Source organism: Podarcis cretensis (assembly GCF_951804945.1).
Source record: "Podarcis cretensis genome assembly, chromosome: 13".
NCBI lineage: Eukaryota > Metazoa > Chordata > Lepidosauria > Squamata > Lacertidae > Podarcis > Podarcis cretensis.
Genome location: NC_137182.1, coordinates 41,333,860 through 41,395,276, shown reverse-complemented (window position 1 = coordinate 41,395,276; position 61,417 = coordinate 41,333,860). Strand labels below are relative to the sequence as shown.

The window sequence follows — 61,417 nt, the reverse complement described above, 5'->3', positions numbered from 1 at the left end:
TATCAGCTGCCCGGTCAAGGTTGTCAGAGAGGAGAGAACGCTGCTGCCTGAACTGAGAGCAGAGAGAGAAGAGGTCTAAAGACAAAACTGAATTGCTTACCCGACCAACGGTGCCTGGAGGAGGAGGGTAAGGAGAGACACGACTGTGAGCCCTGCTTTGAGACTGGCCCATAGTCTCCCAGCTTTGCTGAACACAGAGAAAGATAAAGCTTGGAGATTCGGGGGTTAACTGAATTGATTGATTGACCCCCGCCCAGCTGGGGGGCTGTGTGAACTAGCTGGGGACAGCATTCCTGCTTCGCAGCTGAAGAGGAAGTGCATTAGCTGGAAAGACTCTTCATTTTAACAAACTGTTCTGAGGAGACCAGCATTTATACTCTCAGAGACCCCTGGTGAAGGCATCCTGAGGTTTTTTTTTATAGGAAGTTTTTAATTTACAAAATTTAATTTACAAAATACCTCTACAACAGTGTATCGGACAGGATCCTCTGGAGGTTTGGAAAATCGGCTTCAGCAAGATATCGTTCTGTTCCCTGCCTTATGTGGTAGGCCTCTGAAAGACTGCTTAGAAAGACTCTGAAAGACTGCTTAGAAGGAATCAGTGAACCAGCCCACAGAAAGTTTCCCTTCTGGGGCTCTTGGATATCCTTCGTTCAGTATAGGGCGGTGGGAGATGGCCTCTAAAGACTAAGCTAGGGCCCGAAATACAAGGTTATCATAGCTGTACACGAGCTATAGCCAAACTCCGCTATTATCCTTTTCCAGCGGCACATAAATTGCCTAAATAAGGCAATTTTAATTCTAATGTAGTTCTTAGCCGTTTTATTATTGCTGCCCCTTTCGCAGCATTGTTTTATTATCATATTCCGACTAGGTTGCAGCATTTGCGAAACAGCGCTGGTCGCATGATTGAGGTGAAACTATAGGCTTAGGACAATCACCAAGATCTAAAAGCAGAGAACTCAAAACAGAGAAATAGACTGCAGCTGTTGATGAGCACATCAGGAAGCTCCTGCAGAGAGCAGGTGGGAATATAGATTGATATCCCCACTTGCCCCCCAATTTAAGGCACTCGCACCTGGGGTAAACTGCCCTCTCTCTATATCAAGACAACTTTTACCATGGTTTTCACTAGAAGAACATATAAGGAGTTGGGTATACTGCCTGACTCGGCAATTAGCCCCCCGGGCCCTGGTAAAAGACAAAGACAAAGCAAAATCACAAATTACTTTCCTAAGATGGAGGAGGGCAAGAGTCCACAAAAAGAGTCAATTCTTGATGAAGTAATACCCCCCTCTCTAACTGTTCTTGACTGGACGTCCTATTTTAAAGAGATATATCAAGATACTGGAAATATTAACTCCCCATACAGCCTAGCGAAAGAACTAACTTTAGCCGAGGAACTCCAGGAAGGAAATACCTCTATTACTAAGGAACAGTTGCCCACGGAAGAAATTACATCAACCCATCAAAACCAGATACCTATTTCAAAATACTCTCAAACAGAATTGAGTGACGGCCACCCTTTGGATTATTCCTTAGCAATAAGTACTGATCTAGCCAACATAAAAAACTATCTAACAATAACAAATGGGCTACTGCTGACGTTAGTAGAAAACTTGACACCTCAATTAAAAGAGACAAAATTAAGTGATATGCCCCAAGAACATAAAACAGTTGAGCTAGTGGGGACGAACAAACCAGTAATAAATAAGAATCTGCAAAGACATAACCCAGGGGTAAAAGTGAAGAAAAGTAAAAATATCAAAACAACAAGGAAAGCCAAGTATACCCGCAGTAATCGAAATATACATTGGCAGAAACTGTTTAAACTTCTTCCCTCGGCCCCAAATAAATCGACCACACGAGGCAGTAAAAAGAAGGGTAAAAAGAGAGAAAAAAAGATAGTTACACAGCAACCAGCTACGGAGGACTTGCCAAGGCTGACTCCAGTAGCAAGTGAGAAGGCAGAAGTAACAATTCAGTCCCTGGATAACCAACTATTTAACAAACCTGATGCTGCGGAAGTAGAGGCCTCTACCTATGAAGGCAATAAAACATTTAGCAAATCGAACAGCGGGGAAGAGGAAGCGTTTAGTAGAGATGATACCCCCCTTCAGACCTGGCAAGCCTCTAGTCAGGAAAGAGATTGGAATTTGATCCTAAACCCCTCAAAATTGGTACTCACGAACTTTCCGAAGCCTAAGGGCTTCCTTACAGGGAAACAGCGAATAATGAACTTTGTATCTAGCCTAAATGACATACTGCCAGGAATGGTTAAGTCTAATGATATCACCTCAGTGGAATATCTACATTATGATGGTCACTCAGTGAGAGCACTGACCACTTTTAGGGACCAGAACCTGGCCAAGTTTATTTTTAGGTCAAGACCTGCCTTTTTAAAAGCACGGATAACTATACTTAGGCTCTTTGAAAATAAGGCTCCTTTGGGCCCCCTTTTGAAAACTAAGCAGGCAAATCCTAGAAAGGGGAAACAACTCCCAAAATTCTGGCCTGACAAACAGAATCCGCAATGCCTTGTGAGCAAAGGTGAGGATTCCTTTACTATGGAAGAAAATATCCTAATTGACCAATTCTGGATGTTCCCACCATTAATTCAAACTGACATCTTGGGAAGACTAGACAAGCTAAGAGATAAGCTGGCCGAGAGAGCCTCAGGCAACGAGGTTATTAAGGGGGACCAAAAAAAGACCACAACATGTAACCTTCAGATTAAAGCGGAGATTAACTTTCCACCAAGAGAGAATGTGCCACCCTCCAAGGAGAGCATTCCATCACCCCCCCGAAGGAGAAATATCCCTAAGGTGACCCCACCAGACGTATGGGACAAAATGAGATACCTAGATGATACAGAATTGGGCCAAAATCAGGCCGCAACAGAACATCCACAGAAGGAATTTATGCATAATAAAGATCTGGTGTTCACAAACGTGAGCACTTTGCATCCACCTATTGAAATCATAGAGCGGCTGGATAGCCCGCCATACAAAGACGATAGGCGACCGATACACAAAGCGACAAACCCTAAAAGTACGTTAGCTAATAATTGACAAAGACTCGACTGTGATAAAGCTAATCTTAAATTTTTATCATGGAACATTGCTGGTTGGCTCAACAAGGCAACTGACCAATCATTTGTCAATTTTATTCAAGATCATGATATAGTTTTCCTGCAAGAGACATGGCTAACAGGGGATTTAGATGTAAATGGTTTTGCCTCATTTTCGCTTGCAGGTTCACCAAGCAACAAAGGGGGACGAGTTAAGGGTGGGCTAGGCATTCTAATATCCACAAGGCTGAGAGCATCTTTCATCGAGCTGGAGCCTCTGAGTAGTGTGGCCATGGCATTATTAATGAAATGCAGATATTGCACACTTCTATTGATCAATATATATGCCCCTCCCCAAAGAGGCAAGCAGCTTATCAAAAACATCTGGCATAGGCTAGAATCATATGTCGATGAGCTAATGAATCAAACTCCTGCAGCGGCAGTGCTGCTGGCTGGGGATTTAAATGCCAGAATTGGCCAATCAGACGAGGCGTTATATGCCCATTTCCATGACGTACCTCCCATTTCTGAAGAAGCCCATTTTATTCCCCCTAGGCTCTCAAAAGACAAGGGCTGCAACTATGCAGGCCTATGTCTTCTACGTTTTTCCAACAATCTGGATCTGACTGTATTAAATGGTCGTGTCGACAGAGAACCCAGTGGGGAATTTACATTTATATCCAACATGGGAGCCTCCACTATCGATTACGTCCTGGTGTCATCTAACCTCTTGAGCAGAGCACGGGAATACAAAGTGGTGGAGAGGGTTGACAGCGACCATCTACCGCTCTGTTTAACACTGGATATAAGAAAAGATTTATTTTGCTCTGATAAACTTGTAGCCCCATGTTTCGAAAACATGGAGCTAAGATACTCACGTATTAAATGGTCCAGCAAATTGAGTGATGAAATATCGGAAAGACTTCACTCAGATACTTTTCTTGCTAGAAAGGAGAACCTCGTTAATTCCCCAACTCCTGAGGCTAGATTAGACATGTTCCAGGAACTGATTTCGTCCCTACAACCTTATCTGAGCAACAAAAAACCGCCACGGCAATCTCCACACTCTAATAAATCCAAACCTTGGTTTGACCAAGAATGCATGGCTATGAAACGCCTCCTGCTGGATAAGTACAGGAACTATAGATCAGCCAACCTACCTTCGCTACCATTAGACTGGTTTGAGTTAAAACGCAGTTATAAAGCTTTGATTAACAAGAAAAAGCTCCAGGCACAAAGGAAGGAATGGCAGTGCCTAGTGGAGGCCTCCCAAAAGAAAGATTCTGCCACGTTTTGGAAAACAATTGCAAAAAGCTGGAGAGACTCCCCGATTGAAATCGAATACTCTATACCCGCTGGAGCATGGGAGGCCTATTTCCACTCATTATATTCATCAAATCAACTGGCCCCAGTTCTGCTTCCTGCTTCAAGTGAATTTGGCGAGGAATGGCCCCCTGTAACCACAGAAGAAATTACTGGCCTTATTCAATCTCTTAAATCAGGGAAAGCCCCGGGTGCTGACAATATCCCACCAGAAATTCTTAAGGCAAATGTTGAATGGTGGGCCCCTGTGCTAGCCGCCTTGTTCACTAGTATAAATCAAGCGGCTATTATCCCCGAGGACTGGGGTTTAGCCATCATCATTCCAATATTTAAGAAAGGAAACAGAACTGAGCCAGCTAACTATAGACCAATCAGTCTACTAAGCGTTATTAGCAAACTGTACGCTGCTCATTTATGTGATAAATTGGTGGAGTGGATGGAAAGAGAGCATATTCTATCAGAAGCTCAAGCTGGTTTTAGAGCAAAGCGTTCAACTATAGACCAGGCCCTTGTCCTTCAACACCTGGCAGACAAATACTCTAGAAAAGGGGGGTCTTTATATGCAGCTTTTGTCGATTTTAAATCGGCTTTTGATCTAATACCAAGGGACAGACTCTGGGAAAAGCTTGGCGCTACAAACATAGATAAACGCTTATTACGCCTTATCCGTGGTCTATACGAAAACACCAGGGTGAGGGTAAGATGCGATCGGTCAGGCCATCTAACTAAAGAAATTCAAACGCACTATGGGGTTAAACAAGGATGTGTCCTCGCGCCAACGCTATTTAATTTTTACATCAACTCTCTAGCAGTAAATATGGCGAAAGAAAATGCCCACCCTCCCAAATTGGCAGGTGTGCCCCTCCCGGTGCTTCTGTATGCGGACGATGCAGTCCTACTCTCCTTTTCCTGTGTTGGCTTGAGGAAGCTTTTGAGATCACTTGCTGACTATTGTCAAGCGGAACAATTATCAATAAATTACAGCAAATCTAAAATTATGGTGTTCTCAAAAAAAAGAAGGAAACACAAATGGAGAATTAATGGTCAACCTATTGACCAGGTAGCAACTTTCAAATACCTGGGAATAACTTTTCAGGAAAGGGTCTCGTGGCACCAACAGATGAAAAACGCCATTGCCAACGCAGGAAGGGCCAGTAAAGCCCTTACAAGATTCTTTCATGGGAAAGGGGGAAAATACGTTCCGGCGGCCTCCCAGGTTTTTGCTGCAAAAATACTCCCACAACTCACTTATGGATCCCAGGTCTGCAGTTTTAAAAATTTTGCGCCTATGGAGGCATTTCAAACAAAATTCTATCGGTGTTTATTGGGGATCCCCCCTTGTGTATCTAATATAGCTGTCCGCTTAGAAGTTGGACAACCACCCGTTAACGCACGGCTGTGGATTCTAAAGATACACTACTGGTTAAAACTTATTTTTTCCCCGGCCGGTTTGGCTCCCTTAACACTCTTAGACACCTTTCATTCTACCTGGAAAGCTTCCCTGTTTGAAAAGATAAGAAGCTTGGGATTCTCCCCGCAGATCTTAATAGCGGCAGGATATGAGAGTGCCAGAAGTCAAGTGCTCCAACGCATTAGGGACATAGAGCTGCAATGTCATATGGGCAAAATGGATAAACATGCCACAATTAGAGACTTTGGGAGAGGGTTCTCACCCGCAAATTATCTGGCTGATTTACAAATACCTAAGTACAGACACTCCTTTACCCTGGCCAGATTCAACGTTCTGCCCTCTGCCCTGTTGTTAGGCAGATATGAGGGCAAACCATATGAGTCACGTGTTTGCCCATGTGGCTCATCGGAAGTGGAAACAAGTCTGCATGTATTGCTGCACTGTAGTTATTACGAGGACTTACGTCTGACCTTTATTGCCCCAGTTCTACAAAAGCTTAAAAATAAACCAGAACTCCTATGTATGAGAGCCTTGGTAGAAGATAAGGTCCCTGAAATTACGATCAATGTTGCCAAATTCTGTGTAGCTGCTATTAGGCGCAGGAAACAAGAGCTTTCCAATGTCAATATGCAGGTGAAGGCAAATATTTAATTTTATTTATGCTGTCTAATTTTAAATTGTTGTTATGACCTAATCTGTATTGAAATTGTCCTTTGTTCTTCTGGTGTTATCTTTTGCTGACTAGCTGTACGAGTTAATCTGGTCTGTGACCGTTTAATAAACTTTGATTTGATTTGATTTGATTTGATTTGAAATAAAGAGGAAAGCCATTCGAACAGCCAGGCACTCGTTTGTTCTCATAAACCTCACAGGAAGTCAGATGCACTGGTTTGTTCTTGTAAACCTCGAAAGAAGTCGTCCCTTTTCTATAAACCTAAGGTGCAAGACTTTCATATATTCCACTCAAGTTTTCTGATAGACCTTCGGAGCGAACCTCTGGCCCGCCGCTTATTTTTTTCCCTCCCATGTCAGAGGCTTTCGACACACGACAGGCAGCCATTCAACAGGTGCAAGCTTTAGGCACACACAGATGCAACCAAACGCTCTTCCGAGGGTGAGCCAGCAAGGGAGTGACTCCCTGTGCAAGAGGAACCATTAGCAGCCTCGTGGTTATAAATTTGCACTCCTAGAATAGAAAGGTTGTATATACAGTGGTACCTCAAGTTATGAACAGCCCAGTTAACAAACTTTTTGGATTATGAACACTTCAAACCTGGAACTGCTTGCAAACTTTTTTTGGTAGACAAACGAGGCCTCAGTAGGCCGTGCCGCTGCCTGGAGCCAGGGCCTGGTGCCTTCGTGGGCTCCATTTGGCCTCCACTGCTGGGCTCCGCCCGCAGGAGGCCCAGCACCCTGGTGAGGAACACTTCTCTAACCAAGAACAAGAGCGAAGTCCAGCGGTGAACCTGGTAAGTGAACCTGGGATGAAAAGCACCAGCCCTTTACCAGCCCTCGCCTCACCCCCAGTTAGTAGCAAGTTGGGTGGCACCTGGCCAGGTAAGCCCACCCACCCTGTGGGAGGGGGTGAGTGGGGAGTTTTGAGATTCTGTCTTGTTCCTTTGTTTATGGGAGTTTGCAAGGGACGGAATGGCAGGAGAGGAGTCACAGACTGTAAATCTGGAAGAGGACGCCGACCCCCCATCTAAACAATGACTATCATCAGTGCAGGTAAGAAAAAAAAATCACGTTTTCGGACTTCCGGGTTAGCGCGATCCGAGTAATGGCGGATTCCCTCCGAGCTCCGGAGGGAATCGGCTCCATTGCAAACGGGTCTCACCGCGACGGCGACGCGGGGACCCTTAGAAACCGCAGGCGCGGAAGCCTGCGGACCTGGTGACTCGGCGGGCACCTAAAGCGCCCCCCCGACCCACGAAGAGCCTTTTTAAAGGCTGCGGAGAGGGTACGGGGAGTGGCGTGGTGCTGTGAGTAGACCGCTACTGCAGTGGAGCGAAGCCGCGAGCCATGGCCGGAGACCGCTGACTTTCTTCCCTGAAATTCGGACTCTAATTAATCCGTGAGTAGATTGGAATTTGGACTTTAAAAAGCTTATCCTTGAATTCGGCACGATCGGGGGATGTGCTAAAGGGAAGTCCGCACCCCCCTGCCTACAGAAAATTTAAAGCAAAGATCGGAGAACTAAGGTGGAGAGTTCTTTCCTTGGTGTTCTGTAAAAGATAAGATTTGCATGAATTTGACAGAAGAAGATGTGTGCTGGAGAGTAAGAGTGATTTTTTAGAAGTTTGTCTTTTTTGAACCCCCCCAGACCCGGGGGTGTCCTTTTATGTGAGCTGGAGAACAAGGAACGAGGAGTTTGACAGCTGTCAAAGGAGCTGTCAAACGGGCAGCGAAAGTGAAAAACTCTATTATTTAATACTTTTTGGACTTAATTTGTTACATTCGAACTAAAGTGGTTGGAAACAAAGTAGGGAAATAACAAAGTAAAGGACTATTGGAAAAGATTACTAAGTAACTAGAATCCCCCTAGGGGAAACATTGAAACATTGCAATGGCTGCAGATGGAAAACTACAGGCAGAGCTAGAAAGAATGTTTTTTCTTGTGGGAAAACTGGAGGAGCAGACTACGGTCATGAGTAAACAACTCATAACCTTGAACTCTAAAATAAATGACTCTGCTGAAGGTACAATGGATTTGACTGTGGAAAAGTCTGCAGCTGAATCAGAAGAGATAACTTTGGAACAGGGGGAGAGCGAGCAAGGGCTAGTACAGATGGAGACTACCAACCACAAGCCTACATTGTTAGAATACAAAGAAGAAGACCCTTGGACTACAAATCTGCGAAAGATGCGAAAGAGGAGGGAGGAAGCCCCTGGAACATCTGGAATACCTGATTTTAAAAGAAATAAGAAATACGACTGGGGCTTCCTATTTGAGTATGGACTGGTTGATCTTCTGCAGCAGCTGGTGTCAAGTACTTTGGATGGAAGAAATTCTGATGAGACTGAGCTGAAATTTCCCCGAAACCTGAGGACCAATGAGGAGGGTTACCAACAAGATCGGCAAAGAGAGACTGACAAGGACTTAAAGGCCTCAGATGTGAGGAACCCAGGCTAAAAACTGTTGTTATGGATGGGGGGACATTTGGAAGGGACAGAAACCGGGGCTGGGGGGGGGGAAGGAGAATTTGTTTTTAAATCTTTATGACTTTTGTGTTTGATTATTATGACCTATTTTTAAGATTAAAGGGAAATTCGTGGAAGGAACTCGAGACGACCTTAGGAAAGGCTTTAATGTTTTATAAGAAAATTGGATAAGTAAAATCTGGCTAAGTAAATGGTTTTTTTTAAAAAAAAAACAAAAAAAACATATATAGATAGATATAGTAATAATACGCAATGGATGAGAGATTTGAATTTGCTGAGTTAATGTAACTGAACTAGGATGTATGAAGGGGGGATGGGGGGAGGTCAAGAACTGGGGTTAGGAAAGTAAGGTTATGAAATTTTTATACGTGTTGTCTTTGTCTTTGTGTGTGTATGTCTTTGTGTGTATGTTTGTCTTTGTGTGTGTATGTTTGTCTTTATAAAATGTGAAAATTTAATAAAAATATTTAAAAAAAAAGAAGAAAAAAAATCACGTTTTCATTAAAAAAAAATCATTAATACTGTTTTATTGATTTTACAGTACAGTACATTGTTTATTGCTTTCATTTTACGGATCAATGGCCTCGTTAGATAGTAAAATTCATGTTAAATTGCTGTTTTAGGGGTTGTTTTTCATCGTCTGGAACGGATTAATCCATTTTCCATTACATTCTATGGGAAAGTATGCTTTGGTTTAAGAACGCTTTGGTTTAAGAACGGACTTCCAGAATGGATTAAGTTCGTAAACCGAGGTACCACTGTACTGCTGTTTTGGCTAAGCTTACACATCAGCTGAAGGTTTTGTGAGGCTAAACCAGTGGACTTTGCTGCCATCTGGTGGCTTTTCATAACACCTATGAAGAAGTCACACTTGAAACCACAATGAAGCATGACTTTATTTGGCAATAAAAACAAGTACAGATGCAAAGAAACTTTGGTTTACTTCCAGCTCCTTCCTCTTTGGGGCTTCATTCTTGGATACTCTTTCCTTGCTTTGATGTTCTTTGTGTTTTGCCTCCTATACTTACATCAAACCTCACCTCTCTTTGCGCCCTGGTGCTTTGTTTACAGTTTGCTTTTTATGTAACTGACATGCATTCCGCTTTTGTTATTCTTCCAATCTGAATGAAAAGCAAATTTAAAAATCTGGTGGAATGGAGAGAACAGGTGGGGCATGGTCATTTCTGGATACAAATTCTGTACAAAGGAAGGTTCTGCAGGTGGTGGTGTGTCGGGTGAGGCAGCCTCGTTGCGATTGGGGCTCCTCCCGCTCGATGTGGTTCAATGGTAAAATAACACCATTAAACAAGAACCACCAAAACATTAAATTAACTTTCCAAGATAATACTGTGATTTTAAGTAGAGTTCCTTCATTTTTTTCTTGGTTAGTTTCCCTTGAAGAGATTTTTTGGTACTGTTCTTCATCCAGGATTTGGCCGTGCAGCATATCCAGGACTGCTGCAACATTGGTGGTCCGCTGGATCAGCTGTTCGCGGTGCTGTTCAATGAAATGGCAGTCAGAGGAGCTGGATGGATGAGCATCTGTCACACAAAAGAAGAACAATTCACATTTAAAGGGGGGAAGGTATAGAAGATGCTGCAAGAGACTGACCTCTGGTAGGAGGTGGAGCACCCAGGACTTAGCTTGCCTCCAAGAGCCTCTACTTCTGCAACAATTTTGCTCCTGGGACAGTAGTAATGGAAACCTCACTGGTCTGTCAGCAGCCATGGAAAGGCAAGAGCTGTGTTGGTCTGCTGGCATCCTTGACCAGGACGTGTGATGCCTGGCTTCATATCCTATCTCTGTGGTTATTAACAAAATGACAATTACTAAAACAATTAATACTAACTTACTGAGCTCCAGAAGGAGTTCACCAATATGGGCCACCCCAGCTTATCCACTGACACTATGTCAGTTACCAAGTGCAAAATAGGACTTTGCAGGTGGGCAGATTTGGGTGAGCCACACTTGTTACTTACATATTGTGTTATTCAAAAACCAGGTGAAAAACCTTTCAAACATAAAATTCCACTGACTATCTGCTTTTTAAATCCATGACAACTCGGCTCCCCTCCAGACCCACCTTCAGAATCCTTAGGATGAGGCAATGCTCTCCCCAGCCCCTCCTTATTGTTCCTGGTGGGGGCCAGGAGGTCCTCAGTGCGGTCCTTGCAGTTGATGGCTTCCAGCACCTCGGCGGTCACTACACAATGTTCCTGATATCTCCTGGCTTTGGGCTGTAAAAATGATGTCAAGGGGGAACTTTCTTCACCCCGAGAAGCTCAACGAATTCCTGTAGGTGTCAGGAATTTTACTTATTGAAATATGGCAACCCTATAAAAGGGCTCAACTGTTAAATCACTCTGGGAATCAGTGTGCATTTCCCAAGGACTAACAAGAGCCAGAGATACTTAGGATTCAGTTCCACATGTTTGTTTTCAATGACAATGCCCTAATTTCCTATATTGTTCCATTTGCAAGGAATGTTGCCCTAATCCTTAGGGCTACTTGGTGATAAGAGGACTGAGGAGGAGCCATACTGACAGAGCAAGGGCTGTAGCTCAGTAGTAGAATATCTAATGCAGAAGGTTCCAGAATCAATCCCTTGCTTCTCTAGGCAGGGCTAGGAGAGACTGTCTGAAGCCCTGGAGAGCTCCCGCAAATCATTGTAGATAATACTGAGTGTGAGCTAGACCAATGGATTCATTCAGTGTAAGGCAGCTTCCTATGTGGATAGCTCAGTTAGTTAGAATGCGGTGCTGATGACACAAAGGTTGCAGGTTTGATCCCTGTATGGAAGAGCTATATATTCCTCCATTGCAGGGAGTTGGCCTGCAATGATCAGGGGTCCTCAAACTACGGCCTGTGGGCCATATCTGGCCTGCCAGGGTCCTGAACCCGGTCTGCCTGGCAATTGCCGCTACCACCTGCCATCTTCGGGCGCAAGAGGCAGGCTCCCCCCAGGCCCAGGGAAAACCTCCGCTGCTGCTGCCGCTGCCTCACAGGCTGGACTGGCAATCCCTCTGCCTGCCCGCCTGCTCTCTTGCTGCCACATGCTCACTCTTGCCTCAAAGGCCTTGGCCGGCTCCACCGTAAACGCCGCCCCTACTCATGAGGCCTTTGAGGCCTAGCTGCCTCCCCTTGCCAGGAACGGGTGAGCCCTGCTTGCGGGCCGAGGGAACACGTTCGGCTCCTGCCGGCCTCCACTCGATGCCCCACGGCCTCGGTGCTCACGCAGGGATTCACGGGCTCTCTCGCCTCAGGCAGGTCTGTGGGAAGCCTGTGGGACTCTCCGGCTGCTTGTGGACTACAACTCCCATCAGCCCCCACCAGTGCAACCTGGTAGCAGGGGCTGATGGGAGATGGAGTCCAGGAGCTGCCTGAGGGTCACTGGTTCAGCTTCCCTGGGGTTAGAGCTGGGATGCTGAAGGGAGGCTTTGTTTGCTGGTTGGATTTTGGGTTCTAGCTCGGCAGGTCTAGCTGACGGATTGTCACTTTGGGGAAGGGCTCATTATGGGCTGTTTTAGCTTTTTGCAGAAAACAAGCAGAGGTGCAGCCGACCCAATTAACTTTCAGTTTAATTTTAACCCCCAAAGTCAAAAAGTGTTGTTGTTTATTTATCTTGTTGCTGTGTTGTGCTGTGTGGTGGGGGTGTTGTCACATTGCAGCTTGCAGATGTGGGCAAAGAAACTGCCTTCTCAGGCTTACAGTGGGGAAGACACAGCACTAAAGGAAAATGGAGTGGGAGGGAGGAGGTGGAAAAGCAAACCCATTTCTTCATGACTGAGTTCTTGGAATGAGCCAAAAGCTGCTTGCATCACTTGCTACGTCTAGCAGTGACAAATATGGAACTGGATATTGATAATCTCATTAGCCAAAAGCAGGCCCATACCTCCCATTGAAATAATTGTAAGTTTATGTTGATTAAAATCGTTCTTCATTTTAAATATTGTATTGTTTTTCCTGTTTTTGTGCACCACAAATAAAATACATGATGTGTGCATAGGAATTCGTTCATATTTTTTCCAAACTATGGTCCAGCCCCCAACAGTGTCTGAGGGACAGGGAACTGGCCCCCTTTAAAAAGTTTAAGCACCCCTGGCGTAGATGATCCCCTTCCAACTCTACAATTCTGTGATGGTTTACTCAGAAATAAGTCCCCAAAATAAGCAGGGCTTTCTTCCTAGTAAAAAAGGTAAAGGTAAAGGACCCCTGGACTGTTAGGTCCAGTCAAAGGTGACTATGGGGTTGCAGCGCTCATCTCGCTTTCAGGCCGAGGGAGCCAGTGTTTGTCTGCCCTCAGCTTTCCAGGTCATGTGGCCAGCAGGACTAAACCGCTTCTGGCATAACGGAACACCGTGATGGAAACCAGAGCGCATGAAAATGGGGTTTACCTTCCAGCCTCAGCAGTACCTATTTATCTACTTGCACCGGCGTGCTTTCAAACTGCTAGTTTAGGACAGTGGTTGAAGTTAGTGGCATAACAAGACTCACTTTTGAGTATAAATGCACAAAATTGTACTGTTAGCTTTATTCTTGTTTATTCTCTTACATTCATATGCCACCTTTCTTCCATCATAAAACCCAAGATTGTATTATAGTTCTATCCAGGCACTGAACAGATTTAGACCAGCTTAGCTTCAGCAAGGTATTTTAGTTATTTTATATAGTGCATAATTGTATCATTTTTGTAGCCTCATGTGCCGTCAGAACATACTCTGGGACCAGCCCAATAATAGCCTTGAGGAAATCCAAGGATGCTTTTGCTGGCAGTTGCTTGCACAATGAGACCCCCCCCCCCCCGTCCTGGATTTCTCAGAACTGATCTCCAAGGAAATTCCTGGGTTGCTGAACCCCACTCCACCCAACCTTCTCACCCAATGAGAACACAGCAAACTTGGAATTGGAAAGGTCACATTTACTAAAATCCATCCAGGCACATAGAACATCACTTCACAAACATTCCTTTTCCATATCCTTTTTATATGTAACAAAGTCCTGAGTTGATGAAGCATGGTCCCCCCCCCCCCCAGTTTCATAAAAATTCACATTGCGTTGGCACATCTTAGGGAATATTGACAAGAACAGTATGATAAAATGAAATGACAAATAGGAATGACAAGAAGGAGAGGCAAAGGTGGTTCCTTGTACCAGAGTTATTTGCATCAAAAGCTGTGTATTCAAAACTTTATTTTAGTTCATAAAACGTATTGTAACTCTGCCCTAGAATTCCCATCACCCCCGATCACTGGCCTTGCTGGCTGGGGCTGATGGGAGTTTTGAAAAACCCTCAAAACAATTTACAAGATCACCTGCTGTCATTGACAAAAAACTATATTCCTTTGAAAGGAGCTGGGAGGTGTGAGCAGGGAATGGTATTCACAGTAGGGATTAACAGATAGATTGGAGATATCAGGGCAGCAGAGATGGCTCACTTAGTGAGTCTACCTGATGTATGTTAAAGGACAATAAACGATAAGTTAATTAATTTGCCACTATATGCTTTAACCGCTTGGATTTTCAGCAAAAGTCACTAAAAGTGTGTGGATTCTGTCAAAACCATAACTTCCTCAGCAAAAATCATATTAGCAAACATGGGTAAGTCACACAGTCCCTCCCACCTGCCCTGTCATTCTATGACTCTATGACCTCCACTAGAGGGGCTTAGCACAGGCTCACCACAGACCACAATTAGGGCAGATCACTTAGCATCAGTTTTTCCTGATTGGGAGGAGAGCATATCTTTTTGCTGAGTACCAGGTGACAACACACATTTCACCATCTTTCTCTGCAATGATGAGCAGGGTGAAGAAATGGGACAATTTTAAAGAAATGGGACAATTTTAAAATAAATGAAGTGTGTGTTTGTGTGTCTCTAAATTTGAATCAGATTTTAAATGAAATTATTTTTAAATTAACAAGTAACAACAGAAGTGGAGTAAAAATAGCATTGCTGAGAAACAAGGGGGGTGATATCACCATGCTTAGGGGAACGAGTGTTCGAATTTCCCCAGGCGCCGGCAGGGACTGGCAAATGAAGTTGATGGAATAGGCAGAGATGGATAAGCTGACAGGGCAGTTAGGAGACTAAGAGTACCAAAAATTTAACAACAATTGGAGTAAATACAAAAAATATTTGACAGATCACTGCAGAGATTTAAATTTTTTGACTGGACTAGACCAATTCTGTAAAGACTAGTGGAAACAGTGGAAACTATGGTAAACAGATGATATAATTGGGAATGCGTATAAAGTAGAAAACTAAGTATCCAAGTCTGGGGTGGAGGGAAGCTAAATGCTGATAGAGTAACAACAGAATAAGTAGGCAAACAACACAATTTTCTCTCCCCCCTCCTTTTTATTTAAGTACAAAGGATCATAAAGAGAAAAAAAAAGAAGAGACATAAAAAAATTTCAACATAGTAATAAAAAATAAAAAGAAAACTCTTTTCCATTTTAATAACTTTCAAAACCTTATTTTCCTTACTTCCTCCCGCCTTCCCTTCTGTTGAATGTTTTGAGATTTCATTTGCTTGTTGTGGATGTTGACATGTATGAGAAAGAGAATTTATGAAAAACCAATAAAGATGAATTTTAAAAGAAGAAGAAAAAAAGATATCCTAGAATCCTAGAGTTGTAAGGGACCCCGGGGCCTTATGTTGTTACTGCAATAACAATAAAACAGCGACAACAACAATTGTGCAGCAGGTGTTTAGCAGTAACTGCTTGGTGATAGGTTAAAAAACTTACATAGGAAACTGTGGTTTCCTGGTTCAGTTACAAAGCGAGATGGAGAGAGAAGCGTAAATGGCAGTTATGCAGCAGGATGAGGTTTCAGTGGAAGAGCCCACTCCCCAATTTTGCTAAGACCCCCCCTTCCCCAAAATGTAGCAAAAGCGCTGATGAAACTCAACCAGCTTTATTCTACCTCCTCTTTCAACCAGCGTCTTATGTCATCTGGCTGCAAACCCGCCGAACTCGGGGCAAGGCAAAAGTTTCCCACCTCGCGATCCTTAGCATCCGCCGCGTCAGGGCGAGATGAGACAAGCGCTGGTTGAGGGGGGCAACGGACAGAAGAGGGAGGCGCACAATCGGCCTCCCGGCGGAGCAGCTCCACTCCCAGCCCCGCTTCCTGCTTTGCGGGTGCGGCCAGCAGCTCCCGGTACTCGGGCTGGTTCTGCGCTTGCAGCTGCTGGTTATTGTGGACCAGAGACCCGGACGCCTCGTCCCGCCGCTGTTTCCACGCAGCCATGTCGCCCAGAAACTCCCAGCATCCTTTCTGGGTTGCTAACGATCCTCGGAGGGCTGCGCGCCCTCCAGACCCATCTTCGCGATTCTTAGCATCCGCCGCCGCCAGGGCGAGATGAGATAAGCCGCTGGTTGAGGGTTGCGAGGAAGTCAACGGCCAGGGCGCAGGCCAGGGGGGCGCGCTATCGATCTCCTGGCAGAGCAGCTGCACTCCCAGCACCGCTTCCTGCTCTGCGGATGCGGCCAGCACCTCCCGGTACTCGGGCTGATTCGCGGCCCCGTCGCCCAGATGCTCCCATAATACTCTCTGGGCTGCGCGCGATCCTCGGGTGGCTGCGCGTCCTCTCTGGGCTGCGAGCGATCCTCGGGTGGCTGCGCGTCCTGTCTGGGCTGCGAGCGATCCTCGGGTGGCTGCGCGTCCTGTCTGGGCTGCGAGCGATCCTCGGGTGGCTGCGCGTCCTGTCTGGGCTTCGCGCCCTCCAGACCCATCTTCGCGATTCTTAGCATCCGCCGCCGCCAGGGCGAGATGAGATAAGCCGCTGGTTGAGGGTTGCGAGGAAGTCAACGGCCAGGGCGCAGGCCAGGGGGGCGCGCTATCGATCTCCTGGCAGAGCAGCTGCACTCCCAGCACCGCTTCCTGCTCTGCGGATGCGGCCAGCACCTCCCGGTACTCGGGCTGATTCGCGGCCCCGTCGCCCAGATGCTCCCATAATACTCTCTGGGCTGCGCGCGATCCTCGGGTGGCTGCGCGTCCTCTCTGGGCTGCGAGCGATCCTCGGGTGGCTGCGCGTCCTCTCTGGGCTGCGAGCGATCCTCGGGTGGCTGCGCGTCCTGTCTGGGCTGCGAGCGATCCTCGGGTGGCTGCGCGTCCTGTCTGGGCTGCGAGCGATCCTCGGGTGGCTGCGCGTCCTCTCTGGGCTTCGCGCCCTCCAGACCCATCTTCGCGATTCTTAGCATCCGCCGCCGCCAGGGCGAGATGAGATAAGCCGCTGGTTGAGGGTTGCGAGGAAGTCAACGGCCAGGGCGCAGGCCAGGGGGGCGCGCTATCGATCTCCTGGCAGAGCAGCTGCACTCCCAGCACCGCTTCCTGCTCTGCGGATGCGGCCAGCACCTCCCGGTACTCGGGCTGATTCGCGGCCCCGTCGCCCAGATGCTCCCATAATACTCTCTGGGCTGCGCGCGATCCTCGGGTGGCTGCGCGTCCTCTCTGGGCTGCGAGCGATCCTCGGGTGGCTGCGCGTCCTGTCTGGGCTGCGAGCGATCCTCGGGTGGCTGCGCGTCCTGTCTGGGCTTCGCGCCCTCCAGACCCATCTTCGCGATTCTTAGCATCCGCCGCCGCCAGGGCGAGATGAGATAAGCCGCTGGTTGAGGGTTGCGAGGAAGTCAACGGCCAGGGCGCAGGCCAGGGGGGCGCGCTATCGATCTCCTGGCAGAGCAGCTGCACTCCCAGCACCGCTTCCTGCTCTGCGGATGCGGCCAGCACCTCCCGGTACTCGGGCTGATTCGCGGCCCCGTCGCCCAGATGCTCCCATAATACTCTCTGGGCTGCGCGCGATCCTCGGGTGGCTGCGCGTCCTCTCTGGGCTGCGCGCGATCCTCGGGTGGCTGCGCGTCCTGTCTGGGCTGCGAGCGATCCTCGGGTGGCTGCGCGTCCTGTCTGGGCTGCGAGCGATCCTCGGGTGGCTGCGCGTCCTCTCTGGGCTTCGCGCCCTCCAGACCCATCTTCGCGATTCTTAGCATCCGCCGCCGCCAGGGCGAGATGAGATAAGCCGCTGGTTGAGGGTTGCGAGGAAGTCAACGGCCAGGGCGCAGGCCAGGGGGGCGCGCTATCGATCTCCTGGCAGAGCAGCTGCACTCCCAGCACCGCTTCCTGCTCTGCGGATGCGGCCAGCACCTCCCGGTACTCGGGCTGATTCGCGGCCCCGTCGCCCAGATGCTCCCATAATACTCTCTGGGCTGCGCGCGATCCTCGGGTGGCTGCGCGTCCTCTCTGGGCTGCGAGCGATCCTCGGGTGGCTGCGCGTCCTCTCTGGGCTGCGAGCGATCCTCGGGTGGCTGCGCGTCCTGTCTGGGCTGCGAGCGATCCTCGGGTGGCTGCGCGTCCTGTCTGGGCTGCGAGCGATCCTCGGGTGGCTGCGCGTCCTCTCTGGGCTTCGCGCCCTCCAGACCCATCTTCGCGATTCTTAGCATCCGCCGCCGCCAGGGCGAGATGAGATAAGCCGCTGGTTGAGGGTTGCGAGGAAGTCAACGGCCAGGGCGCAGGCCAGGGGGGCGCGCTATCGATCTCCTGGCAGAGCAGCTGCACTCCCAGCACCGCTTCCTGCTCTGCGGATGCGGCCAGCACCTCCCGGTACTCGGGCTGATTCGCGGCCCCGTCGCCCAGATGCTCCCATAATACTCTCTGGGCTGCGCGCGATCCTCGGGTGGCTGCGCGTCCTCTCTGGGCTGCGAGCGATCCTCGGGTGGCTGCGCGTCCTGTCTGGGCTGCGAGCGATCCTCGGGTGGCTGCGCGTCCTGTCTGGGCTGCGATCGATCCTCGGGTGGCTGCGCGTCCTCTCTGGGCTTCGCGCCCTCCAGACCCATCTTCGCGATTCTTAGCATCCGCCGCCGCCAGGGCGAGATGAGATAAGCCGCTGGTTGAGGGTTGCGAGGAAGTCAACGGCCAGGGCGCAGGCCAGGGGGGCGCGCTATCGATCTCCTGGCAGAGCAGCTGCACTCCCAGCACCGCTTCCTGCTCTGCGGATGCGGCCAGCACCTCCCGGTACTCGGGCTGATTCGCGGCCCCGTCGCCCAGATGCTCCCATAATACTCTCTGGGCTGCGCGCAATCCTCGGGTGGCTGCGCGTCCTCTCTGGGCTGCGAGCGATCCTCGGGTGGCTGCGCGTCCTCTCTGGGCTGCGAGCGATCCTCGGGTGGCTGCGCGTCCTCTCTGGGCTGCGAGCAATCCTCGGGTGGCTGCGCGTCCTCTCTGGGCTGCGCGGGGACCTCTGGGGGCTGCACATCCTCTCTGGGCTTCGCGCCCTCCAGACCCATCTTCGCGATTCTTAGCATCCGCCGCCGCCAGGGCGAGATGAGATAAGCCGCTGGTTGAGGGTTGCGAGGAAGTCAACGGCCAGGGCGCAGGCCAGGGGGGCGCGCTATCGATCTCCTGGCAGAGCAGCTGCACTCCCAGCACCGCTTCCTGCTCTGCGGATGCGGCCAGCACCTCCCGGTACTCGGGCTGATTCGCGGCCCCGTCGCCCAGATGCTCCCATAATACTCTCTGGGCTGCGCGCGATCCTCGGGTGGCTGCGCGTCCTCTCTGGGCTGCGAGCGATCCTCGGGTGGCTGCGCGTCCTCTCTGGGCTGCGAGCGATCCTCGGGTGGCTGCGCGTCCTCTCTGGGCTTCGCGCCCTCCAGACCCATCTTCGCGATTCTTAGCATCCGCCGCCGCCAGGGCGAGATGAGATAAGCCGCTGGTTGAGGGTTGCGAGGAAGTCAACGGCCAGGGCGCAGGCCAGGGGGGCGCGCTATCGGCCTCCTGGCGGAGCAGCTGCACTCCCAGCACCGCTTCCTGCACTGCGGATGCGGCCAGCACCTCCCGGTACTCGGGCTGATTCGCGGCCCCGTCGCCCAGATGCTCCCATAATCCTCTCTGGGCTGCGAACGATCCTGGGGAGGATGCGCGCGATCCTCGGGTGGCTGCGCGTCCTCTCTGGGCTACGAGCGATCCTCGGCAGGCTGCGCGTCCTCTCTGGGCTGCGAGCGATCCTCGGTGGGCTGCGCGTCCTCTCTGGGCTGCGAGCGATCCTCGGGTGGCTGCGCGTCCTCTCTGGGCTGCGAGTGATCCTCGGGTGGCCGCGCGTCCTCTCTGGGCTGCGAGCGATCCTCGGGGGGCTGCGAGTCCTCTCTGGGCTGCGCGTCCTCTGGCTGGCTGCGCCCGCGGCACCTTCTTCCCCTGGCCTTTGCAAGGCATCCTGAGCCCTGGAGGAGGAAGAACAAGAAGGGCGCTGGAGGCTGGCCATGAGCAGAGCAGCTGTGCCGCGGAACCGACTGACCCAGGGCCCTCAGGGGAGCGGAGGAAGATCCGCCTACGGCTGCCCCGAACCGGGTGGCCTTGGCCGCTCAGAGGAAGCTGCCGGCAACGCCCTTTTAAAAGCAGATGAAACGAAAGTTGGGCGCGCTCTTAATGGGCTTTGGGGGGGGGTGAAGGAGGGCTCTGCCGGGCTCAGGGGAGTCGAAAGGGAGCGGGCACCAGGCAGGAAGGGCCTCTACCTGCTGGCTGCGCTGGAGGGTCCTTTGCAGCGCCCATAAACCTTTTATTAAGAAATAATATTTTAAATATTGGATTGTCTGGGAAGGAATTCATTACAAGGTGAAGTGCCTGAGGAATTGAATGGGTGGAGGGTAGAGGGGTTGGAGGAGAGGCGGAAAGAGGCGCTAATTTCTCCGTGGCTAGGGGACGCAGTTTTGGACGCATCTACCAGGGGCGCAAGATCCCCTAGCTACGGCCCTGGCCGCTGCGCTCCCTCCCCAGCCGCTCCTTACTGTTCCCGGTGGCGATCAGGAGCTCCTCGGCGCGGTCCTTGCAGTTGATGGCTCTGAGCACCTTGGCGGTCAGCTGCACGGCGTACTTCTCGGTGTAGAAGCTGACCAGCATGTTCGTCAGGTCCAGCGTCTCCGCCTTCTGCAGCCGCCCTAGGGGGATGTTCGCGTTGCCCCTGCGCACGCGGATCCCGTTCAGCTTGGCCTTGAACCTCCTCAACTCGCCCTCATTCAAGTTCTCCAGGCACGTCAGCAGGCAGTCCCGCGCGCTCCTCGCCATGGCGCACCTTCAAGTGTCTGCAAGAAATGAACCTTGCTTCGCGGAAACTGCAAAAATGAAAGCGGCGATGGTGCCTGGGGTGGGGGATGGGGATGTAGGACTCGGATCGGTGCAGCGGGAGGAGAGAGGGGTGGCCTGAGTGAAAGCTCCAAAAAGTGGCGGAAACGCTCCCCCGAGGCTCCCGCGCTTTTCTCTGTCTGTTTACTTAGCAAGCTGGGCAGAGACGGTTTCTCCCATAAAAGGCGCTCAAGCAAGGCAGGTGTAGCTGTAGGGCGGCAGGCAGCCTCCTCGGAGGCCCCGTGATCTCCCCCCGCCCAAAAAAAGCTCAATAACTCTAGCTCCCCCAAAATCTGGCTCCCCCAAAACGCATGCTCGACGAAACCCGGAAGTATACACTTCTGGGTTACCACGTTTGCAAGCCGAAAAGACGCAACATGAACCTAATGCAACACGAGGTATAACTGTACATTGAACCTGCACTGCTGACCCCGTAGCATTTTTTTTTTTTTTGGCATTTCATTAAAGATTAAGAAAGCATACAGCAAAGAAACAAAAATAACTATTTCCAACACTGGAGTGCCACAGACTGTATACAAACAAAACACACATTCACATAATGTAAGTCCTGAATCAAGAGCATTACAGTTTTACATTCCAAATTTTTGTACCAGCTATTAATAAACGTATCTGCAAATTGCTGCCTGATGCACATAAAATAAAGTTCTACAAGGTGGCGAAAAAGTCTGTGGTTTTCTTTACCCTGCAAAAGTGTCCTGGAAGTTCACTCCATTGTCTCTCAAGGCAGACAGAGGCCAACAAATTTTCTCTGAAATTGTAATGGTCCAAATATTCCTGAACCTAGCAGGCAGATCTAGATTTCCCAGACTTCTCCACTTACAAACTACTGTCTGTCTTGTAACAATGAATAAGAAAGTTAGCAGTTCTTTAAATTTAATATTAGAATTTGGTCTTACAAATAACGACAATAAAAATAGCTTAGATGCAAGAGCAATGCAGTTTTAACCAGTTTGTTATGAACATTAGCTCAGAATGGCTTAATACATGTTTTGTTGTTGTTGTTGTTTAGTCGTTTAGTCGTGTCCGACTCTTCGTGACCCCATGGACCAGAGCACGCCAGGCACCTCTGTCCTCCACTACCTCCCGCAGTTTGGTCAAACTCATGCTGGTAACCTCGAAAACACTATCCAACCATCTTGTCCTCTGTCGCCCCCTTCTCCTTGTGCCCTCCATCTTTCCCAGCATCAGTGTCTTCTCCAGGGAGTCTTCTCTTCTCATGAGGTGGCCAAAGTACTGGGGCCTCAGCTTCACGATCTGTCCTTCCAGTGAGCACTCAGGGCTGATTTCCTTAAGAATGGATGCGTTTGATCTTCTTGCAGTCCATGGGACTCTCAAGAGTCTCCTCCAGCACCATAATTCAAAAGCATCAATTCTTCGGCGATCAGCCTTCTTTATGGTCCAGCTCTCACTTCCATACATCACTACTGGGAAAACCATGGCTTTAACTATACGGACCTTTGTTGGCCAGGTGACATCTCTACTTCTCAAGATGCTGTCTAGGCCTGTCATTGCCCTTCTCCCAAGAAGCAGGTGTCTTTTAATTTCGTGACTGCTGTCTCCATCTGCAGTGATCTTGGAGCCCAAGAAAGTAAAATCTCTCACTGCCTCCATTTCTTCCCCTTCTATTTGCCAGGAGGTGATGGGATCAGTGGCCATGATCTTCGTTATTTTGATGTTGAGCTTCAGACCATATTTTGCGCTCTCCTCTTTCACCCTCATTAAAAGGTTCTTTAATTCCTCCTCACTTTCTGCCATCAAGGTTGTGTCATCTGCATATCTGAGGTTGTTGATATTTCTTCCGGCAATCTTAATTCCAGCTTGGGATTCATCCAGCCCAGCCTTTCGCATGATGCATTCTGCATATAAGTTAAATAAGCAGGGAGACAAAATACAGCCTTGTCGTACTCCTTTTCCAATTTTGAACCAATCAGTTGTTCCATATCCAGTTCTAACTGTAGCTTCTTGTCCCACATAGAGATTTCTCAGGAGACAGATGAGGTGATCAGGCACTCCCATTTCTTTAAGAACTTGCCATAGTTTGCTGTGGTCAACACAGTCAAAGGCTTTTGCATAGTCAATGAAGCAGAAGTAGATGTCTTTCTGGAACTCTCTAGCTTTCTCCATAATCCAGCGCATGTTTGCAATTTGGTCTCTGGTTCCTCTGCCTCTTCTAAATCCAGCTTGCACTTCTGGGAGTTCTCGATCCACATACTGCTTGAGCCTTCCTTGTAGAATTTTAAGCATAACCTTGCTAGCGTGTGAAATGAGTGCAATTGTGTGGTAGTTGGAGCATTCTTTGGCACTGCCCTTCTTTGGGATTGGGATGTAGACTGATCTTCTCCAATCTTCTGGCCACTGCTGAGTTTTCCAAATTTGCTGGCATATTGAGTGTAGCACCTTAACAGCATCATCTTTTAAAATTTTAAAAAGTTCAGCTGGAATACCATCACTTCCACTGGCCTTGTTATTTGCAGTGCTTTCTAAGGCCCATTTGACTTCACTTTCCAGGATGTCTGGCTCAAGGTCAGCAACCACACTACCTGGGGTGTACGAGACATCCATATCTTTCTGGTATAATTCCTCTGTGTATTCTTGCCACCTCTTCTTGATGTCTTCTGCTTCGGTTAGGTCCTTACCACTTTTGTCCTTTATTATGGTAATCTTTGTACGAAATGTTCCTTTCATATCTCCAATTTTCTTGAACAGATCTCTGGTTCTTCCCATTCTGTTGTTTTCCTCTATTTGTTTGCATTGCTCGTTTAAGAAGGCCTTCTTGTCTCTCCTTGCTATTCTTTGGAAATCTGCATTCAATTTCCTGTATCTTTCACTATCTCCCTTGCATTTTGCTTGCCTTCTCTCCTCCGCTATTTGTAAGGCCTCGTTGGACAGCCACTTTGCTTTCTTGCATTTCCTTTTCATTGGGATGGTTTTCGTTGTTGCCTCCTGTACAATGTTACGAGCCTCCATCCATAGTTCTTCAGGCACTCTGTCCACCAAATCTAAATCCTTAAACCTGTTCCTCACTTCCACCGTGTATTCATAAGGGATTTGACTTAGATTGTATCTTACCGGCCCAGTGGTTTTTCCTACTTTCTTCAGTTTAAGCTTGAATTTTGCTATAAGAAGCTGATGATCTGAGCCACAGTCAGCTCCAGGTCTTGTTTTTGCTGACTGTATAGAGCTTCTCCATCTTTGGCTGCAGAGAATATAATCAATCTGATTTCGATGCTGCCCATCTGTTGATGTCCATGTGTAGAGTCGTCTCTTGTGTTGTTGGAAAAGCGTGTTTGTGATGACCAGCTTATTCTCTTGACAGAACTCTATTAGCCTTTGCCCTGCTTCGTTTTGATCTCCAAGGCCAAACTTGCCAGTTGTTCCTTTTATCTCTTGCCTCCCTACTTTAGCATTCCAATCCCCTATAATGAGAAGAACATCCTTCTTTGGTGTCACTTCTATAAGGTGTTGTAAGTCTTCATAGAATTGGTCAATTTCAGTTTCTTCAGCACCAGTAGTTGGTGCATAAACTTGGATTACTGTGATGTTAAAAGGTCTGCCTTGGATTCGTATCGAGATCATTCTATCATTTTTGAGATTGCATCCCAGTACAGCTTTCGCCACTCTTTTGTTGACTATGAGGGCCACTCCATTTCTTTTACGGGTTTCTTGTCCACAGTAGTAGATGTGATGGTCATCCGAACTGAATTCGCCCATTCCCGTCCATTTTAGTTCACTGATGCCCAGGATGTCAATATTTATTCTTGCCATCTCATTTTTTACCACCTCCAACTTACCCAGGTTCATGGTTCTTACATTCCAGGTTCCTATGCAATATTTTTCTTTACAGCATTGGACTTTAATACATGTGCATTCCCACTAAAGCTCGTAGTGTGTACATTTACTATTGCAGCCCCAACAACAGTTTGCACTAACTTTAGATGACAAATGAGAAAATTGAGCCAGTGTTCTATCGCAGCAGTGAAATGCCTTAGGAGATGTTTCCATAATATTTCCCAGTACTGTTTTAACTCCTTTTTTGGACCGTCATTTATAGCACCTTTTTTCATCAACCACTGCTTGCAAGCCAGTTTCCCATACTTTCTTTAAAACTACTACAGTAACAGCCTGCTTTGTTTGTCAAGGAAGTTTGTGATACTATCTCACTTTCTCCCTCAAACCAGCATTCAGCATAGCTTGTTCAAACCTTGTTAAATTCCTGTTGGCATGGGATTATCTCATGACAATTCCCAGTGTCGTTTAACATTAAATCCCACTTCCCAGGTAACTTTGGGAATTATAGCTCTGTGAGGGGAACAGAGGTCTCCTAACAACTCTCAGCACCCATAACAAATGACACTTCCCATGATTCTTTGTGGGGACCAATGACAGTTTAAAGTGGTCAGATGCCATTGTAAACATACAGTGCAGATGGGATCCAGGAAATTCAAAGTGTTGTTTCTTATAGCCATATCAAAAGTCCACGAGGTGGCAGCAAAGTCCATCAAATTAGCCCTCACACTGAGTACTCTCAAGCTTTTCAGACCCTGCAATATACAGTCTTTCTGTATCATCTTTCTCAAGACATTTTGGCACCTGAGGTTGAAGAAACTAGGCTTTATTTCACCCAGATCAAAGACCCAGTTTGGCACACTCCCATGTGCATTTGCACACACAGTTTGGGAGCTTCAATGGCGTCCCTTTGGAGGTTTCCCCTGGGGCAAAAAACCTGGCTAGCTAGTCAGCCTCCCCCACCTATGGCACTGCCTGAGGTGAACTACAAAATGCCTCTCCTCCTGATCAGGGAAGAGTGAATTTTGACATCAAGAACAAATAATAAAGATCTACATCAGGATCTGCTGTATCTGTGGATCATGCTGCCTGAGGCAGACACTTCACCCTGCCTCATAATAATAATAATAATAATAATAATAATTTATTATTTATACCCCGCCCATCTGGCTGAGTTTCCCCAGCCACTCTGGGCGGCTCCCAATCAGTGTTAAAAACAATACAGCGTTACATATTAAAAACTTCCCTGAACAGAGCTGCCTTAAGATGTCTTCTGAATGACAGGTAATTCTTTATCTCTTTGACATCTGATGGGAGGGCGTTCCACAGGTCGGGCGCCACTACCGAGAAGGCCCTCTGCCTGGTTCCCTGTAGCCTCACTTCTCGCAATGAGGGAACCGCCAGAAGGCCCTCGGCGCTGGATCTCAGTGTCCGGGCTGAACGATGGGGGTGGAGATGCTCCTTCAGGTATACAGGACCTAGGCCGTTTAGGGCTTTAAAGGTCAGCACCAACACTTTGAATCGTGCTCGGAAACGTACTGGGAGCCAGTGCAGATCTCTCAGAACCGGTGTTATGTGGTCCCGGCGGCCACTCCCAGTCACCAGTCTAGCTGCCGCATTCTGGATTAATTGCAGTTTCCGGGTCACCTTCAAAGGTAGCCCCACGTAGAGCGCGTTGCAGTAGTCCAAGCGTGAGATAACCAGAGCATGCACCACTCTGGCGAGACAGTCCACGGGAAGGTAGGGTCTTAGCCTGCGTACCAGGTGGAGCTGGTAGACAGCTGCCCTGGACACAGAGTTAACCTGCGCCTCCATGGACAGCTGTGAGTCCAAAATGACTCCCAGGCTGCGCACCTGGTCCTTCAGGGGCACAGTTACCCCATTCAGGACCAGGGAATCCTCCACACCTGCCCGCCTCCTGTCCCCCAAAAACAGTACTTCTGTCTTGTCAGGATTCAACCTCAATCTGTTAGCCGCCATCCAACCTCCAACCGCCTCCAGGCACTCACACAGGACCTTCACCGCCTTCACTGGTTCTGATTTAAAGGAGAGGTAGAGCTGGGTGTCATCTGCATACTGATGAACACCCAGTCCAAACCCCCTGATGATCTCTCCCAGCGGCTTCATATAGATGTTAAAAAGCATGGGGGAGAGGACGGAACCCTGAGGTACCCCACAAGTGAGGGCCCAAGGGTCTGAACACTCATCCCCCACCACCACTTTCTGAACACGGCCCAGGAGGAAGGAGCGGAACCACTGTATAACAGTGCCCCCAGCTCCCAGCCCCTCTAGACGGTCCAGAAGGATGTTATGGTCGATGGTGTCAAAGGCCGCTGAGAGATCCAGCAGAACTAGGAAACAGCTCTCACCTTTGTCCCTAGCCCGCCGGAGATCATCAACCAGCGCGACCAAGGCAGTTTCAGTCCCATGGTGAGGCCTGAATCCCGATTGGAAGGGATCCAAATGGTCCATTTCCTCCAGGCGTGCTTGGAGTTGTTCAGCAACCACCCGCTCAATCACCTTGCCCAAGAATGGAAGATTTGAGACTGGGCGATAGTTGGCCAAATTGGCCGGGTCTAAAGATGTTTTTTTAAGAAGCGGTTTAATGACCGCCTCTTTCAGCGGGTCTGGGAAGGCTCCCTCACAGAGGGAAGCATTCACCACCCCGCAAAGCCCATCGCCCAGCCCTTCCCGGCTCGCTTTTATCAGCCAGGATGGGCAAGGATCAAGAAGACAGGTGGTCGGTTTCACTCGTCCAAGCAGCCTGTCCACATCCTCGGAGGTAACAGATTGGAATTGATCCCATATAACAGGACCAGACAGAACTCTAGCACTCTCCCGCCCTGGCCCTGCTCCCACTGTGGAGTCTACTTCCTTCTGAATCTGAGCGATTTTATCTGCAAAAAACTTTGCAAAAGCATTGCAGGAGATCTTGGGGTCCCTACCAGGCCCCGGTGGTACAGGTGGTTCAGATAAACTGCGAACCACCTGAAAAAGTCTCCTGCTGCTGTTTTCTGCAGATGCAATGGAGGCGGCGAAGAAGGCCCTCTTCGCCGTCGCCATTGCCACTTGGTAGGCTCGACGTTGAGCTCTAACCCGTGTCCGGTCTGATTCAGAATGAGTTTTCCGCCACCGGCGCTCTAGCTGTCTCAACGATTGTTTCATCACCCTCAGCTCCGGGGAGAACCACGGGGCTGTCCGGGCTCCATGCAATCGGAGAGGGCGCTTCGGAGCCAGACAGTCAATAGCCCTGGTTAACTCCGCATTCCAGCGTGCCACCAGGGAATCAGCTGAAAGGCCATCAACTTGGGATAAAGCATCCCCTACCACTCTCTGGAAGCCAATTGGATCCATTAAGTGGCGGGGGCGGACCATCCGAATCGGTCCCACCTCCCTGCGGAGGGGAAGGGTTGCGGAGAAGTCCAGTTGCACCAGGAAGTGATCTGACCATGGCACTTCTTTTGTTTCGCTTTTAGTTAATGTCAGATCACCAACATCCGTAGAGGTAAACACCAAGTCTAAGGCATGTCCGTGGCTATGAGTTGGGCCAGACTTATTCAGGGACAGCCCCATGGAGGCCATGCTTTCCACGAAGTCCCGAGCTGCCCCTTGTAAGGTCGTGTCGGCATGGATGTTAAAATCCCCCAGGACAACCAAGCTAGGTGTCTCCAGGAGTATATCCGCCACGACCTGAAGCAGCTCGGGCAGGGAATCCTTGGTGCAGCGGGGAGGTCGGTACACCAGTAGGAATCCTGTACTGCCCCTATTGCCCAACTTCCAGAACATGCACTCAGAAAACTGGGTCTTCCCAATAGGACGCCTGGTGCAGACTAATGACTTCCTAAAAATCGCTGCAACCCCCCCTCCCCGCCCACATGACCTGGGTTGCTGTGCGTAAGAGAAACCTGGTGGGCAAGCAGCGGCAAGGACAGGCCCATCTGCCTCATCCAACCAGGTCTCTGTCACACATGCCAGGTCAAATCCTCCATCCACAATCAGGTCGTGGATGGCAGTGGTTTTATTCATCATTGACCTGGCATTGCACAGCAACACTTTCAGGTCATGTGGGTTTCCCTTGCTGATTACTGTATCCTTCCGGTCAGGACCAGACCTGGAGGCAGGGATAGTCCTCAAACAACGACTAAACCTTCGCTCCTCATAGGAGCGAAGTTCTGGGTGACCAGGTCCCCTCGGCAGCCCCCAATAAAATATATGAGCCTTACCCCACCCACCCCACACAGTTGATGGGCTGTGTCATTCAAATGGTGTGCATGCACTGTTAGTTTCTGTTTGTGCCACTGTGCAGCTGCTTAGAGTCGCAAGACTCTCTTTACATTCCAGAGACAGTCCAGGGTGTTGGAAGTCTCACGGGAGACGGATGTGACGTTACTGGTTTCCTGTTCCTTTGTTTTGTTTCAGTTGCTCTCTGCTCTCACAGAGAGAGAATGTGTTTTCTGTCTGCGTAGTAAGAAATAAAGCATAGCGATGTAGCCATAAATCTCATCACTTCCGTGTGCTGCTTTGATTCTCTGCTGAATGGGAATGTGCCTGAGCCTCATCAAAGGCTCAGGTCGTTAATCATGTCAGAGGGCGATTCCAAAGGACGCGGCCGGAGGAAGATGAGCTTTATCAGCTTGGTCGAACGCAGATTCTGACATGCACCACATCATGTGATCAATTATGCAGGGCGGGGCTTACCTTTTCCCCGCCCCTGCCAATATTTTATTCAAGTTAGCTCCCCTGCCCTGCCCTTGGGTGGACTTTTCCAGTGTTATAGTCATGGCCTCTTTCCAAGTATAAATGATAAGCAAACTAGCAACCAAGGGGAGGAAAACAATTAGGCGCTTTAAGGTAAAGTCAGCTTTATCTCCATAAAAAAAGAGAGAGAAGGCAAAGTTTTGGGTAGAAATCTATCCAATAATCACACTGATTTCCTTCTGATAAGGAAAATTCTGGGTTGAGAGGCTATTCAACTGCCCAGCTCATCGGGACTGAGGCCGTGGGTATGTGTGGTCAGAAAGTAAGGAAGTTCCAGCCAAAAACCAGAGCAAAACAGCTGTTAGTAGACCAAGATCTTTATTGTTGCACAACAGGTCCCCACGAGAGTAAGAACCCCGAGCATGGGGCAACATTGACTTTTAAAACTTTCCCCAAATCCCCAGAATACATTTCACCCAGCATCACTTATACATCATTACTACTGTGGGTTAAACCACAGAGCCTAGGGCTTGCCAATCAGAAGGCTGGCAGTTTGAATCCCCGCAACGGGGTGAGCTCCCGTTGCTTGGTCCCTGCTCCTGCCAACCTAGTAGCTCGAAAGCACATCAAAGTGCAAGTAAATAAATAGGTACCGCTCTGTCAGGAAGGTAAACGGCGTTTCCGTGCGCTGCTCTGGTTCGCCAAAAGCGGCTTAGTCTTGCTGGCCACATGACCCACAAGTTCAACATTTGCTGACTTTTCCAGACATCTTTCCCAACACCTCCTAAGTACCCACCACCAAAAGAACAATAACAGTCTTTACATTTCCTTGCCCTCAGGGCAGGGGCGTACGAAGGGGTGGGGGTGCAGGTGGCCCCGGGTGCCATCCCTGAAAGGGGTGACAAAAAGGCACACTGCAGGGGACTCGGCCCACTGCTGCAATGCATGGGGGAATCACCCGCCCGCCCTGACAATGATGCAGTGCACGGGGGATTGCCCAGCTGTCACCAATGCAGTGCGTGGGGATCACCCACCCTGCCGCCAACATCGCAGCATGAGGCGGATTGGGCTCCCCTCTCAGCTCTCCCCGCAGCGAACACCACAGTGTGCAGCAGATTGTGCCCCCCCCCCCCCGTGCAGCTCACCCTTGCAAGAGGGATTGATATCTGGGAATTGTAGCTAAAGTGTAGGTGGGTTCAGGGGCAGGTGCAGGAGGAGGAGGAGGCAGGAGGAGAGCCTTCAAGGGGGGAGGGGGGAGGAAACAACAACAACCGGGTTCAACCGAAGGCTTATTCACAAGGAAACCTATATTGCCAGCCACTGCTTCTGCCACCATGAAATGGTTGAGATTTGAAAGTGGTTGCCTTGGGGTGGACCGTGTCCGGAGAAGTTTCAGACCAAGTGAGTCTTTGCGCCATTGCCCTGTACTCCCGGGCTGCTCTCTGGGGGTGGGGGAGCCACGCTGTTTTGCAGGCGGCCTCCCCTTTCCCCTGAGGGACCCAGGAAGGCTTGGGAGACGCAGGCCCTGATGATGGGACGCCCAACTCCTGGTGCTTTCATGAGTTCCTGCTTCTGCAGTCATGGTAGGAGATAAAGGCAAAAAGAGTCCTTTCCTCGAGGGTTAAAATGACGTTGGAATTGAAAGAATCGGTCAAAGTACTGATTTTATATTAATTTCTAAAGCTAGGTATCTTTTTCTGAGCTGTTTGGTTAAAAGGAAACATTTTGGCACAGTCTTAGATACAATGTATCAAGAGCTGCTCTGCGGGCTCTGAATTCCGCCTGATAGGGGGCGCTGTTCTGTAACTGCAATTGGCTAGCTGTCAAAATCCTGAGCTTCTGATTGGTCGGTTGCCGGTAGCATGCAAATACAGAGTTCATTGATCAGTTTTATACTTTACATACAGAAATCGCATACAAAGAGACAGGCTTTTTGTTTATTAGAAAAGTGTGTGTCTTGTGCTTGTGTCTCCAGCCAAGAGAGGACGGAGGACTATCTCATAAGGAGAGAGATAGCTTAGAAAAGTAACATACAGCCGGAAACTAAGTCTGCCTTCTGGGATCAGAATGTGAGTAAACTCTTTTTATACTTTTATAGAAGACTGTGTTGTGTCTTATCTTTTATGATGGAATAAGGGGGAAATACCAGAACAGTTATTATGGAGGCTTTAGCGAGCCTGAGCAAACACATCCGCTGTGAGTTTAAAATGGGGAATGTTACTCTGCTAAAAGTGTGGAACTTGTTAACACAAGTTTGAAAGGCTATAATCAAACAATATATCCTCTCCTGCATCCCTGAACATTCCCACGGGGGTGGGGTGGGGCAGAACTTCAGATTTGTATTGATTTGTATTGATTGGGGGGCATCTACTTGTGGGAATGTTCAGGGATGCAGGAGAGGATATATTGTCTGATTATATCCTTATCCAACTTGTGTTAACAAGTTCCACAATTCAGCAGAGTAACATTCCTCTTATTTTTAAACTTTGCAGCGGGATGCATAAAAGATAAGACAGGACACAGTCTTCTACAAAAGTATAAAAAGAGTTTACTCACAATTGGATCCCAGAAGGCAGACTTAGCTTAATGAAGTAACATACACTTGGAATCTATCTCATAAGAAGACAGTCCCTTTGTCCTCTCTTGGTTGGAAGCCAAGAGGGCATCTTTGGCCTAGTAGATGTTTCTTCGATGCGGTGAAAGAGAGAGAGAGATGGCTGCCGTGCCCTGTGCTTTTGTCATTACCTGCACAGGTGAGGCCCCACCCACCTCTAGTCACATGCAGAGGAAGTCTGTCCCAGCCCAGAAGGATACAGGAAGTTTACCTGCTGGCTGGACAAACATTCCTCCCCATGTGTAAACATGTTCACTCTAGGAATGTTGTACTTGACTGCTCTTGTGTTTCACATCCTACACTGCTCCCCTGGCCCCTCTTGGCTGCGCCCATGCTGGGAATCCAGACAAACCCGCCCACCCCCCGCAGCGGGAGCACGTGGAATCCACCTTTGAACTTCCCCAGATCCGACTTCTGCAAGCCCCCCAGAGCGCTGAGCAGCAGGGGAGAAGAAGGCTCTTGGGTCTTGTCCTTGCCCAACGGTGCACCCAGCAGGAGGTGCTAAAGTCAGGGGTGAACGATGGCGTCATGACACCTTGGGTGGGGCATTGCTACACAGCGCGCATGTGCAGCATGCACTGTATGTAGCGACGCCGCACATGCGCTATACATAGTTCGGAAGGTGGTGGGATCCCTCCGTAGCCCCTACAGCCGCATGTAGAGGATCCCCTCCCTTTTTTATTTAAGTACACATTTTGAATGTTGAATGTTTTGAGATTTTATTTGCTTATTGTGGATGTTAACATGTATGAGAAAGATTTTTGAGAACTTATGACAAACCAATAAAGATGATTTTTTAAAAAAATAAAAAAAATCCTAGAATCCTAGAACTGTAGAGTTGGAAGGGACCCTGAGCCCTTATGTTGTTATTGCAATAATAATAAAACAATCACGACAACAATTGCGCAGTAGGCCAGTTTAGCCAGTAATTGCTTGGTGACAGGTTAAGAAAATTACATAGGAAACTGTGTGACGTAGGCAATTTCCTGCCATTGTGTTGTGGTTTTCCTGGTTCAGTTACAAAATGAGATAGAGAGAGAAGCGAAAAAGGCAGTTATGCGGCAAGACGAGGCTTTCAGTGGAAGAGCCCAGTCCCCAGTTTTGCTAAGTAAGTCGTCCCCCTTCCCCAAAATGTATAGCAAAAGCGCTAATGAGCCTCAACCACCTTTACTCTACTGCCGCTTTAAACCACCGGAGTATCTCATTTCGCGGCAACTCGCCGAACTCGGGACGAGGCAAAAGTTTCGCTCCCCTCCAGACCCACCTTCGCGATCCTTAGTATCCACCGCTGCCAGGGCCAAAGCTAAATGGGTAGCCAGAAAGCACTCTGGGCTGTGAGCGGTCCTCCGGGGGCTGCGCCTCCACTCTGGGCTGCGAGCGATCCTCCGGGGGCTGCGCCTCCACTCTGGGCTGCGCCCGATCCTCGGGGGCTGCGCGTCCTCTCTTGGCTGCGCCCGATCCTGGGGGGGCTGCGCGTCCTCTCTTGGCTGCGCCCGATCCTGGGGGGGCTGCGCGTCCTCTCTTGGCTGCGCCCGATCCTGGGGGGGCTGCGCGTCCTCTCTTGGCTGCGCCTGATCCTCGGGGGGCTGCTCCTCCTCTCTGGGCTGTGCGTCCTCTCTGGGGTGAGCGTCCTGTCCCGGCTGCCTGCGCCGGCGGCACCTTCTTCCCCTGGCCCTTGCGAGGCATCCTGAGCCCTGGAGGAGGAAGGACAAGAAGGGCGCTGGAGCGGCTGTCCCGTGGAACCGACTGACCCAGGGCCCTCAGGGGAGCGGAGGAAGATCCGTCGACGGCTGCCCCGAACCGGGGTGGGGGGGGGGCATTGGCCGCTCAGAGGAATCAAGCGGGGCCGGGAAGCTGCCGGCAACTCCCTTTCAAAGGCGGAAGAAAATCTTCCTCTGCTAAATCAGGAAAGGAAACACCCGGGGGGTTGGGGCGCGGAGGGGGGCTCTCCTGGGCTCAGGGAAGTCGAAAAGGGGTGGACCCCAGGCAAGAAGGGGCTCTACCTGCTGGCTGCGCTGGAGGGTCCTTCGCAGCCCCCGGAAACATTTTACTAAGAAATAATAAATTAAATATTGGATTGTCTGCGAAAGAATTCCTTGCAAGGTGAAATGCGTAAGGAATTGAATGGGTGGAAGGGGGAGGGTTGGAGGAGAGAGCTAATTTCTCCGTGGCTAGGGGGCGCAATCTGGACCCTTCTGCCAGGGGCGCAAGATCACCCTGGCCGCTGCGCTCCCTCCCCAGCCGCTCCTTACTTTTCCCAGTGGCGGCCAGGAGCTCCTCGGCGCGGTCCTTGCAGTTGATGGCTTTTAGCACCTTGGCGGTCAGCTGCACGGCGTACTCCTCGGCGTAGAAGCTGATGAGCAGATCTTTGAGGTCCAGCGCATCCGCCTTCTGCAGCTGCCCTCGGGGGATGTTTTGGTAGCCCCTGCGCACGCTGATCTCGTTCAGCTTAGCCTTGAACCTCCTCATCTCGCCCTCGTTCAAGTTCTCCAGGCAGCCCAGCAGGCGGTCCTTCGCGCTCCTCGCCATGGCGCACCTTCAGAGCCAGCAAGAAATGGACCTTGCTTGGCGGAAACTGCAAAATGGAAAGCAGGCAGGCATCGTGCCTGGGGTGGGGTGAGGGATGGGGATGTAGGACTCGGATTGGCGCAGCGGGAGGAGAGAGGCGTGGCCTGAGTGAAAGCTCCAAAAAGTGGTGGAAACGCTCCCACGAGGCTCTCGCGCTTTTCTCTGTCTGTTTTCTTAGCAGGCTGGGCAGAGACGGTTTCTCCCATTATAAACCTTTGCTTACAGAAGGCGCTCAGGCAGGGGCGGAGCAAGGCAGGTATAGCTGGAGGGGCAGGCAGCCTCCTGGGAGGCCCCGCCACCCTCCCCAAAAAAGCTCAATAACTCTGGCTCCCCCCAAAAAGCTGAACAACTTTTGTCACTGCCAGATTTTTTTATAGTGGGAGTAGATCGCAGTCTCTTGAGAGTTGTACCTGCCTGCTATAAATAAAATAACACAAGTCAAAACACAATCCATCCTGTAGATTTAAATATCTGTCCACAGTCGCCTACTTGTTATCAGAGGCCCAGAATCCACATTCCTTTGTAAGAAAATATGAAATAAAGTCAAACCATTTTTCCAGGCAAAAATAATAATAATAAAAAAATCAATGGGGTTGACAAGAAATTTTCCGCACCAGATACCACCTGATCTTGCTGCGCCTGTTTTTTCCTGGTGCCAAGTTGTGCAGGCAAACCCTCCAACATTTCTCTGATGAAATTAGGGGCACAACAACAACAATAACAACAACGTTATTATTTATACCCCGGCCATCAGACCAGGTTGCCCCAGCCACTCTGAGCGGTTCCCAACATGTATAAAAACATAACAAAACATTAAACTTTAAGAAAGACTTAATTCAGGGCTGCCTTTAGGTTTCTTCTAAAGGTTCCCTAGTTACTTATACTTGGCTTGGGGGTAGCAAAACTCCATACCCTCCAATATTTCTCCGATGAAAATAGAAACATCCTAAGGAAAAGCGGGACATTCCAGGATCAAATTAGTAACCTGTAAATCCGTGACTGTCCTTTGAAAATAGGGACACTTGGCGGGTCTGCAAGCACACGGCTCTTGCAGGAGCGAGAGATAGGATAGGGCTGGGGGGACTTGGGGGGACGGAGCAGGTTTGTAAGAAATAAAGAGGAAAGCCATGCGAGCAGCCAGGCGCTGGTCTGTTCTTGTAAACATCACAGAAATCAGACACACAGGCAACCACTCGTCCCTTTTCTATAAACCTAAGGCGCGAGTCTTTCATATATTCCGCTCGAGTTTTCTGATAGACTGACAGAGCAAACCTCGGGCCCGCCGCTTAATCTCTTTTTCTCCCATGTCAGAGGCTTCTGACGCATGACAGGCAGACATTCAACAGGTGAAAGCTTTATGCACGCGCGCACACAAACACACATTTATTTCTTTATTATTTATGCCCCGCCCATCTGGCTGGGTTGATTGGGGGGAGACCTGCCCCCCTTGGCTGCGCCCATTCTGGGAACCCAGACGAACCGCCCCGCCCCCCCTCGCAGCGCGAGCGCGTGGAATCCGCCTTTGAACTTCCCCAGATCCGACTCCTGCAAGTCCCGCGGGGCGCCGTGCAGCATGCGAGAAACAGAAACTCGGCTCTTCTCTTTCCCCGACAGCGCGGCGGAGCCCAGCAGGTGGCGCTAAAGGAACACGCTCTGATTCCAAGGCTTCCCTGGCCGTTCGCGTCGGCTCTAATTGGCCGCGCGGGCGGAAGGGGCGGGTCCGGAGCTCCGAGCTCCGCTTCTCATCTTGCTTTCGCTTTCCTCCCGTCTGAGGAAGCTCCTCTGCTCTAACAGCTTCCGCTTTCTCTTTCTGTCTTCCGGAAGGGAGGAGGCGGGGCTCAGGGGAGACTTTTTGCGTCGGGCGCGACAGCCTTGTTGCGACCGGGGCTCCTTCCTCTCCAGTGGAGAATTTCCTTCTCCTCTCCCGCCTGTGCCTTCGGCGCGCGGAAGGGCTCCTCGGGGCTCTCCTTCCCGGCCTCTCCCGAAGTGCTGCCCGGGGAACGGAGACTCCAGAGCCCGCCGAAGGCGCCCGGTGGCGTTTAGGCTAGCCCGGTTGAGGGCCTTGAGGGAAGGGTCGGGTGGGAAGGATATCGCGGAATTCTTCATCTAGCGGGTAGGCCCTGGGGGGCAGTATTCAAATGGTCCTTCCCACGGTCTTTGCATAGAAGAACACATTCAAAGCAGAGCCCCAGCTGCGGGTGTGTGTGGACCAAAGAGTAAGATAGGAAGAGGATGGAGGCTCAGGCAGTAGGGAATTCTGCTTTGAACAGCTTAATGGATTCAGTAGTTGTTGATGTTTAGTCGTGTCCGACTCTTCGTGACTCCATGGACCAGAGCACACCAGGCACTCCTGTCTTCCACTGCCTCCCACAGTTTGGTCAAACTCATGTTGGTAATTTCAAGAACATTATCCAACCATCTCGTCCTCTGTCGTCCCCTTCTCCTTGTGCCCTCCATCTTTCCCAACATCAGGGTCTTTTCCGGGGAGTCTTCTCTTCTCATGAGGTGGCCAAAGTATTGGAGCCTCAGCTTCAGGAACTGTCTTTTCAGTGAGCACTCAGGGCTGATTTCCTTAATTCAGTACTCCATGTTAAAAACACAGGAGCCCAAAGGGAAGGCATGAGATCATTTAATGCATGCAGCTGGATCCCCTGGGATAGATCTCTCCATTTCTGCAGCCTCAGCTCCATTCAAGGTCAGCAATAAGGAACCTGTTTTTGGCCTTCAATGCCTTGTAGAGCTGATCCTTGCAATAGTGGTTCCAGCCAGGCACCAGCGTGTAGAGTTCCCTCATTTTTTCTTGGTTAGTTTCCCTTGAAGAGATTTTTTGGTACTGTTCTTCATCCAGGATTTGGCCATGCAGCATATCCAGGACTGCTGCAACATTGGTGGTCCGCTGGATCAGCTGTTCGCGGTGCTGTTCAATGAAATGGCAGTCAGAGGAGCTGGGTGGATGAGCATCTATCAGACAAAAGAAGAACAATTCACATTTAAAGGGGGGAAGGTATAGAAGATGCTGCAAGAGACTGACCTCTGGTAGGAAGTGGAGCATCCAGGACTTAGCTTGTCTCCAAGAGCTTCTACTTCCGCAACAATTTTGCTCCTGGGACAGTAGTAATGGAAAGCTCACTGGTCTGTCAGCAGCCATGGAAAGGCAAGAGCTGCGTTGGTCTGCTGGAATCCTTGACCAGGACGTGAGATGCCTGGCTTCATATCTCTGTGGTTATTCACAAAACGACAATTACTAAAACAATTAATGCTAACTTACTGAGCTCCAGAAGGAGTTCACCAATATGGGCCACCCCAGCTTATCCACTGACACTATGTCAGTTACCAAGTGCAAAATAGGACTTTGCAGGTGGGCAGATTTGGGTGAGCCACACTTGTTACTTACATATTGTGTTATTCAAAAACCAAGTGTAAAACCTCTCAGACATAAAATTCCACTGACTATCTGCTTTCTAAATCCATGACAATTTAGTATGCAAGAGACCTTTGTCCTTGGGAGAAGACCTGGTTACATGAGACCATGTTATAGATTCCTACTGACCTTGTGCTGAGTGCAAAACAGAAGGCTTCAAGTCTTCTGAAAGAGGACAGAAAAGAGGGAAGTTAGACAAACTATGATTGGGATGTCCTTATCAATCCTTCATCTCAAGCTTTGGTCAAATCATAGAGTCCTTCCTTGATCAAATGTTTAAAGGTGGCTAACCCAGAGTTACCCTGTCTGAAATTTGGCAATGTTAATCCCCTCATGTCTCCCAAGTTTCACCAGATGTGTGAAATAGCAAACAAACAAAAGGCTATAGCTCTTTTGGTTTCTGAATGCAGCAAATGAGATTTTTGAAGATTTGTTTTTTTCTGGATTGCAATTCAGATCAGGACTCCAGATTGGGTTGGGCCAGATCCATATTAATGTGAACTGAACCAGATCTGGAGTTGATCCTGAATCGTATTTCAGTTGGGCGGGGGTGTTGCATTGCCTTAGTATCTAATAATTTATCAAATGCTTACTCTTTGCACCTATTGGGAAGAAGGATGGGATACAAGCACAAACACAGGGGAAGTGAATAAACAATTAAAATAAATAAATAAAACTTACCTTGTGCTGGGGGCAGAACAGAAGTCAACTCATCTGAAAGATAACAGAAAAAAGGAAATCAGAGGGGGAATGTGGCTGGGATGTCCTCCGTTAGCCTACTTCCCAATGGATGGTCCAACCTTTGGTCCTCTCTCAAAGCTCACCGTGTCTCACACAGGCCCTCCACACAAGTTCATCCTTCTTATTTATCAGGTTGAGCTCCAGTTCATCCTGCATGTGCTGAGCACACAGTTCAATGTACTGCTGTTTCATGTCTGCATTCAGGTAGTTTAACTTCAGTTCCTGTGAGAATGAGTGAAAGATAGACTTCTTTTCTGTTGATCCAGTGAGCAGGACTAAAAAAATGGGAGGAAATTGCAAGGAAGTGGATTTTGGCAAAACCTTTTGGAAAAGTTCCTAATGGTAACAGTTGTTACCATTGGGACAGTGCCTTGGGAGGTGGTGGCCCCAACTTCACTGGCATTATTTAAGAAGAGGCTGCACAGTCATCTCCAAAGGGATTTAACAGGTATTTGCATCCTTCTTTGGAGAGCTTGCACTGGGCAGGGAGGTAGACTGTAGAGGCAGGTGGAAAAGATGCCTCCCAAAGTTCCTTCCGACTCTATGATTCTATGTGCGAATGTTGCTTAACCCACAGCTTTCCACCCAGCCCTCCATTCAAGAGGGTAAGCAAAAGGCTGAAGAGGTCTGAGCTGAGTTTCTCCTATCCTCATACCTCACAGGCTAGGTACTCTCCCAGCAAAACCTTTCACCCTCTTCGCACTGTACCTTCGGATAGATTGTGACACCATCTAACTTCTGCACAAAGAAGCAAGAGCCAATCTTAAGAGGTTTCATGGTCACAGGATTTTTTAGCATTTTTCGTGAATGGCACTTCACTTCATACTCATGGACAGCCTGGAACGAGCAAACAAAGTCACTTTTGAGACATGCAAAGAAGATGACAAACTGCTGGAGGATTTTCCAACAAACTGAACTGGCAGAGGTTCAGATATTCTCTGGGTAAACGCTTCCGAGACTAACAACATATAAGGAAACCTAGGTCACTTTGACACTCAATACTGAATCTTGGTCAATGGATTCCCTGTCTTTTTTCCACCATGGAATCCAAGAAACCACACATGCAGTTCCTAATTAACCCCCCACCCAGGCACTGACCAAACCCTGACCTGCTTGGCCTCAGCAAGATGATGGCTTCATATGCCTTCAGACCAGATCCTTGCTCTGATCAACAGGATCAAGCTAATCATCTTGCAAATTTGTAGAACCTAGTAGAACTGGAGATTCCTGGTTACCTTTTTAAAGGAAGAGTCATTGGGGAGGAGGTAGAGGTGGAATATTGGAGCAGAGACTTCCAGCTTTTCATAGAGCAGGGCCACAGCGTGCACCTTTATCTTTTGCTTAAACCAAAACTTTTTGAAAACTGCTCCACAGGGAGATAACTTGGGGTTTTCCAACACAGCATGAAGTGGTCCCACTCTGTCTGGCTTCTGCAGACTCATCATCCTACCGACAAAATGTGCTATGCGCACTTGGGAACCCTTTTTACCTATCGGAGGAAGGAATGCAAATGAAACACAGTTTAATAGTAGTTAGCCTGCAGACCCACTGCCCTAAGGTAGGCACCTAGTTCTTACGACCTTTAGTTCACCCATTCCTGAAGACTCCAAAATGTTCAAAATACTGTACACTGGAATGCTGTTATGCTGTTTCAAGTGATGGCTAACCATCAATTTATCCAGCCTTTTTTTTTTTTTGCATAACTGGCTTGCTTTTTTTGATAGCCTGTGATAATAGATGCTGCTTTATGTCTAGCACAGATTGTCTCAAATGAGCATCTGCTCTCTGTTGCCCAGATTCCAATACCGTAAGACATGAACTGGCTCTACTGCAACAAGAAGTTCCTTAGCTGAGGCACTACAGCAAAAGTGGGTATCCTCAGTCTTGGGGGCCAGAGATGGTCCTCTAGACTTCTCTGCCAGCCCCTTAGAACTCTCCTTCCACTAATCAACAGTTTTGTCTGGATTGAGATTCACTGTCTGCACCTACAATGGATCTGGCGGTCCTTGGAATATAATAGCTGCAATTCAAACCACACAGCAGCATTTATTATCTGAATTGGTAGTAAGGAATGGGAACTAAAGTTCAAGGAGCATCTGCATGTCTTCCCATAATGCAAATCAAGAGCAGTGATTTACCAAGGTGGAAACCAGAAAACATGGGCTATAGACAGCAGAGGTATTTTGTCCTTGGAAGAGTGTGTAAACACTCAAGAGGTGCATACTCAAGTTCACATGAACTATTCAACTACCATTTATTATTTATTAGATGTGTATCCTGTCCTACCTCCCAAATGACTAATCTTTACCCATTGAAATGAATTGACCCATTTAGTCATTCCTTTCAGTGGGTTTACTCTGAGTAAATGTTTGTCAAATCCAACGTTTAATGCCTATTTATTGCCCTGCTATTCTCACAATCAAAATGGTTTAAGAGGGACAAGCATGTTACAAGTGGGGGAGAATAAGAGCTTAGGTTAGGAAGCCTACTTCTCCCTCTCATGCAGAATGCCATGATAGTCAATCCCATTTAGGATTCCTGTTACAATGGTTATGGAATCTTTCTTTTACTGTACCTGCAAGACACAAGAAGTGAGGGAGTTGAATAGCTGACACAGACTCGACTGGATCTGCTTGGATGTTGAGCAAAGGGCCGGCAACCATCAACTTCCATGCATCCCACCTGTTCAGGTGTTTAGGCCATGAGTCAAATTGGTATGTGATGGTCACAGCGCCCCTCACCTCAAATATGAGATCAGTATAACAGCAACGGAAAGAGCCAGGCTCAGTAAAGCATAACCTGAAAGCAAGCAAGCAAAAGTCAAATGGGGAAGGGGTGGAACACATTCCTTTGCTGTTAAGAGAAATCATAACTCGTGTCCTATGTGCTTGCTTGGTAAAACATACCATGTAGTAAAAGTTTAACACTGCCTGGAAATTGTGGTTATTCTTCCTTTGTTTTCCTGCATCTGATATAGTAGCTGACCCACAGCTTCCTTGAAATACACTAGATCTTGGTCACTGCTACTGATCTACCACATAAATGTGCAGCTACAGATGTAAACTGGGTGTGCTTTAGAGAACACCAACATTTATAATGATTGTGAGACCCACATGAGCCGAGTCTACAGAACATTCCCCAGAAGGTAGGCTGAAAAATGTGTGAGATAAATTACTCACTTGTAGGATGCATGATTCCCTTGTAAATCCAGAACAACCTCCGGATTGATTTTTCCTGGAAGAGCCTTTAACAAAGCAGTAATGATTAATATTGATGCCAATGCACCCCCCACCCCCCACCCAACCTCATCTGAAAATGAGAATGTCTTTCTTCCCCAAAATCCTCAACAGGCAGTTTAGTGTAGGAGACATTCCATGAAAGTGGGCTGAAATTGAAGAACTCCACTACAAGCTGAATGTACATTGATTAAAAAATGTTAAAGCACCAGAAAAAAGTGTGGATTTCAAATTGATAACATTCAGTGGACTGTCTGTAAAATGTGAATAGGACTGATGATTCTACCCGAAACTGAAATCACAGTGTGATAGTACAGAAAGTCAATTGCAATTCTATTTACTTCCATTGCCAACTGTATGGAAACTGCTTTACCACTATATATTGACACACACACAAACCAACACCAACGGTTCTAAAAAGTGTGGAATGTATTATTACTAGAGCAGCCAAGTACAACATTTTCCTGTTGCTTAGAATGGACACACAGAGGAATGTGGCTCTAGACAGAGAGGACTTCCTGTCATATCTGCTCTGGAGCTTCCTGCCCCTTTGTGTGACCAGGTAGATGGGCATGACCCTAGTTGACCAGATAAAAGGGGTGGCCATGCAACCATCTCTCTCTTGGACTCTTGCTCTCCTGGCTCCCAGCCAGCACATGGCTCAACCTTCACATAGGATGGAGCCCAAAAGCCCACTGTAACCACAAGATAAAGCCTGTCTTCAGATTACTGCTGTGAACTGAATGTGAGTAAAACTTTATTCTTACTTTTAAAGAAGACTGTGTTGTGTTATTATTTAAGTGGGAAATAAAGTGGAAACTTACCAACAACAATCCAGACTGGACAAGGCAGACTAGATTGCTTAATTAAATGATTCTAACGAATCATCAACTTACTTCCAATAAGGTGCAAAGGGATCCCCCTCCTGCTGTTTTCTCACTAGCGTGAGGAGGGATAATATCAAAACTATATATCCTCTCCTACCTTCCTTAAGATTCCCACAAACAGATTACTTTCCACAGTAAACTTGAATTTCAAGTTTGGTAGATTCACCTTGAAAGTATCCATGTATTCCTCATTCCTGTGGGTGGTAATGCAAATCAGATTGAGTCCAGTCCCTTACCTCACTGGGACACCTGCTACACTGGACACTTCCCCCAAAATCTTCAGTCTCATCTGTCTGACTACTGCTTTCTTCTTCTACAAACTGGGGTTTTTTCTCACCGCAGCACCGAGTGGGCAGGAATCTGGATTGAAATTTGATTCCACTCTGTAAAATAAGGACAATTATTTATAATCCCACATAGCTGTACTGTGATCGAAGGAGAAATTTCATTGTCCTTGAGGATTAGGAAGAACCCTAAACCAAACTCACCTTGTGCTGCATTTTGTACGACCGCCTCTGTTTCCAATTGTCCATTTCTATGCATTCCACAAATTGGTGACAAGTTTTCATCCCCATTTCCTCAGTTCTAATCGGCAATTTGTGACCTTTCTCACATTCTTCGAATATGTGTTCTGGGTCCTTTTCAGGAATTTTCCATAGATGTTTCCTTCCTGTGTGGATCATCTCATCACTAGACATTGTGACATTTTGCAAATTACCTGTTGTACAAACGTTTGCTTGCTTGTTTGTTTGTTTTGACATCAGCAGAAAAAGAAGAGAACCTCAACAGGGTATGAGAAGCTTCCCTATACTGGATCCTACCGCTTGGCTGCCTAATTTCTCAGGGCCAACTTTCAAGGTCAAGTGACTCTCCAAGGCGGCAGATAGAGGCAAGTCTTTCCTAGCCCGGCTTGCCATTTCCCAAAAATAACTGTTGCAAAGGAAGGTTGAGTAAGAAAGTGTTCTTCAGAATAACGCATAGAAACGAGATACAATATATTCGAAATTTCGTCCCTGCCGTTTAATGCCCATGTTGAGATGATGCAATGGAATAATGAGAGGGAGAAGGAGAGCAAAGCGGGGATATAGGAAGGGAGGCAGGGGATTCCCAAGTCGCCCCTCCAATTTTGTCGCCACGCGCTTGTACAACTGGACCCCGGGAAGCAAACCTCCCCTCTCCCGGCCAACGTTTCCATAGGAGATCCGGGCGAAGCAACGGCTCCCCTTCCCGAGGTCCTTACCTTGCCTGCTGCGGAGGAGGCGCTTGTCCGCCTGGCGCCGGCCGTCGATGGTGCTCCGCGCCTCGGCCGCCACCTCCACGGCGCTGCTCTCGCAGGAGTGGCGGAGCAGCTCGACCGGGAACTTCTCCAGCTCGCCCTCCTCGGAGCGCGCCGGGGTGAGACTCAGGGGGCCACGGCTGGCGCCACGGAACAAGCGGAGACTTGGCGGCCGGGATGCTCTGCCGCAGCGGAAAGAATCCTCTTCAGAGAAGCACCCGTCCCCAGCGCAGCTCAGAAAACATTTCACCGACAGCATTCCCCCCCCCCCACCCAAAGGCCCTGCAAGAGCGGCTTCCTTCTCCTTAACGGGCTACTTCCACATCCCTCGGGCGGGGAAGCTCTGCGAGGGTTTCTGGCCTCTCCCAGCCGCCTTCCCTGTCCTCTTTCAGTCGCTCGCCCCGTCGAAGTCCCGACAGGCAGAGCCCCGCTTCAGGCACCAGGGGACTCGACGGCGGGGACGGAGCCCGCGATTGCCTCGGCTCGCTCCTGCCCGACCCCTGCGCTTAAGCAGGTGCGCAGTCTCTGCCAGGACACCGAAGCCTGCTGGAGGCTTTCTGCGACGTTTCGGTTTCTCTCCTTAGCACGCGACTTCCTCATCCCTTGCGCTGAGATCTTGAGACTCTCGCCTTCCCCGCCTACCGCCCCCAGTCGCCTGGGGAACCAGAGGAGCATTTTCGCTTCAGACACCGGCAGACTCGACGGCGGGGACGAGATGGCCTGAAGGGCTTTTTCTTCCCGCTGCTCTCTCTTTTCCGCCCCCGCCTAGCCGTGCGCTTCGGCAGGCGCGCAAGTTGCGCGGCTTGGGAAGGGCTCCGAGGGGAAGGACTCTGAAGTCTGCTTAAGCTTTTCTGAGAGCGGTTTTTCCTACATTGTGGTAGAAGGGAAGGGGTTTCTTGTCCCCGGGATCCAAAACTGGGAGGAGGCCGGGAGAAAGCGGGAGGGACAGGACGCAGCAGGTGGTTGAGCAACCGCAGCGCGATGCACGTGGGGAGGGGGACCCACACAGTGCTGATAAACGAATTTTCAGCCTCATAGAGGTTCATTTGAAAATAAGAAATAGAACCTTTAGTGTCATCTGCCCAGAGATTCAGGCATCTTCTGTGCCAACTTTTAAACCCCTGCTGAAAACTGTTCTATTCTGCCTGGCCTATGCAGGAAATTAATAATCCTTCCATAATGGTTTAGCGATGTCTGGTTTTAACTTCTTTTTTTGCATAGTTTTGTTGCTGTAAATCACTTTTCTATATTGCGTATTAATCAGGGGTCAGCAAACTTTTTCAGCAGGGGGCCAGTCCACTATCCCTCAGACCTTGTGGGGGGCCGGACTATATCTTTTTTGGGGGGGATGAACGAATTCCTATGCCCCACAAATAACCCAGAGATGCATTTTAAATAAAAATACACATTCTACTCATGTAACAACACACTGATTCCCGGACCGTCCGTGGGCCGGATTTAGAAGGCGATTGGGCCGGATCCGGCCCCCGGGCCTTAGTTTGCCTACCCATGGTATTAATGGTATAGCAGTGTACAAATACTTTTATAAATAAATGCATGAATCTGCTTTGCTCTCTTTTGGGGGCGATTTGGTGTGTGTGATTTGGTGTTGCCTTTTAGGATATGCATAAGTCCTACCAATATTAGCCGAGTTGTACACGAAAAAAGAACCAGGACCTCCTCACCCCTCTCCTTAATTCCAGAACTGTATTGAAGTAGTCAGGATGCCCTAATGTGCTCTCTTTGCATTTGACTTCCTGGCTATTTTGGGAGGTTGCTGATCCCCATTTCCTCCCATTGACATTTAGTTAAACAAGACATGTGATGGGAAGTCATCCTCCATGGAGGAGAGAGGAGCAAGGATGCTTAGGAGTTGGGGCAACCTATTCTCTGCACCAGGTAAATTATCAGTACAGTGGTACCTCGAGTTACAAATGCCTCAGGTTACAAACGCTTCAGGTTACAAACTCTGCTAACCTGGAAGAGTTACCTCGAGTTGAGAACTTTGCCCCAGGATGAGAACGGAAATCGTGTGTCGGCGGCGCAGCATCAGCAATGTATTCTATTAATGTATTCATTAATAGGAAATCCACAGAGTAACTTCTTTGATACACTTTCTGTAAGACCACAGGACCTCTTTCTCATGTCTCTCACTGCCTCAAAAAAAACACCAGATTTGTTACAAAAGGTTTTTTTCCCCCTGCCTAATTTTTCACTTCCTCAAATGATTCTCGGAAGTCTCAAAAGCCACAGATTCAGAAGGAAAGCAACAAAATGTTAGTTTCTAAGACCTGAATATTATCCCTTGGGAGCTGTATATTGGAGTCTTCATCTCAGTACAGACGCTGTATTGTGTGAAAGTTAAAAAGGCTAAATAAATAAATAAACAAAAAATAAAAGTTGGGGGGGCATTTATCCCAATTTGTTTGCAGGGAAATTAGATGGCAGCATTTGCTCTGATTCATTTGCAGGAAGGCTAGATGTTGCTTCAAAGTAAGTGCTGTCTGGCATTTCCCACCACATTTTTCTGTCAGTTTCCTTTTGGGAAAGTGAGAATGTTGCACAACAGCTTCAAATCTGCTTTATTTGCGCAAACTGAATTTGCTCATGTGTGGTTGGAATCCCCATTCAAAAATAGCGGCTGCCTTGGAGTGTCCTATGATGCTGTTTGGGAATATCCCTTCTCCTGGCACAGTCATGCACTTAAAAATGCTGATTTTTGCAGCATGTGGTTTCTGCAGGACTGGAGAGAGAGACGTTCTGGTGGGATGAAGCTGGAGGAAAAAACAAATTAAAGGCAGCTGAGCCAGGTGATATATTAAAACAACATCAGAATCATCTGGTTAACTCGGTCACAACTCCACAGGTTGAAAGGTAGAGTGATACACCATTATTTGCATTAGTAGCAAATCAGTAACAGAATATTCCAGCATGCCTGCATTTAGCTGTATATGGTATGACAATTGCCCTTCCCTTCCTAATGCTGGCAGTTGGAGCACATTCAGTGCGTAAAACTTCAGACTAGGCTGATTGGGGAAGGTCCATGACTCAATGGCAGTGCGCTTGCTGTTATGCAAAAAGACCCAAGGTTCAATCCCTTGTGGTCTCCAGGTAGCGCTGGGAAGACCCTTGTCCCAGACCCCGAAGAGTCACTGTCAGTGTCATTAATACTGAGCCAGGTGGACCAACTGACATGAGGCAGCTTCCTGTATTCCTGTGCTCTCAGATAAGTCCAGCAATCCAACCTGGCCTGCATAGATAGGGACTAGGCAAGGCGTGTGGGCTTGAAGTTTCAGATCCCTAAGCGTGCCCTTATTTTCAGAGTTTCTTCCTCATTGAGAGGACTTCTGTTCCTCATTTTAAAGGCCAATAATTGGAAAGTATTTCTCAACTGCTGTATATTATTATGAGGGATATATGGCCTTCTGCTGACCTTCATTCCCTTCCATTAACTTTTAGGTAAGTAAGACATGCAACATGACACCAACCCGCCAGGAGAGGAGACAGCAGGAAGGAGAACACAAGCCTACAGGTTTCTCCTGATCTAACCACAGTTAGGAAACCAGGCAGCCTCAGGTGTGCAGCTGGTAAGTGCCAGGATTAATGGGCAAACTGCAGAGTAACTTCTTCTCTGGGAAATTGTTTGCAAGACCACAGGTCTTCTCCTTTACATCTCTCATCGAGGCAACAGACTCCTTCAAAACTGTCAACAAACTCATGTAAGACCCCAAGTTAATATCAGTATTCCATTAATGTACAAAATATACCTTTAATTAGCCATCCTAGTTACTATATCATTCCGTCTCTAGCGTCAAACTCAGGCCTGTGCCATTCATACTTCTAGGGGAATGGATAGCAGCAGAAAAAGGCAAAATAAGGTTTGATTAAATTTATGGTGGCAGGGAGTTCTGTAAACCCTGAAGTATAAAAACGAAAGGAGCGCAAATACCTAAACCTGTTCACTAAAGGAACTGAATGAATTTGCCCTTGGACTTCTTGAGTTCCTCCTCCCCAAGTCCTTCAAGATGTCCAAAAGATGGCTGTGGAGGATCTTCACCATCACACCCATTCAAAGTCAGCACCAGCTGAGCCCTGTAAAAAAGCACAAAACAGGAGAGGCTGCATGTGGGAATTGTGGATAGTAGGAGAGGATATATTGATTAAATATTATCCTTCCTAGTGAGTCATGCAGCAGGGTTCATTCCCTTCTACACAGCAGGAAGCTAGGTGTAAGTGGCTCCTGTCCTGCTTTGCTGCTTTAAAGCGAGCTGTGGAGTAGGGAGGGAGGGCGGGCTCAATTTAAAGCAGCAAAGAGGGAGAGGAGCCGTTTACACGAGAGGAGGGAGGCTGCTGGGATTCCTGTGTCAGGTCCGTCTGGGGCTGTGCTGCCTCCCCGCTCGTCGCTCCTTGAGCGCGCATGCTAAAGAAACATACAGCTCCTGTCCCTCTCCCTCTGATATTATACTGGTAGTTTATTAAATAGTTGAGTACAACATTTGATTCAGAATATCCCCCCCCCCCCGTTTTCCTCCTCTAAAAACTAGGTGTGTCTTATGGTCAGATGCATCTTATGGAGCAAAAAATATGGTATATTCCTGGTAAGGACCCCTTTGATTCCCTCCTAAAATAAAAAAGACACAAGAGTCTTCCTTATAAGTAATGAAATGTTTACTCACATTCAGTTCAAAGTATGATCCCTGAAGACAGGCTTTAGCTTGTAGTTACAGAAATAATAATAATAATAATAATAATAATAATAATAATTTATTATTTATACCCTGCCCACCTGACTGGGTTTCCCCAGCCAATTTGGGCAGCTCGCAATTGAATATTAAAAACACAATACAGCATACAACATTAAAAGTTCCCTAAACAGGGCTGCCTTCAGATGTCTTTTAAAACTAGAATAGTTGCTTATTTCCTTGACATCTGATGGGAGGGCATTCCACTGGGCAGGCGCCACTACTGAGAAGGCCCTCTGCCTGGTTCCCTGTAACCTCAGTTCTCGCAGTGAGGGAACTGCCAGAAGGCCCTTGGCGCTAGATCTCAGTGTCCAGGCTGAACGATGGAGGTGGAGACATTCCTTCAGTTATACAGGACCGAGGCTATTTAGGGCTTTAAAGGTCAGCATCAACACTTTGAATTGTGCTCGGAAACATACTGGAAGCCAATGCACATCTCTCAGGACTAGTGTGTAAGGATGGGCCTATGTGCTGCTGGCAGAGAGCCAGCAGACAGCATCAAATGCACCAGGAGCAGTGGCCAAAATAGGAGAGAGAGATGGTTGCATGACTGGGCCTTTTGTTAGGTCTGCAAGGGTCATGCTCATCTACCTGGTCAAATGCAGGGGGAAGAAGCTCCAGACCAGGTGTAACAGGAAATTCTACCTTGGCTGGAGTAACACTTCCTGTGTCCACTCTAGGGAAACAAGAAATGTTGTATTTGACTGCTCCAATGGATTACATCCGACACTGCAGAGGTAAGCAGGAAGGAGTGTCCCATTCCGTTGCCATTTCCAGTCCCTCTAGTTCAGGGGTCTGCAACCTTTAAGACAAAAAGAGCCACTTGGACCCGTTTCCGAAGGGAAAAAAACTGGGAGCCGCAAAAAAAAAACCTGGGAGCCGCAAAACTCGTCATTATAAAAATAACTTTTTTGTCACTTTTTTTCTTTGTTTAACCCCTCAGAATTACTCCTCCTCATAGAAATAAACGTTAAATTAACAACTTACCTTTTCTAACGCACACACCGCCCCCATGCGACATCACAGCCAGTACAGAGCGCTGCCACAGTGGGGAGTGTCGGGGCGCACAATGCGCCTCCTCCCCTCGCTAGTATCCGCCCCGGAGCCGCGGCAAAGGTGTAAAAGAGCCACATGTGGCTCCGGAGCCGCGGGTTGCTGACCCCTGCTCTAGTTAGTGTGAGGGAGGCAGGGGGCTCAGCCTGAGGCCCAAAGTCCAGCCTGGAGCAGCCCCTGTTGCAATTATTTCTCCCCACTTCTTCACTACACTGCCGAAGGAACTCTTCTGGAGATCTCTTCAGCCTGTAAAGCTCTTTGAGGACTTCTTTTCTGCCTTGCACAAACCTATGCTTAGTGCTTGCTGGTTTTGCAGTGCTTCGATTTTGCTGGACTGTTGAGAGAAAAGTTAGGGTGGGAAGAAGCTGAAAGAAAAGCTGAGGGGACACAGTTAAGTGACAGAGGATCAGGCTTGTGATATATATATATATATATATATATATATATATATATATATATATGAAACAACTGTGAGATTTGGGCAATTTCCTGCCATTCTGTTGTGCTCCCATAACTCTGGGTTTCAGAAATAACTGTAACACTTTTTCTATCAATCTAAAACCAGAACTTATCTGATTTAGGTTGAAAAACCTGTCAGTCTAAAATCCTTGTACATTTTCTGACAGCTCACTGCTGATGACTGGGGTGTGTGTGTTTAAATGCTGCTCGATTTGGCAGTGGACGTGCCTGTTCCCTACTGGTGCAGCCAAAACAAGCAGTCCCCTTATTTTTAAGACACCTGCTTAGGGAGAGACATCTCCCTCATGCTGCTGGTGCTTGCAATAAGCAAGTTTCTTTCTCCCACTCTTCTCTGGTGATGGACAAAGTGGAAAAGGACAAGGCTCAGCCAGCAGCAATTGCTGATTTTGATGGCAATGGATTGAGGATTAATTTTGTAAATTAAAATTTTAACCTCCTGTCCCACACGTGTTTGAGAAACAGGCTGTGAAGCCCTTTTAGCAGAATAAAAAAAAAACCCTAATGCAGCTCACTGCAAGCTAGGAATTAGGCAATTGCACCTGTTTATTTGTGGTCAGCTGACCTCCCCTTCTTTGTCCTCATTGCTAAGAATGAACCACACGTTAAGATAAACAAAAGAGAGCTCATGCAGGGGCAAATACATAATATTATTTCCTTTGTTGGAAATCCCCCCCAAAGCATTAAGGAAGTGACCTCATACGGTCCCTTCTTTATTGATTAAGGAAGAACTGAAGTCACATAGTACATGCAGTTGGAGTTCCTGTTGTCTCTCTTTGACTTCATTGTGGTCTCATTTCCCTTCCAGTTCATCAAAAAGATATGGATTTCTGTTCTTCAGTACTTTGTAAAGCAGATCCTTGCAATAGCGGTTCCAACTTGGCGCCAGCATGTAGAGCGCCCTCATTTTCTCTTGGTTGGTTCCCTTCGAAGAGATCATTTCATACTGCTCATTATTCAGAATGGTGCCAAGGAGCATATCCAGCACCGCTTCAACGTTGCTGGTCCGCTGGATCAGCTCTTCCCGGTGTTGCTCAATGAAATGTTCTTTTGATGAGACTGACATTGGATGAGGTGGGCTTGCCTCTGTCAGACAAAAATAAAAGAAAATGCTCTTTTAAAAAAATGGCTTCAGAGGATGTTTCAAGACAGTGAGCTCTAGAGAGAGGTGATCAAAGTAGAAGGCGTAGTTTGTCTTCAAGCTGTCCTGGCTTCCAGACATTTATAGGGATAGAAAATGGCTGAGAATATGAGAAATAACTCATGGCATGTTCCAGAGGCACTGCTGAGGAACAGTGCAGTTGTCTCTATGTAGCTACTAGCAGCTGGAAGAGAGAGAGAGAGAGAGAGAATGAGTAGATGCATGAAGCAAGCAGAGACTACAAGGATGACTTCCAAATCTCACTCTAAAATTTCCCATAGTGAATATGCACCATTCCAGATGTGCAACCCTGGGTAGGTTATTACTGCATTCCTACTGACCTTCTGTTGGGTTAGAAGATTTCAGCTCTTCTGAAAGAGAACAGGGAAGATGCAATCAGAGAGTGCATGTGGCCTTTTCAAGCTATGGTCTAATCTTGCAGTCTTCCCTTGAGCAAAGCTCACCTTGTCTCACAAAGGCCTCCCAGATGAGTTCATCCCTTTTCTTCTCTATCAGGCTGAAGTGGAACTTATCTTGCCTGTGTTCAGCATAGAGTTCAGTGTACTGCTGTTCCATGTCTGCATGCAAATATTGAAGCTCCAGTTCCTGTGGGAAAGAGGGAAAGCTGTGTGACTATGGCTTAGCCCATGGTCTACCAATTTTAAGGGAAGTAAATAAGAGGTTGAAGGGATCCTGGTTTAGCTGTCCCCTTCTCATACCACACAGACTCACTCCAGGTAACACTTTCCATCATTTTTGCGTCTTACCTTGGGGCAGATTTCGACATCATCTAACTTCTGCACAAAGAAGCGAGAGCCAATCCTCAGAGGCTTGAGGATGACAGAGGGTTTATCCAATCTCCACGAAGGGCATTTCTTTTCTTTCTCATGGACTGTCTGGGAAGCACAAACAGAGTCATCTTTGAGACATGCAAGGGAGATGCCAAGCTGCTAAGCCACTTCCAAGCCTCACCTCAGGGAAGACTTCCAAGTCAACATGCTGCGTAACCTGGCATAAAGGTATTTTCTTTACACAATTTGATGACAACACTGTGTCTAGAGAAGAAGACAGTCATTTGGCTTCTACTTAGCAAAGGAAAGGGGTTTATTTTTATACTGGGTATTTGAATACTAATGCTGGTGGGGGGCAACTGCTAATGTGGGTTCATGTTTGCTAGAACTTCAATCAATCAATCAATCAATCAATCAATAGCAATCAATCAATCAATCAATCAATATCAATCAATCCAAGCACACCTTGATGAATGAGTTTGCCCACAGTTCTTGCATCTAATCATATTGCAAGTCTCGTGCCACTTAGCAGAGTGAAAGATTCCCAATTACCTTTCTTAGAGAAGAGTCGTTTGGGAGGAGGTATAGGTGGAATTTTTGAGCTGGAACTTCAAGCACTTGATAGAGCAGTGTGATGCAGTGGACCTTCATCTTCCGTTTAAACCAAGGCTTTTTGAAAACTACTCCACGGGAAGAGAACTTGGGGTTTCTCAACACAGCATGACGTGACCCCACTCTGCTTGGCTTTTCTAGACTCATCCCCTCTTCCACAAAATGTCCAATGTAGACTTGGGAGCTGTCCCCATCTGTAAAAAGAAGGAACACAAATGGAATATGGGTCAATAATAGGTAGCTTGCTTAGGGCAGTGGCTCTGGAGGTTATCTAAACATTTTTCAAAAAATAATTTTTATTAAGAATTTCATCATAACAAATTATCAAAAACATATCATCTTCATTTCCCCCATTTTCCCCTTCCCCCACCCCAAGAAAAACCCTCCCTCCCTCCCCCAAGACTTCCCTCAGCTCCTCTCTCTGATTTTTCAACACATATTATTCTCTGCATAATATAAACTTGTAAAGATCCTTAATTTATCTGTCTATTATGTTAGCAATAATAAATTTGTGTATGTTTATTCAAAACCTGCCAAGGAGTCTAGTTCATTTTGTTGTTGTTTTAAGTAATTTGTAAAATGTTCCCATTCTTCTTTAAAGCCAGATATCTCCTCCTGCACACTAGCCCTTCTCTTTTCTGCACCAGCCCTCCTGGTGACAGCTCCTTCCTGTTTACCCGCCATCTCTGAGTCAAAACAGGTAATGTTGTACTTGACTGCTCCCAGTGGATTACATCCCACACATGTTATATCTTATTCTTGTTTAGTATTCATTCCTCCAGTTACAGTTATACCATTGGAAGGTTCCCCGCCCCCCTACCGTACCTGCAAGGCACAGGAAGTGAGGGAAGTGGACGGCTGCCACAGCCTCGAGTGGATCCGCTTGGATGTTGAGCAAAGGACCAGCGACAGACAACCTCTGTGCATCCCTTCCATTCAGGTGCTTGTGCCACGAATCAAAGTGGTATGTTATGGTGACACCCGCTCCCACCTCAAATATGAGGTCAGTGTAGTAGCACTGAAAGGAGCCAGCCTCAAGGGAGCACAACCTGAATGCAACAAAGAGAAAGATGAAAGGAATAGTGATCAGTGCAGTTTCCCCTGCTGTTCTATTAGATCAAGGATGGCCAGCTCCCAAGAGACTGTGATCTACTCACAGAGTTAAAAACTGGCAGTGATCTACCCACTTTTTTGGGGTTCAGGCCAAAGTAGCTGAGCTTTTTTCAGGGAGGAGGAAAGCCCCATTTTGGGGGGGTGCAGGGGGGAAAATGTTGAGCTTTTTTTTAGAGGAGCCAAAGTTGTTAAGGGTTTTTTGTGGGGACGTCCAGTGATCTACCGGTAGATCAGGATCTACCTGTTGGACATGCCTGTATTAGATGTATCTGTAGCTCATCTCACAACTATTAATATGTATGGCCTGCATGTTCTTCTCATACTAATGACAATGTAGTAAAAGTTCAATACCGCCTGCATGTTCTGCTTCTTTGCTCTTGGCTCATCTGCATCTGATGCAGCTGTTGTGGGATGTGAAACACAAGAGCAGTTAAGTACAACATTCCTAGAGTGAACATGTTTACACATGGAGAGGAATGATTGTCCAGGCAGCAGGTAAACTTCCTGTTTCCTTCTGGGCTGGGACAGACTTCCTATGTATGTGACTAGAGGTGGGCGTGGCCTCACCTGTGCAGGTAACGACAAAAGCACAGGGCAGGACAGCCATCTTTCTCTCTGTGACTACTTTCGTCGAAGAAGCAACCTCTGCTTAGCCAAAGATGCTCTCTTGGCCTCCAACCAAGAGAGGACAAAGGGACTGTCTGTTTATGGGATAGTTTCCAGGTGTATGTTACTTCTCTAAGCTAAGTCTGCCTTCTGGGATCCGATTGTGAACAGAATGTGAGTGAGTAAACTTTTTATACTTTTAAATAAGACTGTGTTGTGTCTTATCTTTTATGAGGGAATAAGGGGAAAATACCAGAACAGTTATTATAGAGGCTTTAGCAAGCCTGAGCAAACACATCTGCTGTGAGTTTAAAAAGGGGAATGTTACCCTGCTAAATTGTGAACTTGTTTACACAAGTTGGAAAGGCTATAATCAAACAATATATCCTCTCCTGCATCCCTGAACATTCCCGCAGCTGTGTGGGTGGCAGACCTATGCAAATAACATATTGGAAGCTGTATGGGGATGAGGAGAGTTGATTAGAAGGGTAAGGATAAGAAAAATCTGGGCTCCCCTTGAAAGCTCTTTGCTACACAGTGGCCAAGTATAGGGATGAAGCTTTTAGTAAAGAGAATCTCCCAGGCAAACATCTTGCCACACACACACACAGCATTTTGTCATAGAGAAGTATTTTGGCTACAAGACAGCCCAGGAAGTAAGTAAGGCTTCTTTCGGTACTGGAAAAAAATGCTTTTATTTTTTTTTTTTTTTTAAATAATTTTTATTGCATTTTTCACAAAAAAGAACAAAAAAAGCAAATTTTCACAAACATTACAAAAAGAAAAGTTTTCACAAACATTGCAAAAGAAAAGAAAACATAGACAAAAAAAAAAAAAAAGAAGAGAAAAAAGGAGATTTTAACATAAAAAAAACAAAAAGAAATCCCTCACTTTCCAATTATAACCTTCAAAACCTTATTTTCCTTACTTCCACCCGCCTCCCGATCTTGTATTCTATGTAATAATTAGTTCAGCAAGCTCAATCTTTGTTCATTTTGATTCTTGATCCCTCCCTTTGTGCTCTTATTTAACTCAGTCACTAGAACCCCTTCTTTCCTTTTCAATGTCCTCAACATTCAAAGATTTTACAGTGTTTTTGTAGATAGACTTTAAACTTCTTCCAGTCCTCTTCCACCTGCTCTTCTCCTTGATCTCGAATTCTGCCAGTCATTTCAGCCAGTTCCATATAGTCTATTACTTGCATCTGCCATTCTTCCAGAGTGGGTAGATCTTGTGTCTTCCAATACTTTGCGATGAGTATTCTTGCTGCTGCTGTAGCGTACATAAAGAAAGTTCTATCCTTCTTTGGCACCAATTGGCCGACCATGCCCAGAAGAAAGGCCTCTGGTTTCTTCAAGAAGGTATACTTAAATACCTTTTTCAGTTCATTATATATCATCTCCCAGAAAGCCTTGATCCTTGGGCACGTCCACCAAAGGTGAAAGAATGTCCCTTCAGTTTCTTTGCATTTCCAACATTTATTATCGGGCAAATGGTAGATTTTTGCAAGTTTGACTGGGGTCATGTACCACCTATATATCATTTTCAGAAAAAAAAAAAAAATGCTTTTAAATGCTGGAACTAACAAAAGGTTGTGTGAGTGACTCTTAGTAATTCTCTAAACCAGCCAAATCCAGTGAGCATGGGGAGGGCTCCAGTCTCCCTTCCATTACCATGGCAGGTAAGCTTTTCTGTAACACAATTCACCCACCACACGATCACAACATGCTGTCACAGTTGTAAGCTGGTTATATGAAGACCATGAGACGCCAGAGATGTTCCTAGGGTCTTTTGTGCCATTGCAAGAACTGTATCAGCAACCCCACCCCCCTGCGAATCACGTTGCCTTTGTGCTGCAGTACGAGAAGGGTGGGAAACTTCTGTGTCTGATCTCTCTGAGATGTCGCCACACACACATATACATTGTATATTTCTGGGGTGATTTTGGGTATGCCTCCGTGAGACCCACATTAGTTGAATGTGTTCTGTAGTACCTTTCCCAGAATTGTCAACAGACAATTCAATGTTGAAAACATTATTTGAATGTAGAGATTGTAAAAAGATCTCACCTGTAGATTTCATGGTTCCTTTGTGAATCCCAAACCACATCTGGTATGATTTTCTCTGGAAGCTCCTGTGGCAAAGCAGTAATGATTAATATTTATGCCATACTGCCCATCCTATCTGAAAATATAGGCATTCTTATCTTCTTGCAGTGCCCTAGTTCCTACACCAAGGAGCACTGCTTGAGCCCCTATAGAAACACTAAATGCTATGTCACAGCATCTGCCTTTTGTGTTTGTTTTGGCAATGAGCTATAGTATGGTGATTACAGGCATTGTCTTTTCTTGTCTTTTTAATCTAGACTTTTTACCCCAAAATGTTTACAGAATATTTGCCATTCTTTCCAAAGATCTCAGTGTACTTACCAAAGGCAGATGTAACCCAAAAATATTAAATTACCTGCACTCTCTAGGTAAGGAAAGATACGGATGGGTGGGTGTGCAAGGAAGTAGTGAACCAACATTTTGTAGTCATATCAATGCATTTGCACGCAGGTACACAGGAGTCAAGATGCACACCCTCCTCTTTAGTCAAAGAATTGCCTCCTGCTCCTTCAGACACTGGGGACAGGTTGAAATCTGAAGAATTCTATTGTAAACATGGGATTATTGCAAATTGATAACATCATAGTATAGATCCCACACAGAACATTTCCACGCTATATACAGCAATCACAACAGGAGTGTGTGCAGTTGGCCATTTGCAGCTCACAACAACAAGAAAAAATTATTTATTTGTGTTGGAGACACCTGTCCATTCCAAGTACAGTGGTACCTCGGGTTACATACGCTTCAGGTTACAGACTCCGCTAACCCAGAAATAGTACCTTAGGTTAAGCACTTTGCTTCAGGATGAGAACAGAAATCGTGGAGCGGTGGCGCAGCAGCAGCAGGAGGCCCCATTAACTAAAGTGGTGCTTCAGGTTAAGGACAGTTTCAGGTTAAGAACAAACCTCCTGAACGAATTAAGTACTTAACCCGAGGTACCACTGTAATTCGTGTTGAATAGCAAAACCACAAACTTACCTAAGCTTGAAATTCAAATTCACAAGTTAGGTGTTAAAAGGGGCTAATACAAACCAGGATGAGTCCAGCCCTTTACCTCTCTAGGACACTGGTAGCAAAGTACACTTTTCCTGGAATTTGCAGGGCTTGTCTTTCGGCACTGCCCTGTCTCTGCAAACAGAGGGGATTCTGATACTTGCACTGAGAACTCAGGAATGCCTGTAAAAACAAGTGATTTATTTTCGCACATGGCTGCTGTGAAAATGAAGAAGCAAACCTTGAAGATTAGACAAATGTGAAGTGAATTTCACCTTGTTCTGCTTGTATGAGGAATAGGGGAAAGGGCTACTGAGTTCAGTGGGATGTACTTGCAGACTGGGACTGTAAACCTTTGGGTCATCAGGAAATGGAATGCAAAAAGTAGGGATGGTATTAATTCGGTTGTTAACCCAATCTCTCTCTCTCTCTCTCTCTCTCTCTCTCTCTCTCTCACACACACACACACACACACACACACACACAAAACTTTGATAACACAGGCATCCTGACATGGATAAATCAAAGTGGGGAAATGGAAACAAGAGATGATCTGAAGAGGGATGGAACCCACAGCAGTTTTGCTGTAAATTTTCATTGTTTATCTCATACTATAAATTCCTATTTATTCTGTACAGACCTGATTACAAGTAGAAACCCTGATGAAACTACTTCTAACTAGTAAAAGACACCTGCTCTTGGTCACAGGAGAAAACTGTGTCTGCTTGAGATCACTGGTTGTGTGCACTCATGTGTATTTGTAGTGTCATTTTTCAAAATAATTGCAAAGATGGGGAAATGAATAAAGCATGAAAGAGGAATTGAGAGCTACAATGCAAAGATGATAAATGTTATTCTTGCCATTTAATGTCCATGTTGAAACGATGTGAAGAAATAATGTGAGGGGGAGGAAGGGCAAAGAGGGGCATTAAAACTGCTTGAGGGTTGTGGTTTTTTTTACAACCAACTGAGGTATAAATTTTATGCAATAAAATAATATAAATATAGGAAGAGAGACCTGCGATTTCTGAGTCCTCCCTCCAATTGGTTAAGACACACTGAGAATGTAAATAATAAGTTTATGACAAACACGACCCAGCTAAAGAAACCTCTCTTCCTCCAGCCAACAGTTCTTCATGAGGAGATAATCAGGCTCAAACAAATGTTCCCCTTTCTGAGGTCCTTACTTGCCCTTCCACGGAGAAGCTTGTCCGCCTGCGGCTGGCAGTCGATGGCCTTCAGCACCTTGGCTGCCACCTCCACGGCACCATCCACATCATAGTGTCTGAGCAGCAGATGGCAGAGAGTCCAAGCACCAAGTTCCTGGGTGACCTGGAGATCGCCCATCGGAATGTAGAAATGGCAGAGTTCGCCCTTGAACTTTTTTAGCTCGGACTCATCTAAACTCTCCAGGGTGCACGCCAGGAGACCATAGATGGCTCTATTATAGGTTAAATGGTGACCTGACAGCAGAAATGATTTCATTGGGAGCCCAGAATCCTCTTCAGAAGAGCTCCCAGGATGAACCGCAGGGGCCAGAGACTTCTCCAAGCAGAGGGTATTGCGGTTCCCCACCTGGATGCCTGAAATGAAGCAGTTTTCTCTCCCAGAGTTAAAGTCACCATAGATGTCAGCAGGTTTGTAGGCATCATTGGTGACGTAAGGGATGTATCCTTCAAAGGCCAGAGCACCGGACAAGGGGATGTGTATTTGCCTCCCCTGGACTCTTGGCCTTACAGAGTCATAAGTGCCAAAGTGGCATCCTTCAAGGTCCAGGGCATCCTCCGAGAAGGTGTGTTTTTTTCTCTGCAACGCGCCTCTCTCCCCCATTGCGCCCTGCCCCCCCAAAGTCTCTGGGGCGCTCGCGGAACGGCGCGGAGGGCTATAGACGGGGAGGATCTGGTGCCGTCGCGTCCACAGCAATCCACCGCCTGTGCTCAGAGATCTTCCAACGGCCCTGACCGACTCCTCTTTCCTTACCGGGCTGCTACTTCCTCTTCCCTCGGGCAGAGAAGCTCTGCGCCGATTTCTGTCCTCTGTCTGTGGGCCGCCCGCCCGCATTCTCGGTCGCGTGGCGTGTCGCGTCCCTAGAGAAGGAACCCCGCTTCCGACACCAGCGGACTCGACGGCGGGGACGGAGCCTGCGATTGCCGCGAGCACGTTCGAAGGGGCGTCTTCCTGCATCTGATTTTCCCAAGCAGGAGCTCAAGCCGCTCTACTGCTAGCTATCAGTCTTCTCACGCTCTTGCTTCCTCCTAGTCAGAAGGAGGAGTGTCAGAAAAACCCCGGGGGCGGGCTCCTCTGAGGTCGCCTTCCTATCCGTAGCTGTCAACGTTTCCCTTTTTTAAAGTGAAATTCCGTTATTCAGAATAGGATTCCTCGCAAGAAAAGAGAAAAGTTGACAGCTATTGTTTAGTCGTTTAGTCGTGTCCGACTCTTCGTGACTCCCTGGACCAGAGCACGCCAGGCCCTCCTGTCTTCCACTGCCTCCCGCAGTTTGGTCAGACTCATGTTTGTAGCTTCGAGAACACTGTCCAGCCATCTCGTCCTGTCGTCCCCTTCTCCTTGTGCCCTCCATCTTTCCCAACATCAGGGTCTTTTCCAGGGAGTCTTCTCTTCTCATGAGGTGGCCAAAGTATTGGAGGCTCAGCTTCAGGATCTGTCCTTCCAGTGAGCACTCAGGGCTGATTTCCTTCAGAATGGATGCGTTTGATCTTCTTGCAGTCCACGAGAGTCTCCTCCAGACCATAATTCAAAAGCATCAATTCTTCGGTGATCAGCCTTCTTTATGGTCCAGCTCTCACTTCCAGCTATGCTTGACAGCTATGCCTCTGGCTTTTTTCGCTGGCAGCGGATTTGTGGCAACGCCGACAGAGAATTTATGGCAGTGCTTTTTTCTAAAAAAATGTTTAGGGGTATTCTCATTTTAACTCAAGAAAATCATCATTTTATTGTTCAGATTGGGGAAAATTAAATACAGTAAATGGACAAAAGTACAAAGATTCACAAAATGTTTAGGGGTATATGTGCCCCTGCGGCCTCCTCAGAAAAAAAGCACTGATTTATGATATTAAAAGGAAATCTGAGGTGGAGGCTTTTCCCCAGTTTTGAATATCAAAGGTTGTCATAAGACTCACTGCAGGTAAAGCAAGCAAAGAAACAAAAAAAGCAGAATATATATGTGGAAACATGGATAGTGGGAAGCAAGCAAGATGATCAAGGGTCTGGAAACCAAGCCTTAAGAGGAAGGGTTGAAGGAGCTGGGTATGTTTACCCTAGAAAAGAGGAGACTGAGAGGAGATAGCTGTCTTCAAATAAATAGAGGGCTGTGACATGGAAGAGGGAACAAGTCTGTGTTCTGTTCTAGAGGGAAGGACTCAAACCAATGGCTTCAAGTTACAAGAAAATTCTGACAATACTCCAGGAAGACCTTTTGGACACTCCAGGAAGACCT

At 47.7% G+C, this 61,417-nt stretch overlaps 3 protein-coding genes and 1 long non-coding RNA gene across 8 annotated transcripts; all 4 read right to left on the bottom strand.

The window, feature by feature from the left end:
* Positions 1 to 9,843: 9,843 nt before the first annotated feature.
* On the bottom strand, positions 9,844 to 12,021 carry LOC307201693. The gene is made up of 2 exons (XR_013832741.1): positions 11,051 to 12,021; positions 9,844 to 10,508 (listed from the first exon to the last, which is right to left on the bottom strand). It is a non-coding gene; the product is annotated as an uncharacterized lncRNA (long non-coding RNA).
* Positions 12,022 to 15,886: 3,865 nt separating this feature from the next.
* Positions 15,887 to 35,912, bottom strand: LOC307200457 (uncharacterized protein; the record flags this gene model as incomplete). Its single annotated transcript, XM_079948997.1, has 3 exons — positions 35,749 to 35,912; positions 34,448 to 34,770; positions 15,887 to 20,178 (listed from the first exon to the last, which is right to left on the bottom strand). The coding sequence occupies exons 2-3, from the start codon at positions 34,722 to 34,724 to the stop codon at positions 15,887 to 15,889; spliced, it is 4,569 nt and encodes a 1,522-aa protein (XP_079805123.1). The 5' UTR covers positions 34,725 to 34,770; positions 35,749 to 35,912.
* Positions 35,913 to 36,149: 237 nt separating this feature from the next.
* On the bottom strand, positions 36,150 to 44,788 carry LOC307201234 (NACHT, LRR and PYD domains-containing protein 1b allele 2-like). Its single transcript, XM_079950275.1, has 11 exons — positions 44,289 to 44,788; positions 43,537 to 43,766; positions 43,285 to 43,431; positions 42,105 to 42,169; positions 41,501 to 41,724; positions 40,161 to 40,414; positions 39,634 to 39,762; positions 39,009 to 39,147; positions 38,866 to 38,898; positions 38,314 to 38,349; positions 36,150 to 37,724 (listed from the first exon to the last, which is right to left on the bottom strand). Exons 1-11 carry the CDS (start codon positions 44,581 to 44,583, stop codon positions 37,444 to 37,446), a joined length of 1,833 nt encoding a protein of 610 aa, XP_079806401.1. The 5' UTR covers positions 44,584 to 44,788; the 3' UTR covers positions 36,150 to 37,443.
* A 3,410-nt stretch (positions 44,789 to 48,198) lies between these two features.
* LOC307201230 (caspase recruitment domain-containing protein 8-like) lies at positions 48,199 to 60,353 on the bottom strand. Of its 5 annotated transcripts, XM_079950268.1 has the most exons (10): positions 59,586 to 60,353; positions 59,151 to 59,546; positions 58,025 to 58,146; positions 56,929 to 56,993; positions 53,966 to 54,189; positions 53,081 to 53,334; positions 52,505 to 52,633; positions 52,202 to 52,343; positions 52,079 to 52,108; positions 51,119 to 51,682 (listed from the first exon to the last, which is right to left on the bottom strand). In XM_079950268.1, exons 1-10 carry the CDS (start codon positions 60,145 to 60,147, stop codon positions 51,390 to 51,392), a joined length of 2,217 nt encoding a protein of 738 aa, XP_079806394.1. In that variant the 5' UTR covers positions 60,148 to 60,353; the 3' UTR covers positions 51,119 to 51,389. The 5 variants fall into 5 exon arrangements, with proteins under 5 accessions (XP_079806395.1, XP_079806394.1, XP_079806391.1 ...); XM_079950269.1 differs by lacking the exon at positions 51,119 to 51,682 and adding an exon at positions 48,199 to 48,416 and having other exon boundaries at positions 59,151 to 60,353; XM_079950265.1 differs by having other exon boundaries at positions 59,151 to 60,353.
* Between the last annotated feature and the right edge of the window lie 1,064 nt (positions 60,354 to 61,417).

Excerpts from the sequence above, each read along its gene's own strand:
- LOC307201234 (XM_079950275.1), bottom strand. The coding sequence starts at position 44,583 with ATGCTGTCGGTGAAATGTTTTCTGAGCTGCGCTGGGGACGGGTGCTTC. Across the intron at positions 41,725-42,104 it reads GGGAATCATGCATCCTACAA|GTTATGCTTTACTGAGCCTG; the intron begins GTGAGTAATTTA and ends GCTTGCTTTCAG. Across the intron at positions 38,899-39,008 it reads GAGGGCCTGTGTGAGACACG|ATGAGTTGACTTCTGTTCTG; the intron begins GTGAGCTTTGAG and ends GTTATCTTTCAG.
- LOC307201230 (XM_079950265.1), bottom strand. The coding sequence starts at position 60,147 with ATGCAGGAAGACGCCCCTTCGAACGTGCTCGCGGCAATCGCAGGCTCC. Across the intron at positions 56,994-58,024 it reads GCTACCAGTGTCCTAGAGAG|GAGCTTCCAGAGAAAATCAT; the intron begins GTAAAGGGCTGG and ends GCTTTGCCACAG. Across the intron at positions 53,335-53,965 it reads TCACTTCCTGTGCCTTGCAG|ATGGGGACAGCTCCCAAGTC; the intron begins GTACGGTAGGGG and ends TTCTTTTTACAG.